At 42.9% G+C, this 66,427-nt stretch overlaps 1 protein-coding gene across 1 annotated transcript; it reads left to right on the top strand.

Annotated features, from left to right (window-relative positions):
* Nucleotides 1-18,432: 18,432 nt before the first annotated feature.
* Nucleotides 18,433-58,196, top strand: sema3bl (sema domain, immunoglobulin domain (Ig), short basic domain, secreted, (semaphorin) 3bl). Its single transcript, XM_037478999.2, has 16 exons — nucleotides 18,433-18,787; nucleotides 30,945-31,105; nucleotides 35,234-35,296; nucleotides 41,398-41,517; nucleotides 48,207-48,297; nucleotides 50,008-50,124; nucleotides 50,231-50,373; nucleotides 51,373-51,487; nucleotides 51,571-51,640; nucleotides 52,077-52,221; nucleotides 55,008-55,239; nucleotides 55,343-55,434; nucleotides 55,661-55,702; nucleotides 55,809-56,034; nucleotides 56,305-56,435; nucleotides 57,668-58,196. The coding sequence occupies exons 1-16, from the start codon at nucleotides 18,682-18,684 to the stop codon at nucleotides 58,178-58,180; spliced, it is 2,367 nt and encodes a 788-aa protein (XP_037334896.2). The 5' UTR covers nucleotides 18,433-18,681; the 3' UTR covers nucleotides 58,181-58,196.
* Nucleotides 58,197-66,427: the final 8,231 nt, after the last annotated feature.

Raw genomic sequence — 66,427 nt, 5'->3', positions numbered from 1 at the left:
CATTCCGATCCACAGTAGAATCCACCGAGCTTAGAAAGGGAGCTGTGAGACGATCCCGCTCCTCTGGAGCGCAAATAAACACTGCAATGCTGTGTGTATAAAAAGGTTGGTGTGGGCTTAAAGGCGAATACCAGCTGAACTTAGAAAGGCAGATACCAGCTTTGAAATGTGTTATTCCTGTAGCTTTGGAATGGACCGCTCAGCCTTTGTAACATGAACAACTCCCCATCCAAAGCCACAAGTCAGTGGAGAGGAGCTGGAAAGAATGTGATGTCACTGAGAAGTACAACCTTCTGTGGACTCTGTGGGAAACGCTTATCTAAACTCTGCAATCAGTGGGGCTTCTGACAACAGCTGCACTTTCATTTTAGAGACCGATCCGCAGAGAATCATCCTGTCATCTCCTTGGGTTTGCGTTTTGTCTAATTAATGAGCCAGTTAACTGCATGTCATTCTCTTTACAGCCACATTTTCATAATCTGATGAAATATTATATTTAATGTCATGGATAAAGACTCCATACTCCTTTTTACACACTGGGAGATACTGATACAAAAGATCATAATAATAATGATACAAATAATACTCTCAGAGTGCTGGTGTGCAGTCTAAAGAGATTTTCCCCTGTAAAACATTCCTAGATGGATCTTACACGAAAAGAAAGACAAAATGCATGTTTCTTCCATTTAGATGGGATTGACCTAAATAAATCATCTATTGGCACTTGATAGACCCTTAACGTGAAACCAAAGCTGTCAGGTTTTGACCAAAGAATGTTCGGAGTGTGTAGTGCTCAGTGTGTGTGGATGGGCTGTTGGATGTGAAAGTAGCCTTTTAGCTGAATTTTCCTCTTTGAGTCGAGCCATGGGAAACCGTATTGGGAAAATAGACTCCCTGCTGAGCATCCCGAATCACAGCGTTCCCTTCCAACTATAGCACATGTGTGTCTGTTGGCGAGGGCAAGGTAATGCGTGGCTCGCTGTGTGTGTGCCCCTCCCTGTTTGTGTGTGTGTGCACGTAGACGTGACTCTGGTCTGGATCATTTTAACATGCGTTCCTGCTGTGATCAGCGTATTGGCTGCAGGTTAGTGGGAGAATTTGCGATGAGAATCGGCGTGGATCATCCGAGGCTACTGTGATATTCAATCTTCATAACACACAGTGGGCCTGTGTGTGCATGTGTGTGAGGAGACTTGATGGATTGCCTCTTTGGCAGAGAGATTTGTCACTCAGCAGGGGAGCGCAAAGACACAGTGAAAGAATGAAGGGTGTGCTGCCGGTCATGATGGGACCCTCTCAGGATGTGTACGTGTCTGTAGCATGTCCCGAAAAGCTGGGAATGTACTTAGAAAAAACACTGAATGCTTGGTTTTGCATATAAGAACACTGAACAAATGTGCATGTGTAGCTTGTAATGTGTAGTGAGCGTAGCGCATGGGGGAGTGAAAGGGGTGTCATTGTTGCTGTCACACTGGCAGACATGTAAGGAATCCCCTTCACAGACAAAGTGGACAATGGACACAAACACACAAACACAGACGGACGCCCTGGACTCTCCTCGGGCCGTATCCACACTTGTTTCACATGACGGCAAAGTTGAACAACATGGAGAGGATTATTGTGAAGCAAGAGGCCCCCGCATGTACTGCTGTAGTTTGCACTGTCGGTGTGCATCACTCAGGAGGCAAACTCCAGTTCTGAAAAGTGAAGTCACTGGGAAAGTGCCTTCAACTTTGGTTCCTTCTGAAGGCCATCTGTTGCTGACTCGTCTCATTTCCTCCATAGATATTGAGAACATGAGTTAAGGTTGATCAATCGCTAGTTTTGAGTCTTCTTCAAGGCAGAATTAAATGTAAAGAACAAGTACCTTTTATTATCGTATCAGATGCGAAAATGGCACAGGTATTGGACAACATGGTGACATCATGTCACCAAAAATATAGGTGTGGGCTTATATTTGTGATAGCTTAATGGAGTAGAAAATGTCTTTGAAATGTAAATGTGAGGACACAAATCAAAGATACAGTCATGAACACTTTGGTTAAAAACGTTGGTGTTTTTATTTATAATCCATTAAAGAACGGAACAAATCTCTTCAAATCTGGACATTATACACGATGATCAATATCAAAAAGAATTAGTGTGTCTTCATTGTTATTTATTGTCAAATCAAACTCGACTAGGTAATTGTGCAATAAAGGAGTGTAATTCATCCCCAAACATGAACATAAAACAGCTCAGTGTGGAGATAAGAACGCTGCAGAAATCCTTAACAATATGAATTAGAGCGTCTTTGTGTGGGATCACACTTGTAGTGACGGGTCTGATTATCTCGCTCTAAATTTGGGGATTACCCCCGCTGACCCCAAAGTGAAGACACATACATGGACAACACACACCCACAGACACACACAGACACACACACACGCACAGACACGCGCGCACACACACACACCAGTAGGTTTCTAGAAGGTTTATGTAGCGTCGACCTGTGGCTCGACTCTCATGTCGATCCAATGGTATAAACACACTTAAATCCTCACATGATCTCATCAGCACCCGAGGAGGGAGAGGGAGGGGGAGGCAAAGAGCGTACGTGGTCTTATCATCACTTAGGCAGCCCAAAGGAATTTTATAACAGAGGGATCTAGGAGAGAAGGAAGTGAGGGGGTTGAGGAGGTTTAGAAAGAGGGGTCCACCAGGAGGAGAGAGGGCTAAGGCAACATGTGTGTTGAGAGGAGAGGAGGAAATGAAGCTGGGGGGGGGGGGGGGGGGGTGGGATGTAGTTTGGGCTGTTACACACATCCAAATTGAGGAGAGGGAACAAAGAGCTAAATTCATCTTCATCTATTTACCGTTAGGCTGATGTTCTACATTGTCCAAGTAACACCATGTGAAAAGGGTCTACTGAGTGTGAATTGTACTGTGAAAATGAGCACACACAGCAAACTACTGATATATTTCTAAAAAATGTGGTACACTTTAGGACATGATGAAAGAGACATTTAAGATTTAAAAGAGTACTTTGTTGTTTTATTATCATAGCTGGCGAAAAAGCCTTTCATTATAAAACTGGCTTTCCGCTTGTGAAACAAAAGAATGCTATACTTTACTTTATTGTTTTTTTTTTACTTACCAGAGCAATAGAGCTACAAGAGGAATGGAAAATGGACTTAAATATCATGGGCCACAAAAATATAAAAAACGAGGCTGTCACGATCATGCTATTACCATGATATTGTTTTCTTGCCATCTTCTAGTGGTCAAAACTATTTGCCCTGAATCTTTCTACTCTCTCTGAACACGTTCCATTCTTCACCTTCTTCTATTTATTTTTGCTTATTCCTCCTCTTTTTTCTCTCTCTCTCTCTCTCTCGATTAAACGTGGTGCATTCCCTGATTGTGTTGGCGCTTCCAACAGGGCTATGCCTGTGTGGCTGTGGATGTTTACCACAATGAGCTGGGGGGAAGTTGTGTGGTTTTGGGATTGCAAAGATTTTGCTGCTTAGAAAAATGAAAGGTGATACATGAATAAAAATATGAAAGTTCACACAGGGGGTGAACGTATATTTGTGTCACAGATTAGATTTGTATTCATGGCATTCCAGACAGATGAGATTCACAAGGCCGACACGTCAGTAATCACTGTTTAATCATTGATGGCTGCTCCGTGAGGATTTTAGAGAAAAAAAAGTATGTTCTCTTCTAATGCAAATCAAGCCGAGATTAATTCATACATGTGTGTGCCGCTGTTCAGAAGAAGGCAGGAAGGATTTGGGAGTAGAAAGGGGAGTCGGCTAAGAAGGGCACGGAGGAAAACAGGGGGGAGAGGAGAAGAAGAGGAGGGGCGGAATGGGAGGAAAGTGGGACGCGCTCCTGGAGGCCCTGTGTCATGAGATTCTCATTATTTACCTCCCTGGATACCAAGGGCCTTCACACTGCCTTAACATTCTCCTTTCTCATCCTCTTCCTCCTCTTTATCATCGTTCTAAACTTTTTTCCCTATTCGCATCAGGAACACTCCACACACTCGTTATTTTTCAAACTCTCCCATCTATTTCATTTTTTGTACTATAAGGGACATGTTGGTGCACAATGATGATCATGTATTGCAAATCCCGGCGATGTTTTAAACTGACCTGTCGAAAAAGGTTGAATGCAATGATAATCCTGAAGAAAAATGTGTAGATACTTGTTAGTAAACCCAAACCTACAGGGCAGATTTCTTCTTCTTCGTGGGCATTGTCCAGTTTTAAAGGTAATCCTTTCAAATTGGAAGGGTATCCCTTTCTTTCTTCAGGGCCTGAGACCAGTAATCCTTTAAAGTGGCCCAGCTCTTGTTCTCTCGCTCTTCATCTTCCCGTTTTAAGAAGGAAGTGTAATCTGCTTTGAGTTTGGTGCTGGGGTTTTTCACCCCAATAGGGACGGAGGGATCTCAGAGCCGGTCTACATGATGGATTGAGTGCTCAAGTGGAAAAATGTAAATGCCGATTGTAAGAGGAGGAGAATGCAAGAAAGGAAGAAACACAATAGGTGAAACGAGAACGAGAGAGAGAGACTAACTGATCTTAATGAAATATTTCCTGTATCACTCGGGATAGACCTTAATAATGAGAGAGCAACGGATGGAATGACAAAGCAAATAAGAAAAAAAATGTTTCATGGATAAAGAGACGGAGAAGAAAAGAAGCAAACATCTCCGAACCAACATAGCAAACCACACAGGATATTGAGACGGGAGGAGAGGGATTGTTACGCTATGGTGGCTAAACAAGGAACACACACACACACACCTACACACACACACACACACACACACACACACACCTACACACACACACACACACACACACACACACACACACACACACACACACACACACACACACACACACACACACACAGACATTAGGAAACTGAATCTCTGAGTAGGAGCCAGTGTGGTTTTAACCTTTGACCTCGTGACCTCGTCTTAGTTACGGCGCAGTTAGCTTAGCCGCTGTGAATCCATCGGTAAAGTTGTAGCCGGGGAGTGATTACGTGTTGTTAAACCTGAGTGAAGTGCAGCTGGATGGCTGTGCACTGCTTTTAACACAGTGCCACTCTTTTGGAAATACTGTGAGTTCTGCAGGCTCTATTCCAGTTTGGTGATTCATCCATTTAAAACTTAATTGCATTATAAAAAATAAAAATCTCCTTTTTTATTTGGAACAGTTTTGATTTGTTTTCACTCAGGAGAATAACTCGGAATAAATCATGCAGGATTTCTTTCAACATTCTTGTGATCTCGTAAACAAAGTTGTGACTACTCCATCAGCTCTGATACTCCTGTCAACTTTGGACTAGAAATCTTACAGTGAGCCACATTTTCCCCTGCCCATGCATTCCTGCAGAGCCATGAGAGGATATTAAAATATGGATCATTGATTCTACTGATGCATCAGAGCCGCACAATACTCAGAAAGCACTTTAAAGGTGTTCCTCTCCTCCCCACATGGATTCCTTCAGATGGCAGAAGCAACAAAAGGTTAAAGGTAGAGCCAGTGGTTTCAGTCAACCCACTGGAGACAAACCCCCTCGGCTCTTTCCCTCCCTCTCTCAGTTTCCATCCCTTATTTCTTCTGCCTGTGTGTGTGTGTGTGTGTGTGTTAGACCACTCTGAAGTGGCTCCCTCTCAACTTTCAGTCACTCATTTGAATGAGACTGCATGTGGCCAGCGCAGGGCAGAGGCTCTGTCTGAGGCCGTGTGTAGGTATGTGAGGAGATTAGTGGCTTTGGCAAAGGCTAATCTGCGAGTCCCCAGGGAGTCTGCAGAGCCCACCACTGCATCGGGGTCCCTCAATGAATTGAATGAATTATGTGTGCGCATGAGTGGTGTCAGACCTACTACTGTGCACACCTAGCTGCCTCTCGGACTCTTGACTGCTCCATTGAGTCGTGATTAAGACTTATCACATCAGGAAGTGGGGAGTACCGATTTGGGTTTTGTTTACAGAATGTTGTGCGTGATGTGTGCTAGTTTCTCCATTTGGGGGAGATGGTTTTCGACCGTTTCATGAGCGGAGGAATCTTTTCTTCCTCTCCCCCCCCCGTTGTGCCGAGTGGGCGATGTCCCGGTGTGGATCTGTGTTGTTGCTGCTTGAAACGTGCGTTTCTTCCTTCTCATTAAACGATCTGTCCTAGCGAGAAACTAAAATATCACCAGATCACGGGCCTCACATTTCATTCCTCTAGCAGCCAATTAGACGACTGAATGGCTGGAGTCACCAACCGGCGTGCAATGGCTGTTTGCATCAACACAAAGGCTGCTTGGTACTCTAGAGAGGAAGCTAACGTGTGCAAGACCCAGCACGGACTGAGAGTGGTTTGAATCTAAGCAAGAATCAGAGCGTGTATGGATTATTGCGAGCTTATAAATGTACATGTAATGTTTTGTGTGTTTTTCCCAGCAACTGTAAAAGCTTCACATGCAGGGCAATGGTTAGATTAATGTTGCCTGTTTTCAAACATTGCAATGTTTGCAAAGTATCAGATCATTAATAACTTTCCAAGCAAAGTCCATAATGATATTTACCTAAAACGACCTCACAACCCGAGCACATCTGCATCGAGGAGGTCGAATAGGCTCACAGGACGTCCTCGGGGCTGCTGGTGGGAAGGCTGCAGTCTTTGTGTGTTTGTGTGTGCAAAGAGTGCGTTTGTGTGTGGACAATTTAGCTTGAGGAGCGATTTCAGACGGGTCAAACCAAGGATTAGTGCAAGGCGCTGCGTGGAAATAGTAGATTAGCCTGAGGGCTGAAAAGAAGTTTGTGTGTGCTCAATAATGCAAATTGATGAATGTGCTATAATGTGTGTGTGTGTATGGCTAAAAGCCAAAAAATCCCAACATGTTTTCTAAACTACACTTGAAGATAGTGTATGCAAATACGACCGGGAGCCATTTGTAGAGTTCTGCTACTGATTCATCTTCAGTGAACCTCAGCCTTTTTCAGCCTCTGTGAGGACCCACCCACCGATTTTATCTTCACATGCAGTTAAAAGATGCACAAGGACGGTGAGCTAACCTCCAGGACGTGTAAACAGAACCAGTGTGCGTCGCTTTTTGCTAATTGTTTAGCTGTTTGGTCACAACGTAAATGTTTTGGTTGCGTGTCCCCCATCTTTTAGTGCCGCTGTCAGGCAGCAGTTTTCAGGAAAAGCTTAAAAAAAACAGTGTAAAGAAGCGACTATCAGTAGTGAGCCGGTGGCTATAGTGGAGATTCTAGCATCTAAAAAGCCACATTTCATGTGAAGTTGTTACAGACCCAAAACTGAGCTGAATTAGATTAAATATTGAATTTATCAGTTGGCCAGAAAAAAACAATATCGCTCCACAGCTGAGGGATACGTAAAAAAGCAACTGTTCAACAAGTTCAACATATAAAGGAAATGACCTGTCATTGCTGTAAAAAAATAAATTGCTTTCAATGCCCTCAACAGGCCAAATAAATTCGTTCTTGACTTCAAAGAATTACCCGTTTGAATTGAAGGAGAAATACTTGGCAGCCTTTGAAAATCCTATATCATTTGAAGTTGAAGCCCCTCATGCAGACTCATCTACTATCTTCTGTGTTAACTGATTCCCTCACTACACCACTGCTATCCGAAACCAGTCATACATACAAGATGCACATACTTTGTTGCAGACCATCGTGTGTGGTTTTGTTGCCCATTTGGAGAGTTTTCTGGGCCTGCATGTATATTTAATGTGGATGTTTGTGTGTGTGTTCTGCAACATTCGCTTCATCATGTGACCTTCTGACGGGGATTAAATAGGCCTCATTCACAGGAAGAACACTTTAAGGGTCCAGGCGGTGAGTTATGTTGGCGATAAAAGCCGGCCTTGAAAAAGGTGAGGTAAGGGGGCTTTGAGGGATTAAAGGGGCGGTCTGTGCTTCATCAGCAGTGGCAGGATCAGAAGAAGTGTCAAAACACAGAAAACAATCCCATATTTATATATATTTTTTAAATCTGCGGTTAAACACATTTAGGTGTATGTGGGTAATGCTGCTCATTAAATCTCACTCTTAATTTAATGATGGTGGTTTTACCCATCTCATCAGAACATTTTATTGGTAAACCACCAATTAATGATTAAAAGCTGCTGGGAAGCAGTTTGAAATCGAGTCTTTGCTCACATATGATAATAAGTTCCACTCACAGCATTACATGGTTTAACTGGCACAACAGTTATAACAAAAAAATGCCATCAATAATGTGTTTTGTGTTTATTCACCACCGTATTTCTTGATTTGATCAAGGAATCCAGATCGGTTTGGTACCATCGTTTGAGAGGATGAACAAGCAGAGAAACGAGGGATTCAAATATTTGGTTTCCATTGGGTTATTAGTGCAAATCAGAGTATTCAACTCCATCTGTCTCTCTGTTACTTCACCATTCCTCTAACCCACCTTTCTACCTAAAGTTGTAAACATTGTGCCCTAGGTCTCTCAGGTGTAGTAAGAGGTGTAGTAAAGTTTGAGGGGAGTGTGTGTGTGTGTGTGTGTGAGAGAGACAGGGGGATAAAAGGGGATAGAGAGGGGGAAGTGAGGACATTGAAGAGGTAATTGGACCTGACACCAATTGTAAATCACTGAGGGTTTAAGTTCTTATAATGGGAGTTTATTTCTTTTTCACCATCTCACTTTCAGAGTCTGAATGTGCCCCCCCCAGCAGCCCACAACACACAGTGTAATGCACCACGATGGTTAAACGGATTGATGCCATGTGGGGCAAGTCGTGCAGGCTACAGAAGACAAAGCGCCACAGAGAGAAAGATCAGAGATAAAGGGAAAGAAAAGCGAAGACGTGACAAACACGTCAACGGTTTCAGATATACATTACAAATAACTGGAAACTTCAGATGCATCAATTATCATGCTGCTCAACCTGATTTTGGTTTGTTTTCAAACGAACAAAGAAAAGCAAGGTTAATAAGAATAATAACTATGAATCAATAGGTATAATGAGAATGATATATTTCAGATTTGTCTGATTCTTCAATTAATTCCTTTGACTCTGCATTCAAGTAATAGTAAAGACACCATGAGGTGGACATGTGATATTCAATGTGCATGGTAAATGGACCCAAAGTGGTGTGTGTATGTCTTTGTGCGTATCCAGACAGTGAAGATGTGGTGGATGTTGGATGAAAAGTAAAACATGGAGACAGGCTAATGAGAACAGCAAAAAAGGAAAGTGGGTGATAAAAGAAGAAGGGGAGGACAAGGGGGAACAGAGAGAGGAAGGAAGGAAACGCAGGAGACATCAGAGGAATAGCATGTGATGAAAGGAAAGAGACGAATGGGGTCAAAGAGAGGCTGGCAGGGACAGAGAAAGAAACTAAACGGAGAAAAACCATTGGCACCAAAAAGAAAAGAAGAAGAAGAACAGTGAGTGAGCCAGATGAGTGCAAGAAGAGAGAAAAGTGCACAACGCATGTTTAACCAACATAAACGACAATAATACAGGTTGTCACGTAACCTATGAGTTTCTCAAAATGACGTTGGACATATGTATAGACAAACAATGTAAACATGTACTGACAAATAATGTCAGTGTGATGGCCAAACACCAAACTCTGCAGCACACAGCACAGAGTCCAGGTCCATGACAGGCGAGGAAACGCACAACCAAAAGTACTAAAGTTCCCTTTGGCACTTTAACTCAGACTTTTACTTTACTTTTGCTATCAAATAAGTTCATGAACAGATAAGTACGATCAAAAAAAACAATGGGTTTCTTCCAAACTCAGGCTTCCTCTGAGAATAGTGGCAGCTTTGGGTAAAAGCTGCCATGTTGGCAACAAGGGTCTCTCTGAATCCTCATCGCGGGAAAGTTCCACCATGTTAAAAAAGAGTGTGACGTAAATCCTGGCAGGAAAAGCGGGCGGTGGTGACTCTGAGCTGAGCTTTACAAACTGTGTTCGTTTGGACTTGTCAGAAGCCGCTGGGAGCTGTAATCGGGCTCCACTGGGCTCTGCAGCATCCGCTCAGGGGAGGGCGGCGCGCGCCTCAGAGAGGAGAGGAAGGACGTCAGCCAAGCATGGAGACTCTTTATTCGAGGGTTTAGAACTGAGACAAGAGGAGAGTCACACGAGGGTGGGAAAGTGAAACATGGAGAGATGGAAGTGAATTTCTTCATCAGATCAAACGAGGGGTGACGGCCATCGTACAGGAGCCTGCAGACAAAGTGTCCAAGTCACCGGAAGAGCTTCTTGTTGAATCCGCACTCCACTCCGCCCTTTATTCTATATATGTGAAACCACTTAACCTGCACTGTGCTTGGAGACATGACTCAGAGGATGAATGACTGCTACTACTACTATATGAAGAAAGAGTGAAAGAAAACGTATCTCAACACAAAGAGAGAGAAAGTGCATCATTTATTTCTTCCTAATCTGAAGAACAGTTAGACACACACATAAAACATTTTATCCTCAACAAATGCAGTATTTAAGCTGCTTTACAGACTTGGTGATTATTTTGATGATGGATTGACGGCAATTTAATGAGGAGCAAATATAATCTCTCATATATGTATTTTAAGGTGGCACCTTGTTTTCCTTATTTCAAAGGTTTTAAAAAACATTACAAAGTGAAGAATACGGGACATTAAACATCCCACCTTTAAAACACCGAGCCTCATCTCCAGGCAGAATTAAATGTTTGAAATTTTCCTCTTAATCGAAAGTGAGAAGTTTGTTTAAAAAGGAATGTTTTCATTCGTCAATATGCTCGACGGCTTTAATTTGCTTGGCCAGTCAGCGCCGGGGGGTGTTTTGGCTCTGCAGCGTGTGCTCTCTGTTGGAAAAATATTATTTCAGTCAATCCACTTTTGTTGTTGGTTTTGGATTAATGACTTCCACACAATTGGAAATACAGCAACAGATGACATCACTGTTGTTTGAACAGCAGAGTCAGGTTTGGTAGAAGACCACTTAGAACTTATCAGATAAAACAAAACCAGAGTAATTAAAAATAACGCATTAATAGCTCGTAGCATGCTTGCCAAAGCATAAATGTCCCCAAATTAACAGCTGTGTATTATGCACCTTAAACGTGTCTGTTGGAAGCAAAAAAACATCAGGAAATCTCTGGTTTAAGAGAGGAAGTAAAACTCCACAAAGCAAATATCTCGCTGTCATCTTCTTAATTAAACACCTCTGTTGAGTGATTGCTTGCTGAGGGCTGGGGATTGTAGAATAATCGATGATATAAAATCACTGATTGAAGAAGATAAGAAATACACAGGCGTTGTACAAGTAACTTACACTTTAAAAACAAAAGACAACATAAAATGCATCAAACATCCTCAGAGTAGAATTTGGGGTGTTTGAGGTATTCCTGAGACACAACTTTTATTTCAGCTTTTCAGTGTTTTTCATTTGTCTTGAATGTGTGTATTTAACTCAGTTCAATTCATTAAATTTTTTTAATTACAAATTAGCCTCAGAGGGCTTTACAGTCTGCCACACATGCAATATCGTCAGTTCCAAAAAAAAACTCGCTCAAATCGGCACAAGAAAAACTCCCCCAAAAATGAAAGAATAAAGAACAAAAGCTCAGGGAGAACGGCTGAGGAGGGGTCCCTCTCCCGGGATGGACAGACTGCAATAGATGTCATGTATATGGATTATACAACCTAAAATATGTACAGTACGTTTAACTCATGACAGAAATGATTTAGTCGTCTGGGAGTGTGTGTGTGTGTGTGTTGTCCGCAGGGGAGTAAAGGTCAGAGAGCTAAATAATATTAAGATGTATTTGCAACTCATCTATCTTACGCACCAATGCAAACACCATCATTGATTTATTGCCTTTTCTATCCCTCAATCTCAGTATTACATCGACATGCCAAAGCCCAACCTGGAACGAATCCTAGCCCCAAAATAATTCTAAATATTACCCTGACCTTTCAGGGTAATATTTCCTCCCCTCTCGGTCCAAAACTCCAATTAGTCAAGTTCAATAGCACAGGCACACAACAGGATCACCCATGTCGACTTTTGCATTATTAGAGCTTCATAATGACTACAGAGCATAACAATGGGAACCAATGATGCTACAGTCTACACACACATACTCCTTCCTCCACTCTGACAGTGATGATGGATGGAGAGAAACAACACATAAACATCTGGCACCGTGATGTAGGGGCCGAGAGGTTGCAGACTGGCCAACGTCTGACTGTGTGTAAGTGTTAATGACACCACCGTGCTGATCAACCACATTAAGGGATCCCAACCTCTGGTGCAGGGGTCGCGACCTCGGGCATGCTGAAGGAACACCACACAAACAGTCTCACTTTGTCCTAAGAGAGTGGGCGCACACGAGCGGGCGGTTGGCTTTAATTGAATGGTTATTGTTTAAGTCTTCTCTGCTTCGGTGGAGGGTAAACAGTGAGAAGTACGGAGCGGAGTGACTGCGAGGGGAGCAGCAAGTAGAAGTAAAACAGAAAGCCATATGGTATCAATGTGCTGTTTTTTTCTCGATTCAAGTATTTGTCATGAAATACTGTTATTATGCTAACTATTTCCAAGCAACATTTTATTAGAGGAATACGTGAATCACTGCTGCAGTGCTTGAAGCATCCCTGCAACCATAATCTAAGTATTTTTGGGCTGAGGAATAGCTGCAGGAACCATGAAGACATTGTATGTGGGCATTTCTGTTGTCACTGCTAGTTTCTCCCCTCACAGGCTGTTTTATACATTAGACTGGAACCAGGCAGCGCTCACTGCGGGGGAGAGGAGGGAGGAAACAAGGGAGGTGACTCAGAGGAGAGAAAGAAGCGTGAAGACAGTTGCTTAATTGTGATTTGGGTTTGTCCTTCATATATCCTTACACAGAGGTAGTAAGACAGAAATCCTTTGGTTTGTTCTCACTTTAAGGTGCTATTTAGGACTCAAGGATGGAGGATTACATCTGGTTTGGATCGGGTTGGGGACAGTCTTCCTGTGCACTTGTGTTTCTGAAGGGTTCAGGTGTTTGGCAGCAGAATGAAGATGTTTGTCTTCCATGACGTTGTTCCTCCCATTAGAGGACACAACCCAGTTGAGTAAGTTATGAATTGAATTGATAAAATCATCTCTGGGAACATCAGAGAGACACATTGAATTTAGAGAGACACATGCACGCATTAGAAATTATTATATCAAGAATATATCCAGTAGTTCCATTAAATGCCAATAACTGAGCAATAGGATAAGATATACTAATCTGTTCTTTTCAAATGAAATTTTTTTAGAAGTCTGAGAAGTTGACCACACAATGAATGCAATGAGAGCCTTTTATTGCGGTGTTTGGAAATGACAACAAACACCCTCCCAAAATATGACTGGTAGGAAAGCAATTTATATGTTTCAAATTATTTCATTTGAATTGTATTTTACTGTTTTTTGTAAGGGAGAAACGTATTAAAAGAGTCAAATAAAGCGACAACCAATGTAGTGGGTACACTTAAAAAGTAATTCAAATGAAACCGAAAGGGTTCTGAATATGAAACCAGCAAAGCAAGTAATTGATAGCACGTTTTATGTCATGTTTGGAGTGTCAAAGAACAGAATGTCCTTCTGTAGGAAACTTTTGCACTTCAGTGAACAAAATGACGCACAGTTTGAGCAGAACAAGGAGCTTTAAATGACTTCCTCATGCAGTTGCACGGATTAGTTTTTTTCTTTTTCCCTATAATGGGAAGTCCCCATGTGGTCTCGTCTTCGTCAGCTGTGTTTTATCTTGGTCTGGGAGTGTTTAGTGTCCAGTGGTCAGCGGCAGGGTCACATCTTAATCAGGACAGGCAGGAGTCCTGTGTGTGAGAGTTCACTGCTAAGGTCAGTCTCCAATCAGTCTAAATTGTAACTCGGGGCATGTAAAGGCCCCAAAAGCGGTCTGCATATGTGTGTGTGCGTGTGTGTGTGTGTGAGCGTAGGTGCTTGTGTCTGTGTGTGTGTGTGTGAGCATAGGTGCTTGTGTTTGTGTGTGTGTGTGTGTGTGTGTGTGTGTGTGTGTGAACGTAGGTGCTTGTGTTTGTGTGTGTGTGTGTGTGTGTGTGTTCACTGGCACAAAGGTCCCAAACCAAACCAAATTAAAAGGTCCGCCTTTGGCACAGGCCACATGTGTTAAAGGCCAAATATCAGTGTGTCTGCCTCTTTTCTTCTCTTTATACTCAGCACATCTTATAAGGCAGTTCTCTTTCCTCATTTTGCATTTTTAAATAATTATGTTTTTTTTTATCTCTGGCATAACATTTCATTTAAATATTGTTTCTTGATTTTCTTAGATACCAAATTCCTCTCACTAACCCAAAAAAACGTCAGTGGGAAGAGTGCCCAAAGTAAAAAACCATAACGTATATATGTGATATAACGTATAACATAAGACTGTTATCATCAGTTTTATAGCGATTTTATTTGCAGTAAAGCAAAAGTACAAATTGAGATGGGGTCATTGGTCTTGTAAGGGATCAAGGGACCCATCCTCAGGGAACCATTCAATGTTTGATATTTCATTCTGGCTGCATACGTTACATTCACACCCTAAAGCCTGTGGTAATAATGCTGGTGGTAATAATGCAGCGGATGGAGCATTAATACAGTTCTTCCGGGAGTAAAGTGATGACTTCTTTTTTGATTTCCTGGACTTGGATGACGGAGGAGAAAATGATTCCAGGTGTGTTTGTGAAAGTTTTTTTTTTTTTACATTTTATGAACCGTCCCTAACAGCCAATAAAATTCTCCAAAAGCCAATTAATCCATGGAGAAAAGTGATGGAGGTCACTGGTCCTTCTGGTTTGTAACTTTTCCGGCACTTATGTGCAACGGTAACATAAAGTCCTATTGCACATTTTTTGAATAGAATCACTGCTGGTTTGATAGCCTCCATATTTCATCACACCCATTAGTGGTACAATCCACCTCCCTTAAAATGGTGTGCGAAGGCAAAGCATGACGTGCAGATGATGTTTTCCAGCTTTTGGGCCTCATAGAATCAGGAAAATGATTAAGCATGACACAAACATATTGCGTTTAAATTGACTATTATCATCACTGATGCTTGTCCTGAGACATCAGGTGAAATACTGTGTGCAAACTTTTTCTGCATGTGGATTTGATTTCGAGTGGAATACATATGATGTTAATAAAACAATTTGTGACCTCGGTTTGGAATCAAACAATGGGGGCATAAAACAAAAGCCTCCAACCCTAAATAACAAATAGTTTATAGATATATAGAGACATTTGTATGCTAACCAAATCCTTATCTGATGTAGTGTGAAGTAGCTACTCTTCTGGTACATTTTGATATTTGACAAATAGACAACAAACTCACTCTGTGTCCCCTAGAACAGATCGATGGTTCTGGGGTTAGATCCCATTGCACTCACCCCTCAGTCAGCTCCTCTCAAAAGGATTCTAATCAACCTTTTTCTGAAAAGATGTTTTAACTTTCGGTGTAACGGAAATAATTCAGATTCTGTTGAAGGGTGTAGGTATTGTGCATGTTGGACCAGATAACAGAAGCCCCATGAATGTGACTATTAATATGGAAATGTCAGCCTCAAGAGAAATGTGGGAAATTAAGGGAAATTCAACGTGACTCTGCCTAAACGATTTTCAATATTTCTAAGCAAAGGCCTCCGAAAAGGAGCTACCAAAACATCTAGAAGATATAATCTCACTGTTCTCTATTTGACCTGATATAACTAGCTTTGAGTTAGGTTAGTTTTGATGCACAGATGATGAGTGTATTTTTTTTTAGCTTGACCCACACCGGGCCCCCCTCAGTGGAGTTCTGTCGCTCCGTGCATCAGATTCCTACATCTCACTCCACTCGTTCTGACTTTCCTGAGTCTCTTTGTCATTGACTTTGTGTCTATTTGTGTCCCCTCCATTATCCGGTGTTCTGCTCCTATTGCCAGGAAAGATGAAAAATGTATGAACCCCGAGGCGCACGCACAAACGTACCAGCTGTCTGCTCCGGAGTTCTTCTCCTCCTACATTGTGAATTCATGAACCCCCCCCGTGCTGCCATTCCCAATCACCCCTCAAAGAGCACCGGTCTGATTTGTCAAAGTGACGCAATGTCAAGATGCTGGTAAGTGGTCTTACGTTTCATCTCCACTGACAGCTTGAAGTGCATGATTCCGCCCCGGGAGGATTTTGTGAGATGCAGAGAAGGTCCTTCGCTCAGACACTACAATTCAATCAGACAATAGATTCAGGAATTCAGAGAAGTATGAATTTCCTTTCGGGTTGAATTAAAGTCTGAAGATGTTGTCCAAGACAAAAGATCCTTCGCTGGAGTTTTAAAAGCAAGCACCATGTTTGAGACTTCGCACGAGTGTTTATTGGTAACGACACTGGGGACTTTAAAGGGAGAAAGAAAAAAGGAGTGTAAATTCATTTTGCTTCATCGGCCCAGCTCCTCATGTTCCTCCGACAACGTACGTCACGGTTAGAGAAGCAGTTCTTCCTCTCAGGTCACTTCTACATATCAGTAAAATCCAGGGTACATTTATTCACATGGTGTTTTGATAAATGAATGAATTCAGCTCTTGAGCATGTCTGTGTGTCCTTGAGAAGGCTGTCCAACCGTGAGCCATGAGGACTGAGAGCACTTCACGGGAACAAAAGCACCAATCAGAACAACTTCAATCACAGCCAGGGGCAAACTCAGTTTGGATGTTTCCAATAAGATGCATTCTTATCATTGCACACCACATGCATGTGCAGATCTTTTTTGATTAATTGGAAATGTACTGTTGAAATATACTTTGTAATATTGCATTTTATAAGAGAAAGCCACTTTTGGACTTTGCACATTGCACATACCAAAAGCTACATATTTATTTCATCAGCAAAAATCAGTGTTTACTTGAAACATGATCATAATTTGAAGGAGCACAATACCGCTGGAATGAGTCAGCGCCACGGTTTCCTTAAACCTTAAACTAAGGTAGTTTCATCATTTTCTTACCAACAGTATTCATATACAAAATATTTCACATTCCATTTTTAAGGTTCTGATCGGTCTCCCATACAGTTTAAAGAAAAAAAAAATAACAGGAGAGTTAGGAGCTACAACACATTTTCTATGATTAGATATATTTGTAAACTCCATTTTTAATTTGAGGTTTAAGTCAAATAGGGCCCAAGGATACACGTTTAGCATGTGTTGTATCCATATATAAAGCATTTGTTATCTTGTTGTTTGAGAAATACATCGATTCTGCAAGACACTACAGCAAAACAAGACATATTTCATCACAATCCTAACAAAACTACTACAAAACAGTGATGCATGTGAGGCCGGACTTAAGAGAAGGGAATCACTTTTCACTCCACTGATCTGCATGAACATGACGAGCTTCCCGATGAAACCAGAGCTTGAAGGGTCCCTTCCGCGGCACAAACAAGCCCTCGGCACGCCCAGCGGGGGCACAATGTCCTCTCAAGCACTCAGCAGCCACTTCTCCATCCTCTCAGTCTTTATGAAACATGTATGGGAGCCTCTTTCTTGCTGCAAAACAAATGCTCCCAAAGTACTCTGGGTCCCAGTAACACTGACACCTTGAGTGGCTCTCACTCATCCTGCTGAGACCCCTCTGTTTATTTGCAGGCTTGCTTGTGAATAGACTCACACGGGAGGGAGGGGGAGGGCGGTTATTTCCTACAACTTAATTAAGGCACTGAACACGTCCCATTGGTACTGAGAGGGTTAAGAAAGTTCAAGTATGCACATGCCCCAGAGTGGTGAGAAATGTGGAGATTCAGATGTTATTCATTCAGTTATAGCCCATAAATTCACAGAGCTTCTTGATTTATTCAAAATCTTGAAAAAGTATTCTCTAGGTGTACCACAAAGGCTAGTTCCCCAAAAGTAGAGGAATATATGAAGAAAGAAATCTAATTTAGGTTTAGTTAGTATTTTTTGTGCAAGTAGTTTTGTTTTGAAATGTATTTAAGAAGAACACCTTTCTTCAACTGTTCAGAATATCTTGGGCTGAATTTTATCTAAATGTCTTACAATAAAACATGGTGTGTTATGCGTTGATGTAGTATTCATACACTTTAAATGTCAACATATTAATGCTTTGCAAACTATTCAGGTGAGGTTTATATACTATAGAAATGATACGTGGGCTCTATAAAAGCTTTTCAAAGCACGAAGAACTTAATTTCACTAGATGTCGAAATGAAGTTCTAAATCATCTGTAACTCCGAGCCTCTAAGTGCGTCTTTACTAGAAAGAGTCTGCAGTGCGTAAAAGAGGGCAGCTCACTGGAAGCGCTACTGCTCCCCCCCCCCCCCCCCCCCCTCCTCTGTCTCTCTCTCTCTGTGTGTTAAGGCGTGGTGTCTCCCTCGCTCCCTCTCTCCCTCTCTCCCTGAGCGAGTCAGACTCGTGTTGGGCAGTGATCTGAAGCGGAGCGGAGTGAATCACAGCTGCAGTCAGTCCGCGGAGAGGACTCATCACGCAGCGGGGGGATCCCACCTGGAAGCGCGAATGTTGCCACTGTGACTGGGAACAAGGCTCCAACAACTGTCCCCACGTCAGGCGATCTCGGAACATACTGCCTGATAGTGGGCAACGTATTTCTGAAGTTTAGTTTGGATTAGTTAGTTAGTGCGTCTCCGCGGCAGAATGGAGGGATTTACACCTTTCCTCCACGTGATTTCCGTCGCACTACTTGTCGCCGCCGTCTCATCGAACAAGTTCAATGTCCCGCGGCTGAGAATATCACATAAAGGTAATTAAGGAATCCATCCATCATCTCTCTATCTTGTTCACGCAGCTGTTCGCGTTCACGTTGCTCGGTGCGCGCGCCTGCCCTACAGGTGGCATTAATTGCGGGATTTGACCGTCTCGTGCGCAGTATTTGGGGTCTTCCTTATCTTTCCCTCAAATATCTCCCCCCCCCTTATGTAAATAATTTAGCTTAACACATTCGTGACCTTTTAATGCGTATTATTTGTCTTGCGTGTATATTTGTCTCGCACCAATGACTCTTCCCGGTGGTCCGAGCTGCGGCCGTTAAACCCGGGGCGGTGTTTTGGCTTCTGTTTTCGGGGTGGTTTATTTGTTTTAAGGGGAACGCACTCGTGGGCTGCTGGTTTCCACGCTGTCCCGCCGCAGGAGGCTTTGGCCGGAGTGCATCGCCCCGCGGAGGGTTTCACTGAGGCGCGATCGGCTCACTCAAGGCCTTTTATTAGGAGCCGCTACGCAAATACCGCGGAACGATGTTACGCAATTACCGTTTATACTGCGGCACGTTCACGTATGTGGTGTCATTAAAAACACGTACAGTGGCCATTGAAAAGTGCCTCTAATGTCAGGTGAATGTGGCATTAAGTTGCCCTGAGTGATCGCATCATGTTTATAGTCTGTGTATACTTTAAATGAGTGGTATTCAAACATTACCATCTTTTTGGCCCATTCACATGCCGCCTTCCTCTCTCTAATCACAACCCTGTTGTTGGACTTGACTCACTCAAGTTTAATAGGAATAAGGGGGTGGAGGACTGTGTGTGTGTGTGTTGTTGCCAATCCTTCCTCATTGTTTGATTCCACCGAGGCTGCAGCGGCTCTGCAGTCATCGTCAGCGATTGATATCACACAGGATTTCCTCCTGTTCAGATCCCTGTTTTCAGGAGAAAAGTCACCAGCTGAGTGTTGTGTTCTTCCTGTTGGCGTCTACTGGAAATAGTGCTCAGGAGAGGAACACTAGGGAGAACAAAGGCACTGCATATGTTCTCACCAACTAGGCTGCAAAATACTTTTGTAATATTAGGGCTTAAGGGTGAACGTGTCGGTGGGTTATTGTGTCACTGAGTAATATTCATATCCCTAAAGGAGGCAACCTAATGCTTTCCTCACCTTTTCATCGATGCAGAGAAAGAACTGAATCCCTTTTTCAGTGAGGTTTCCCCCGTGCAATGCCCCTTTAGACCAGAAGAACTAACTACAATTAACCTTGACAATTGGCAAGTGTCAGAACAAATGGAACATTTCAAGTCTCAGGCCTGCTAGACAAATTCGATTTAGTTGTTTTGTAACATGTGCCCTCTTGTGACGACAATGTGGAGGGAGCCTCAGTTGGTGAACAGACATATTGTGGCCTGGGCAAACACGAACCCTTTTCACTTTGCTACAGAACCAGACAGCGTTATATAGAAGCAGTTTTCTTCATTACATGCCATCAGAATACACTCTAATTTACAAGCATTATGAGTGTGGGAAGAAACTCTGCTTATACATTTCTCATTTGTGAAGCAATTTCTTGCTTCCTTTCAGATGACCTCAGATTTGACCTCATAGTCTGCCCTTTTTTTTTTTTACATGATTTCCCCCTTGACTCAAGTCTCTCTTTTCCTCACCTAACTTTTCAATGCTAAACGATTCCACATGGGTCCACGTGTGTCATCTTCTCACTCTTTAGTGTAAATTTGAATTTCTCTTGTATCCCCTCAGGGCTCTTTCTTCTTTGTTTGTGTGTCTCTCCATCGTTCGGTCCTTCTTTCATTATATCCCTGAAAAGCCCAGAGGGCACTAGTATTCCCAGGAGGATGTGGAGGTAATTTAACGGCAGGAAAAGCTGTCATTATCTCATTTCAATCAATTAGTTCAAGCAGGAAGAAGAAAATACCTCCGAACTATTAAAGTGCTCTAATCTGTTGATGTTAACTTTGAGTGTCGCACGTTGATGTAATCAGTTGCCGGTAAAAGGAAATGCTGAAACAAACTTAGACAAAACATTTCCATCAGGTGCATCTCAGTTTTAACTTGTACACCAGGGCGGCTTTTGACCTGGAAAAAAATCCTTTGTGGAACTTTTTTTGAACTTCATTTATTAGTTTAATTGTTCCTATTTGCTTTCACCATTCACTCAGATACTGCTTAAATATTAACATGTTTGAATCAAATACCAGTCCATATAAAAAAACAGAAGAATTTGCAATTCAATCTCTTGACAAATAAAGTATGTGTGTGTGTGTGTGTGTGTAACGGCGTGACATTGATGCGTCGCGGTATGTGTGTGTGTGTGTGTGTGTGTGAGACATTGATGTGTGGCGGTATGTGATGTGTGTGTGTGTGTGTGTGAGACATTGATGCGTGGCGGTATGTGATGTGTGTGTGTGTGTGTTTGTGTGTGTGTGTGTGTGCGTGCGTGGTTGGCTGCACTCCCGGCCCTCTGCCAAGCATCTCTACCAACCTCCCATCATGCATCTCTCTCTGCCTTTCTCCATCTGTCTGTGTATGTCTGTCCTCTGGCTTTGTCTTTCTGCCTGCGTCTTTACTCATTTGAATTCCCTGTGTCCAAGGGTGAGCTCGCCCGCACAAAAAAAACACACACAGACTTTTGCCGCACACTCTGCGTCTCATACAATATTCACTTTGTCTCGCTGAAGTCAGGGAGGGGGGAGGTGGGGGCACTGGAAAACACCAACGCACACATCAATGTCCCATTTTGATGGGATTGCATTAGTTCTAAGAGGGAGAGGTTCTGTTTGTTTTCGCTTCCAGCCTGTGAATTAATGAGTTTGTTTTCTCAGTCGGCGTGGCCCAGATGCGCACGTACGTACAGACGGGCGTGAGCCGGCTAATCTGTCACCGGGAGTCTGTTGGAGACTCGAGGGCTGCTCCAATGTAGGGCGTCTCGCGTCCTTTTATCCCCCCGGCTCCTTCCCTTTCTTTCTCCATTCTTCTTTTTTCAGGCATCACTCTCCCTCCCTGCTCCACATATTAGCTTGTTTAATGCAACCCCAGTTCTCCCCCCCCCCCCCCAGTTCAGTTTAAGTGCTCCCAGGCCCCCCCGGGTTGATCTAAAAGCCAGTAAAGGAAAGAAAAAGAGGAAAGGTTAAAGTGTTAGTAGCCAAGCCAATTGGCTGGTTAGCCACATGTTGTTTACCCAAAAGAATGTAGACAAGCTTCAGCTCTACGAAAAGAAAAGGAAAAGTCCCACCCTTGTGGTTGTCAAGAAGAGAGGTTTTAGTGGTTTAATGGTTGACGTGTTTGAATTTGAAATGTTTGTGTAAGGTGTTGCAGGCTCTGTAGCCAATCTTTATAGTTTGTGAACAATAGTCCACATATTTTAATAATAAAGGTGAAAGGAATGAAAAGAAAGTAAATAAAGGCGATTGTAATCCTCTATGGATTTGAGCTTCCCACGTTAGTGATTAGGAGATTTATTTTCATGAAGTTGAAAGAGTTTGAGGTCAGCTCAAGTTTCTTAGGTTTGTATACACGTTTTACAAAAACAGATTAATGCAACCAAAATCTGTTCAAACACAACATTGTAGAGCACGTCATTTTCTGATTCATTTACCTGTGTTTTTATATTACAGCCTACCTGCTGTACTATAAGAGGCACACAAGTAACCAGCCATATTTAATTGGAAGGCTACAAAGCCTCTGTTGAGAGGTTTGTGTGGCAGTGGACCTGCTGACAGGAAATACTCAAAAGGTTTCTGACACCGTGGGCGTGATGGAGAATGAGTGTTTGTTAGAGACAAGAGGAAGCCAAAGTGAGTATGTGGGATACAGAGAACTATAATAGACCTCAGCCCGTAGGTGTTATTGAGCAATAAAGCTATTTTCAAAATATCTGTGTAGGTTTCCATAAATACAATGAATATATAAAATGTGAAACAAAATGACCCTGTGTGGGAGATTGTGTGTCATAGAGAGAGCGAGAGAGAGATGTGTGTGCAAACAGCATCCCCCATGTGACCAACAACAGACTAGGCCCGTTATCACCTTCTAGCACGTCTTATATAGTATACAATTGTTAGAAAGTAATCTATACAAATGATAAATTGTAAGTCTGGCCTTGTAATGGACGAACACCTAACTACCCCTGAGAGATAAAGCCCACCGTGACCCTTAAAGTCCCAGCACAGACGGATAAATGTCCAGATAAACGCTGCATTGATGGCCCTTAAAGGTCATTGCACACAGGCCTCTACAAGGCTCAACTATCTGAACCAGGACTACACTGAGAATTAAAACATGTGCCCCGAAATGCTGGCATGAATCAACAAACGGAAGGGTGAATAGTGGAGGGGAATGTCCATGAAAGAGAAGGAACATCAATGAATTTCGAAGAATACAGAGGGAGAAGGGAAGCGGAGGGAAGCGATGAATGAAAGATCTGTGAATGCGGCGAGAAAACAAATGATGGATCCATGAAAGAGTGAATGAAGAGAGGGAAAAAAGAGCATTAGATGGAGATTAAAGTACAGATTAAAGGGGTCATGGTCCCGTGCTGGAGAGAGATAGATGGAGCAACAAAAAAAACAAAGACTGACAGAGGCCAAGAAATGGAAAGAAAAGACTGATGGGTAGAATAGTGTGAAAGATGGGGGAGATGGGATGATGGAAAGGTGGATAAAAGGATCAGAGAGGCTAACCTGAAGGCTGAAAGACACTGGTCCCTTTGAGAAGCAAAGGTTGAGGGTTCAAGTCCCAACAATGTGGCTTTGACCATCTGTCATGTAGATTACTAAGTAGCCCACTTACACACTGGAGCTATGGGAGATGTGTGCGTCTCTGTGTATGTGTGTCTTGTGTGCATTGTGGGGGTATCCTGTGTCTTCGTCCTTTGTGAAATCATTCACCCTTGTTTGACCAGCATGTGGAAGTTAAAGAATAGATGTGCATGTGTGCTAAGAGGCCAGCCCAACTGCAGTCCTCAATGCGAGGGCCGTTATTTTAACATGAGTGATGCAAACGTCCCAGCAGTGGATGTTCACCAAGGGGGGGGTTTAAACATCTTGGCAAGCGCACCAGCTCTTCTCCCTGCACACCTCCGGAGGTCAGCCCACCCTAAAAACACAACATATCCAGGTGGTTATCGTGAGGGAAAGTCATCACCGTCATTGAACAAGAAGCTAGTCTGTAGGGTCCTGCACACAGCGCGATATTTTTTGCTCTTCAATAAAGAGGTGAAGGCTGTTCCGTGGATGTCTGTTCTGCTGTGGCCTCCTGTCCCGGGTTGGACTCACGTGACCATCTGCTCTTCACGTCCACCCAAAGCTTTTAATTCTTTCAACAAATTCCAGTCTCACAATCACACCTTGTGAAAACGTTGTACTCCGTTGGACTAATGTTGAGCTTGGCCTCCTCCTGCACGTCTGTGACCGCCAAGTGCATGCTGGTTCATGGTGCCGTAGTGACATAGGACTTGCCAGTATTATATAAGAAGTCACACTGTTCCAACTGGAGAGAGAAGCGCCGTCCCACCGCTCTCTGTGAGATGGATAAACACCATCAGCGCTGCATGTGTATTTTTTCACTGGAGACATTAAAGGATTACCGGCAAATAAATACTCAATACAGCTGGATTATCCTGCAGAGAGCAGCAAGCATAAAGAGAAAGAAAAGCAGAATAAAACACCTACTGGGATTGAGAGCACATGCACACACGCATATAGAGTCATAAGATGCATTTCATTCTTGGAGACTGAACTAATACTGATATCATCTTAATACTAACCCTTAAACTCACCCTAACCTTAATTTAAAGTCCTCACCATTTTATCTGATGATTTAGCTTAAATGAAAAAAAACGTGCTGTCCCTGTATTTTTCCCAAAAATAAGTGTCCAAATGTGATTGCCTTAACAGATTTAGGTCCCCACAGAATTGATTAAATATGCCCACACACACACACACACACATACAAACATACATAAGATTCATTGTCCTACAAATTTAAACTTTGGCTCAGAACCAATGCGAAGAGAGAAACAGGCTCAGGGTGATGGGAACCTTCGCTAATGCGGGACATGTCACACACACTGAGGGGCTGCTCCTCCTTCCACAGAAACAAACCGAATCAATTAGTTCCACCGGCGCTGCTAACAAGGAGAGCTGAGCTCAGCAGTCTATGCTGATGTATCTATTAGACCTCAGCTGACAAATGCAGTCAAAAACAAACCTCGCCGTACCTCATTTGCTGCACAACTGGGCTCCAGTGGGATTTTGTTCAGTCCATTTTAGAATCTTATCTTGAAGAAAGTGCAAATAATCATGACGTTTTTTTAAAATGTTCCTGGAATTACCAGAGCTGAAAGTTTATTTTCCTTTAACAGACAAAATACCAAACAAATTAATAAATGTGACCATATATAAAAGACTCTTAATAGTTTTGACTAAACATAATTAAATTTAATGGGCACTTTGTAGCATTCAATAAACGTGTGTGTGTGTGTGTGTGTGTGTGTGAGGACACACAGCCAACAGATGATTGAATAGAGAGCTGGAGGCCTCGGATGAGACATTGAGGGAGGAAGGGCTGAAAGTAAAAGAACAACAGACTAAGGTTTAAGAAGAGACGAAGGAAATAGAAGAACATCAGACTTTGTTCACAAAGAAATACATTTTATCTGTAGGACTAATGCAAGAGAAATGGATGAGAAGGGAGGATAACACGCTTCTGAGAAGGAAGGGTAAGAGGAGTATGGATGTGGTGCATCATTTTGGATGACAGAGGAGTGTGTGTGGTACGGGTGAGTAATGGAACAAGAGATTCAAAACGGGAGAAAAGAAGAGATGTGAGTGGACGGAAGGGAAAGATGGATAGAGAGAAAACAACTGTCCGTCAGCGAGAAAGAAAAACTGGGTAGAGAAAAGAGAGGGGGGGGGAGATGATGAAAAGAGGTAAAGGGAGGCCGAGGGTTGATAAGGATCAACGGCGATGAGGTAACACAATGTGCTGTTTTTATTGGCCCAGCAGGGAAGCTCAGGGATCACCAACTCTGATCGGCCTCCAGAGACGACGCAGACAGGAGAGACAACTCTCGTTATGGTCGGTTTCTGCTCATGAGAGGAGGATTAAGAAATAAAAAAAAGAGTCTGAACGTAAAGTCACCAGATGTTCTTTGTGCACTCCCTTTTAGGCGCTCATCTCTCTTTTCTCGGTTTTATCAAATGATCAAGTGTTAAGCAAGTTGAGTGTGGGAAATGACATCCAATGAGGAGCCCTAACAGGTTGGTAGGAAATCCCTGGACTTAGTGTGTCAGTGAGTCTGGCCTCTCTCCAGGAAATATCGCTGTGAATTTAAAGAATGGAAACAGATATCTGTAGGTCTTATAGCTGTGAATTGACACTTTGACATGCAAACATCTCGACTACAGTAATACCGTTCATTTAATACGACTGTATTAAAGCAACATAAGTTAAACCCCAACACACAGCCCCTTGCAGCGTGTTGGTAATGTACACAACATTAGAAACACCTGTTTCAAGATCAAGACAACCATATGTAATTCATAATATGTGCACTTTGCCATTCAGTCACTCTCACTGGGTGCTCTCGGAGGGGAAAATAGGGAATAATTATTAGTATATGACGTTAACACCCTACAATGTTTAGTATTTTCAATTTCTGCACTTATTAACACACTCACTATTTTGAAATATGAACTACATTCTACAAGGAGAGAAATTGTCACGTTTGCCTCAACAGAACAACAATTCAACAGTAAAGCAAAATATCAGGTTTCATGATTTATTCTTTGCATTTTCTGTACTGCGATAAATACAGTATACGTGTGAAAAGCTGTAGGGCCGCAAGCTCTCCATAATGAAGGTAACTTGTCGATCCCTGATGGACATGTCCCAACATACCGTGCAGGCAGACAGAGGAAGATGAGAAGGAATATGAGACCCGGGAGGAGAGGAGGCTGAGGAGGAGAAGCAGATGACTTTTTGTGCATGCGGCAGATTCCAGAAATACTCGCCTCGCTGCAACAATATACAGCCGAAATCTAATGATACGCTGGGAAGCACCGGTGTAATGAGTCTAATGGATGTGTGTGTGTGTGTTTGTGTGTGTGTGTGTGTGTGTATGTGTGTGTGTCTGTGTGTGTGTGTGTGTGTGTGTAGGTGTGTGCGTGTCAGAGCACATGAAAACTAAATGTCAACGCGGCTATATTTGCGAATAGCAGACTGACGGTGAGTTTTGTCGGCTGAGGCGTGAATAGGTGTGATTGAACCAGGGACCTGTGTGTGTGTGTGTGTGTGTGCATGTGTTTCTGGTATGTATTTTGTAGCACAGGAGGTCTAATAGGCTTCAGATGTGTCCCCCTCTCCCACTGAGCCAACGATAACACTGATGCTATTGTGTGTGTGTGTGTGTGAGTGTGTGCCTAGTTACATGCAATGTGTGCGTGTCTGCAGCTTAACACAGCTTACACTCTGCTTGTGACCAATTTGTACATTAGAGGTGTCCAAAAGGGATCTGGAAGATAACATATTTTCGTTCTCTGCTCACTTCTATTTGTTTGTTTTCCAGACTTGTCAGTGCTGATCTTTCATTTGCAACATTTTCCCTTTTTTTTTTTGCCGAACGGATTTTTGCAGTAATGTTGCCTTCGGTTTCATCAAACTGTTTTGTAATCTATAATCAGAAGTTTACTTTGGATGGCCTCGGGTGATGAAAGACCCATGCAAGCTCCCACATCAATCCAAAATATGCAAATAGGCAAAAAGTCTTTCGACAGCAGCACTCAAAGATATTGCACACTCGGAGACATGTCGGACGTCCCGTTTGACGGACAGCGGGACACGCCCGAGGCTGCATAAGCGGGACATTGACGAGGTGAACACATCTCAAAATATATCACGGCGTACGAGTGTTTGAAGTGGCTGAGACGGCCTGATGGCCGAGGCCCGACACGTCCAGTGAAACCAGATGCCCCTCCGCGTGTCGCTTCGCTTTGGCGGTTTGTCAACGCGGCGTCGGGCCCCGCTGCCTTTAGGCTCATTGGAGACAGATGTATGAAGTTTCCCCCGTGGAGATGTAGATGTACTTTGAGTCCCGGGACACAAGATGGAAGAGAGAGAGAGAGACGAGAGAGAGAGAGAGAGAGAGAGACATCGAGCAGGGGAGAGCGGAGACAGGAAGAAGGATGCACGAACGTCGGAGATGAAATTCTAGCCGCGTTTAGAAGGGACTCAAAGAGGGGAAAGAGAGGATGTCAAAGATGGATGGAAAGAAGAGTCGAGAGAGGTTAAGCGGACGGATCGCAGAGACGGTTGGACAGCAGGAGACGGTGGCGAGGTTTCTTCAGTGAGGCGATGAGCTGGCGGAGCGATAACAAGCTGCAGATAGAAGCTGTTGGCTCACCTTTCCCATTGTGTCTTTCTGTGTGTGTGTGTCTTGTATATTTATGCGTGAACATTTGAGTTATTTGGGAAAGAAAAAGAGACATCAAACAGGATTTTAATTGTGAAAACAAGTGAAAGAATTATTGATTAATTTCAGAATAAAAACAATTGTTGACAGATAGATGATAGATAAGTAAAATAAAAATTGTGAAAATGAACTGAGACACACCTGTAGTTGCATATCAAATACTGAAAGAGTTGGGATGAGCTTAGCCAAACGTATTTTACGCATTTTAAATACAAGTCGGGTTCTCCCTTGCAACTTTTTTTTTTTTTTTCCATAGGTCTGCACAAGTAACACCAATAACCACTTGAGTCCTGATCGATCATCTCAGCACCCGCTTGATGGACTGCTACGACATTTTATAGACACCTCCATGGTCCCCAGAGGTTGAATCCTTCCTCATTTAGTGATGCCCTGACTTCTAGCCAGCGTGAGGTTTACATTTGTGTTGCCGACTGAAACTTAGGAAAAATTCTTTGATGATTTATAATGTCATTTGTTGAAGAAATCTATGGCCGGAATGTCTATTTTTAATTATTATTCCACCAGTCACCCTTAAAGGTCTTTAAGTAGGACATGACCATTTATTTTGCTGCCTTCCAGCCCTAACCCACTATGACATTACCCATCTTCTGCAATCTTTCCTGTCAAAACAAAGACGTGTGGCGTGAACACCAGATCTAAGACCGTCCCACAGTATCTGTTGAACACACAAAACCACCCGTTCATCACACAAACACACACACACACACACACACACACACACACACACACACACACACACACACACACACACACACACACACACACAGTTTCATCTCTTGTCATCCTTCATCAGCCACTCTCCAGCTGGAGGTCATCTCGGGGCTCAACTGTTGTACTTGAGGGACAGACAGTCATCAGCGGACCACGTCTGGAGCTGCCTGCATGTTCTACTGATAAACCGTGTCATGAAAACACTTATCTACAACATCCTGACCTCTGCATCGGCAGACATGAGTGTATGTGCGTTAATGTTGGATTTGTGCCCCCTGGTTGTGTATTGTAAATTTATCAGTCGTTATTAAAACGTTGCCCATGTGTTCAGTGTCAAAAGCTACAATCTATGCGTTCAAACTGCACTGAGAAAATATAGTTTTGGTATGAAAATGCCAAATAATTCCACAGCGAACGTAAAACAGATCTAGAGCTGATCTTGCTCTGCTTGCCTTGTCGGTCACAATAAATCCATCATACATCTCGACAATCTCTGTCATGTGGTTTTTCTCAACCCGCATATCTCCCGTCCTACTCATTATTTTCTGACTTTTACCCGCCGCTAAAAGCCACAACACCCCCCCTCCCTTCCCCCTCCGACTTTATCTTCCAACTCCCTGTCTCCCCTCAGAACATCCCCAATGTCTGCCTGCTTGTGCGTCCTCTCATTATTTTCTTGCCAGCAGCTTTAAGTTGTTCTTATGAAACGATTCCCACTATAATTATCTACAGAATTTTTTGTAACAACATTTTTAACGCTTTGAAGTGGGTCATGATAAATGCTAAACTGTTGAAAGTTTCTTCTGCACTGCTAATGACGGTGATCCAGGGTGAAGCTTTATGTCTGTGCGTGTGTGTGTGTGTGTGTGGAAGCTTGTGAGTTTGAGAAACAGATATTTCTAATAAAAACAGATCATCTGTGTGTCTGCGAGGCCTCAGTGATGGACAAGGTGCTGCTGGTACAGGAGGCCCTCTGTGCTTCACTCAGTTAATACTCTACTGAGTGGTGAGTGACTGGGCCTCCTTTCTAAACACATGTGTGTGCGTGTGTGTGTGTGTGTGTTGGAAAGAGTCAAAAGTAGAGAGTGGAATATCGAGTGCGACGGACGAGTGATGAGAGGCAAACGGAAAACCAGTTCATCCGAAATACTCCACTGAGTGTTTGGCATACCCGAGACGTCTTCTCACACAAGGGTTTCTCTCCTCAGCTTGTTAGAGAGGAGGAGAGAAGGAGAGAAGGAGAGGGGGAGAAGGGGAGAAGAGTTAAGAAGGGTTTGTAGGGGAGGTCGATAGGTGTTGAGAAAGTGGACGATTTTCTAAGCTGTGGAAATGTGTGTGTGTGTGTGTGTGTGTGTACGACACCCCGTGTCTAGCTGAACTTAAAGTCAACCCGGCCCCTTCCACTCCTGCAGAGTAGTTGCATCAATCTTTGGACTTTTAAAGCTCCTGCAAGATCAGAGAGGAGAGCCAGGTGCATGCTGGTTAGTGCAAACCGACTGTGTTCCCCCGCTGATACATGGTGACTTATGTGTGTGTGTGTGTGTGTGTGTGTGTGTGCTCCCATAAACGTCCTGTTCTCATCTGTTAGGTCTTTTCGGGATCATCCTTTAATGCACAGGCATTATGTGTTTGCAGCAGCCACAGGAGCAGAACAAAAGGCTTGGTTGCTACATGTGACCAATTCTGTAGAAATCGCTATCAAATAACGTTAAAGCGGTTGGAAAAATGTATTTATAGTTGATCAGAACCGGAAACAAGCCTTATAGTTTCAACATGAAAATAGACGACGTTTTAAAATAAATCTGTGATAAATCTTTTGAAGAAGAGAAGACATGCCTCGTCATCACTATCATGACCCACAGCTTTCTCCTTGTTAATCTTCTCCTGCTGGGATTTTACGCTCAAAAGGAATCTCTTTAAGTGAAAATAGAACTGATGACATTGCTCACCCTTTTCTCCTCCTCCATCTCTGCAGACCTGCTGTCCACCAACAGGTCGTCCATCTTCAGCGGGCATCATGACCAGCTCTCTCTTACCGCCGTCTTCCTGGACGAGTACCGCGACCGCCTCTTCCTGGGGGGGAAAGATATCCTCTACTCTCTCATGCTGGGACCCGTCAGCACCGAGTCCAAAGAGGTGAGGCTTTTTAAGACTGGACGTGGTGGGGGTTATGCAATTTTGTGTTTCTTGCTCAAAACCCAACATCTGTTTAAGGAATCTTACAGTCAAAGATTAACCATCGACATGTAAACTAGAATCTGACCAGTCATTTCTATTCCATTTTACTGCTGTACACATTCACACAATAGCTGAAAAGTCTTTGTTTTCACAATAAAACAATTTAAAACACCATATATATATGCATATAAACACACACATACAGTAAAGACACAAGTTGATGGATTCATTGCATTTATTGCAGTAACATTTTAGGTTTTGCACCTTCTTGTTCTATAAAAGTTTGTTCTGACCTAAACAAGCCATCGTAACATCTGGATTTCGTTGCCAATCTCACAACCATAAAAGTGCTGCTGGTCGTAAATCAAACCTAGTTTTACGTCTATCACCTTTTAATCTGTATGTTTCATTCATCATTCAAACTTTTCAAACACTGTGGTTATGCAGCGTAAGTCATTGTATATTATGTTTGCCAGAAAGACAGAAGAGATAAATAACGATCCAGAAGTCAGATCCGTTACCTGAGCTGCACATTTCCACTGTCGTCACACACTCACACTCAGACTAACAGAGTTATTATTTCAGAGTTTGGATCTTTCATTTTCAATTCAAACTGTTGAAATAAAAATAATTTATTTCAACAATCAGAATGTATGTCACTGTGATGCAGTGCTAGAATAGTATGTTAACAATTGTAGAAATCTCATATCAGACTGGAATAAAAAGACCATGTTATTTTCTCAGAATCATTCTTTTTGTAGGGCTTCGAGTTGAGGAAATAAACAGATTTAAAAAAAAAGTCATATCCATATCTGTCGAAGAATAGTTATGGGAAAATGTTATTTTATATTTCACATTCCAGCTGGGTGCTTATACTCAATCTTCCATTAAACTGGTTGAGAAAGAACCAAAATAACTGAAACAAAAGACCCCCGAGTGCTTCAGCGGTACACATTCAGCAGTGTTTCAGTGTGTGTGGGAGGGTATCTGTGCTCCTACACGGAAGGCACTGATGACACAAAGTGCACGAGTGAACGGGGAGTTCATGTAGACAGAGAACCAGCACGTCGCCCACCTTAATCCGCCCTATTGTTCCTGTCTTAGCCTCCTCTCACTGCTCTGTGTCTCAGATGATGATCACATATGAAGCTTGCTGCGAGCTGTTTGAGCTTTGACGCCCGGGCCTTCTAGCCGAGCCAGCAGTGATGAAAATGTGAAGCCAGTCCAGTGAGACAAAGGTCCAATAGATGAAACACATCTGCCAAGTAATCCGACGCTGAAAGAAGCAAAAAGAACAGAACACAATACATGTTGTAAACACCTGGAGGGCAGCTGAACGAGAGCCAGTAGTCAATCGGCTTAGCTTAGCATAGCTTAGCATAGCATGAGAACAGGAGACAGCAAGCCTGGCTCTCTCCAGTGGATCACAGGTATGCCTTCCAACCCCACAGAGCCACTAAAACCACTCAATGTGTTGGAAGAACGAGCTGCAACATGTTATTTATGAGTCGTCAAAGGTGCTGCTATAGGGGCATTCTGGGGTTAGGGCAGAGATCGTAACTTTCACTGCTCCAACTCATCGTGTTGAGAAGGACTAACTGGGTCTCCGGACTGGACGCATTATTATGAAATTGTTGTGTCTCATCTCACTTTTGGACAGGAAGGGAAGACAAGTACGTCCCAAACTTGTTAACTGTTCTTTCGAATTCATTTTGGTAAAATGGCATCTCGCTAGTTGGCAGAAAATCGTATGTGACTGATGTGTTTCTACTCGGCGTCTTCCAAAATTCAGAGAGGAGGGAAATAATTGGCATAACGCCATGCGTTGCACTCGGGAAGATCCGCCTTGAACCATTCACACACTTCTTATTTTCCACCTGATACAAATGTAAACGGCATCTTCTGGGTGTTTTCACCAGAGGAATGAAGTTGTAAAGCAACTTTTCTTCTCTTGTTTGTTGCTGTCCGCCTCAAACTCTGCTCGGCACCGTCAGCAGTATGTCTTTGGAATAAATACCTATTGTCTGCAAGCTGTTACACATTAACATGGAAAAGGGAGTGAGGCGTAATTCTAAACTTTGTTTGAAAAACAACTGAACCGTCTGCTCAAACTGGATCCGGTTCTGCCTGAAACGGACCGGGAAAGTAGGACTGTTTGGACCGATGTTAGTTTACCAGGAGAAACAACAGCAGACAGTGATTTGAGCCTCACCTGCTGAAGTAAACTCTATTCCAAGTTCGATCAAAGACAATGGTTAACATGATTTGTTTGTAAATGAAAGAGCACTGATGAAGTGTCGGGAAATAGTTAAACGGAGAGTGAAAGGTTGGCCATGTTTCGATAAGCGTGCAGAACACGACTCCTGGACCACAGATTGAATACTGCACCCCTCTGACTCACAACGCTGTGAGCCAGATCTGAGGCCGGCCTGATTTCACAGCGTATCAGTAGTCAGTCAGGCACGTTGTCGGGCCTCCGTAGGTCAAACTGCATGTGTGAGCATTCATATCGGGTTTAGGGAGTTTAGGACGAGCTGATGCCAAGTTTTAGAACGGCCCTAATGTTTTTATTCATTCTTGACAGGCATGAAACAAACAGTTGATTCTCATGGATTTCCACATTTAGACAGATTTTAGAAAACGTTGCTGTATTGCAGGTGTCAGATGTGAGGGAGGAGCAGTCTTTTCAAAACGAGTTTTCAAGAAAATACATGTCGCTAGAAACTTTTTTTTGTTGTTGTCTTCATATTCACAGTCACAGTTTTACATTTTCAGAGGAATAAACACAATTGTTTTCTAGTTGGGAGTAAATGTTAAACTGTTATTATTACATTAGGGAGGTTAAAGTATTTCCAAGCACTCCAAAGTCACATCCTTTTCTATTCAGGATGTTTTACAAAATCCCAAATCTTTGTGAGCTGGGTTTCTCACTCATCCTCATTTACAGTGATGCCTGTGATGTGTTGGCATTAAGAAACGAGTTGTATCAAATGTAGCTGTTGATATGAGATTGAGGGTATGAGGAGCAAGGACAAACATTCACATTTGAACTCAACTCCCATTGTCACACCACAGAGGCCCCTCTAGACACATGCTTTCCATACGCACTGAATTTAATCAGACATTGTAATGCAAGTCAGGACCGAACAATGAGCTATTGTGTCTGAGAAGTTCTCTGGTCCTCAGAAAACTAAACATTACCACACACGTCTGTAAAGACCGAGACTGACTTTCCTCCTCAGTGGCAATTAGATGTAATTTTTCCTTTTTTGAGAGCAAGGTGAAAACTAGTCCCATTGTTTTAGATCCAAATGATACGTCACGTTCTTCTGAGATTCAGCTCTGCGTGTTTCAATGGCAGAATGAGAGGAACACTTTGGGACTTTCCTAATCAGCAAATGTTAGATTTATAGTGTGAGAACTTGAGCCCGAAAAATACTTTAATTTATTTGCAGTTTTAAGCTCCAGATGGTCTGAGCACAACCTTCCTGCTTGTATCAGGAATCAGGAAACGTTTATTGCCATCATATGTCAGACATACATGGAATCTGACTTGGCGGTTGATGCGTGACGCAGACAGTAAAATAATGGGCAACAGACAACGTAGTGCAGAAATAAGATAAAATATAATAAAATGTATGCTATCGGTTAGTACGCTAAAGCTATGGGTTAGTGAGTTAAGAAATAAAGCTACAATTTTAAAATAAAAATAAAGATAAAGTGCACCAGCTAACAGACAGTGACGGTGACTGCAGAGTGTATGTGCATGCAGAGTGCGAGTCAGTCAGGACCAGGGCTCTGTTGATGAGTTAGTGTGGCGGGAGGTCTGAGTCCTGATGGCCAAAGCTTTCATTTCCCTTCATGCACAAAACACTCTTTTTGCGCCAGAGTTGCTTTTGTAGGGAAAATAATTCCAATTTAACCACACATGGGCTGTTAAGTATCTTTTGATTACATTTTCAGACTCACATCGAGACTGCGGGTTCAACAAGGCAACTACACACTGCAATATGGCTGAATTAGGGGGTTGTTTGCATTTTTTTAAAGATAAGAGTTCATTAATCATCTTCTTTTCTTCCCTCATAGATCCACTGGCCTCCATTACCTGGCAACAGAGAGGACTGCATTCAAACGGGGAAGGAACCACAGGTATGCTTCAATTGTTGCTTGTTTTAACACATTTCGTTTGGCAACGTATCCTCATACAAAGGGGCATCCCTTCGGTTTGGAGGGCACATACCAAATAAATTGAAGCTGATTTGTGGTTTTACACCAGACACAAAGAGCGGCTGCGTTTTTGAACCCATCAAACCCATTTTACCACCATAGACTTACTGTTTCAAGACTTATTTCCCGTTCCAAGATGAGATGGATTACAAACAAATGTTTGTCAGAACAGCCCCAAACATGTGTCCAAATATACCCAAAGTCACTCTGTGGAAGTTTCCACTCATCTGCCTTCAAGCTGCTACTCTTCAAACACGTCTTGGAGTAAAACAGAATGTATAGAGGAAAGGCTTCGCAGGATAACCCATGTTATCCATGCTTTGCTGCTGTTTCCTGCCTGTACTTGATAATCAGGTCTGTTGCCAACGTTCCCCTCGTTGACTGATGGTTGGGTTTGTTTGCCAGGCCTTGGCCGCCTGCCGATTTCGTCAGTATTTTATCCTACCAGCTGAGCTTGGTGACTCCACTTGGATGGAGTTTACCGTTTCCAGTGACTTTTACTCTGACATATAATGGGGTCATAAATCTAACAAACAGACCCTGCCTTTACCATAAATAAAGTGACTGTGTTGACCTTAGCTGTTGAGCAGCTGTACACATTCTGCAAAGATACCGAGCGGAGAGATTTCTCTCTTTAGGGCACATGTGTTCTCCACATTCTCTGAAGGAGGTAGTGCAACCATCATCAGGAGTTCACTACTTAAGGGAAATGCTGTGTAGATATTCATGGTCCCAAGAGGATAAAACTCCAAGACTCTGCCCCATAATAAGCCTTAACATGTGTTGTTTGTTTGCAGGTAATCAGTCTCGGTGTCCGTAGGCCAATTCTTCCCCCCCCCCCCCCGTGCTGCTCATTAATTACAGTCCGATTAGGAACTTTAGTTACAATGTTTTACAAGATAAGTCCAAACCGCGTCTCTCAGCCTACACACCGACTGTCAACCTGCATTCAACCAAAGCCTGCTTCAACGTGACTGGTCCATGCTACCAGGACAACAAAAAGAAACCAGAAGGTGTTCGATGCCAAAATCGCGTGCCCAATCCTGCGGATTGTACACATGAATGTAATATGTGTTCATTGAGAGTGAAGTTTAATTGCACATGTAAATCGCTACACTAACACCGAGGTCATTGTGTGAAGTTCAGCATCCCAGAGCTATTTATCTTGTTAATATGACGACATTAACAAAGAAAGCAGGCAATAGATCATAACCAAGAAAAACACAAAAAGAAAGGAGGGGGAAGAAAAGCGGAGGAGGGAGGGAGACATTTGTGTCTCTTTTCTTGGATGTGCTGAGACGTCGTCAAATTGGGTCCCAATCGGAGAGAAAAAGCACTCAGTGGCTTCAGTAAAGCTCCGAATAAAAAACATGGCACCAATTACTGGTTGACACACACACACACAGACAGACAAAACAAACACACAAAAACATAACTCAAACACTGTTTTAAAAAACGTTTTTAAATGAATGTGACTTTTTTGTGATGGACAGCCACAGCCATCTGGAGCTAGTCAGAAGGTGTGTGTGTGTGTGTGTCTCTATGCGTAGGCTGTATGTTCTCTATATTTTAAAAGGCAGGTGTCTTCCCCGTGTTTCCTCCGCACAGGGCTCACACAACGCCAGCTGTGCACTACTGTAGCGTGCATGGAGGAGAGGAAAAATGCCTTCTGAGATGGCTCTTAAAACAGGAAGTGTGAGATTCTACCTTACTTGTGCCAAAGTAGTCATAAAGAAAGTGTGTTTGCATATCTGTGTGTGTGTGTGTGTCTGTGTGTGTAGGGAATAGTTTGAGTAACAGAGATATTTGTCTCCTTTTGTTAAACTACCCTGGCATCTTTTCTCCACTCCTTCACGTCTATGTTCCAAAGTCCTCTGGCATCTACCAAGCAAACGAGGCACACACACACACACACACACACACACACACACACACACACACACACACGTTTCATCTCCTTTGTTTGCAGTCTGCGTCTGTTTGTCATAACTGAGTTTGACAAAACGTAGCAGGGGTTTAAAGGTGAAAGGTCTTCACATTGTTGTTTTTTTACTTTAGTGTGTATGTTTGGTGATAGAGAGGAACACACATAAGACAGAGACAGAATGAAAAATGATAAGTGACAACCAGTTCTTTTCTTATCTCTTTAAAGAAAGCCTCTGTCTCCACTGCCTTCATCTGACATGTGTCGACCACCTTAAACATGTTCTTACTGATTGTGTCTCCTGCCAAAGTTACAACCTCATAACCTTCCCCATCATTAATTACAGCTCACAAAAACAAACAACAGGCCGAGGGGAGGCACTCGGTTACTTCAGCCATGCATGCAGGGTCTTGCTCCTGCTATTAACACATTTTTCTGCTCCATCTATCTGCATCTTTTGTTCACATTCGGACTAATTATGTTAAGACATCTCTAATGTCTTGTGAATTATTTTTTGGGTGTGTGCAAAAACAGCACTTTTTGAGCACAGAGTAGCGATCATAGCAGAGAAAAGCTTAGCGAAAGAGAGAGAGAGAGAGAGGATTTGTGTGTTACTTTCATTTCTTCGAGAGCTCCTTCTTTTTACGGCCACTTACGCGCGTCATTTATTTCATGACAAGCTTGATAGTATTCTTGCTTTGAACAGGGTTTGGCTTTATTAGTGGAGCTGTGATCCGTTCCCCTGCATTTGAATAGTGTTTGTCGTTTGGTGTCTGAGTGCAGGAAACCTATTACCTTTTAATGTTGGTTTCTTTCATTGTTTCCTTGTCCTTAACATAGTACCCACAAATCAATTTGAAAGAAAAAAGAGCTTAGTTTCAACCTTTTGAGGCTGAAATCACATTGTTTCTGTTTTCAGTGGTGTAATGCAGTAATACAGATGTGGGATGATATGGTAACTTGCCTTTATTTTAAGGACTGAAATAAACAAAGCTTTGGTACTTTGAAGGGTTACCTCACCCAGCTGTCCTGCTATGAGCAGCTTTATAGACCTTATTTGTGTGTGTTGGTGGTTTGGGGTACCGTTGAGTTTAGTCTGGTACAATTACATGTGTGAGTGAGTGTGTTGGTTCAAATTTCCTGTTAGTATTAGAAAATACGAGGTCTCTCCACTAAACATTGGCTGTTTATCCTGGAGACGGCTCTTCACGTCCAAACTTGCCTCTCCCTGCTCGGGTCACTTTTCATACAACATGTTTGGCTTTGTTGTTAGCTCCATTCTCGCTCTACCACTCTGCCCCACGGAAATAATCAACTGGCAACAACCGCAGAAGTCAAAATCCCGTCAAGTAGGATTATCAAAGCAGCAGCTCTGCGGTTGTCCAAGCGGCCTCCATCTCCATGCCACCGTCTCCCAGAACAACAGCAACAAGGCCAGCGTGCTGATTACGCAGATGCTGGAAATGCACAGCGGATTTGGTCTCAGATTGGAAACAAGAATCGATTGGCATTTAGCAAAGTGTGAGACGTGTAGATTTTGCTGGTAAGTTGGGTAATTTCTTTTGAAATGTGACATCAAAATGCCATCTTTTTGTTCAATTCATTTCTGGTTTCACAGCAATGAATCACTGCACTCGTTTGGACATCTCTAATTATTGGCATAACCCAAGGCAAACTTGGAGAAAAAAACATATGAGAAAAACATGTTGTTGTTCCTTGAGCACAGCTCTTGACTTCATTTAGACGTGGCATATTCAAAAAGTGAATGTGTGCCCGCCAAAACATGACGCTATGCTGCACTTACTGTCAACAAATCTGACCGTGCATCGAGTAAAATGATTTGTAGCTTGTGGTACGTCTCATATTTCTCAAATAAAGACCACATTTTCCAATATATTCTGGTTTTTCTGTCCCGAAGAAAACATTTGTCTCCACTCGCGCTCTCTGGAGTCACGCCCTCGGCTTCTCCATCCAGAGTACTCCGATGTAAAGTAAACACTTCATTAATCTGCTGGACTGGACATAACCCTCAACCATTAGGACAAATGTTTGACTTGTTAATTAACGTCTAAGAAACCCATTTTTCTGTTGCTGTTTCAAATCTTTATGTGCCATTGAACCTTTAAATCCTAAAGCTCCCTTTGGGGCCACACAATCATCCTATTGTGAGCTCCAAAATCCCCATATCATCATACCCCTGGTCTTGCAAATTGCCAATGCTAGGAATGGTGGCCAGAGGTCTTGGCAATGTTCTTGTTTGTTTATGTTAATTACACATATGTCTCCGAGCAAGTGCATTAATAACCTTTTTTCACTTCCCAAGACAAAAAGCTATGGTTTCGGCGGTCAAATTAAAATTTTCTACAGCATGAAGGAAAAGCGTAATACTTCTGGGAAGGAGCATATGTGGTCAGCTGACCTCCCCTTGATAAAACAATGTTAATAAATGAGCATTGTGAGCTTTTACCCCGATCAATGCGTTGTTAAGACTACTCCCTAAATACTCTGAGACAAAACCAGATTCAGTAATCAGTTTTCCATTTCTCGCCTCTCCCTTTATGCCACGTAATCTCAGGGAGACCATACAGATATTTAGAAGCCCGGGGTGGGAGAGCACAGCCGTATTTCCTCCTTTCTACATTCATTCCACTTCTTCTCCTCGGGTCTCACCGAGAACAGAAGCATAGTAACGACAAATTTATCTTCATTCTCAGTCCACTTGTGAAGCACTCCTGGACTTTCCAGCTGCTCCTTCGTTTGAACAGATCAAATGCATTCTCAATACAAATGTGTTTACTTTGTTACTGGCCTGGTCATGTTTGGGGAGAGAAATTAGCCTGCAGGAGAGCAGAACGATGTAAACTATTACTCGTACTGCATTGAAATGGTTTACATCAGGTCTACAGCGAGTAAGAGTTACTGAGAATATGAGAGGGACAAAGGCCACACACAGACTTGTTCACTTACAATGTGCACACTTGTAGAGGCACCAAGATACTAGTGCACATGCATATAAAGGAGGAGTTAGACAGAGAGATGCTACGGCAAAGAACTGTGCCCGAACGCACTGGAAGTTTGCACCATTTAATTCAACACCAACACACACTGTGTGTGCACACATTTGGGAACAGAGACACACCAGGCGCTTATTGAGCAGATATGAGTTTGACCTCCTCAACTTGAGCAAATGACAGCCGGCTAATCCCTTCCTTTGCCGCTGACACCCATTTTATCAGAGTCTGCTGTTGCAGACAGGAAGTAGTCCGGCCCGCTGCTTCCTCTGTGAAGTACAGAAATGTCTTAATACTCGTGTCCTTAGTCCTTCCCTTGTTCTCTTATCTGTGTTTCATTGTTGGGCCTGTCAACACCTTTTATTTGAATGTCTTCACATCCGTTATGACTCACATCTCACATCTCCCATCCAGATGATCCCTTTTTGATGCTTTAGAAATCTTGACCACGTCCCTTTGACCCAAATGTGATGAAACATTTTACGTCGGCTGAAATCCAACAAATCTGAGCTACAAGTCCAGTGCGGACACAAAGGATATCACAATTCATCTAACAAAGTGCTTTTCTTGGCCTCCATTGCAAACATGTGGGAATGATGAGTCCTGTTGAGAAATCATTTTGTTTCTCTTTAGAAATGCAGATAAGTTGTGAAAATGAACTTATCTGCATTTGGATGACCAGTAACCTCGGACACTGAGATAGATTTATTCAGGCCATTTTCTGTTGTGTGTGTGTTGTGCAACAAAAAGGATGCCCCATTTCCCAAGAATAGTAATATGGAACAATGTTAAAGTAAATCATTGTTTACTAAAAGTGAGTCACCTCTCTTCCTTCTCGCCTCGGTTGAGGCACATGTGCAGTAGTTAAATGGTGGAGGGTAAAAACAATGTTCATGAGCTGAGGTGAAAACGAGTATTTTAATTGAGAGGATGTGGGTGAAACTCCAGAGTAGTCAGAGTAATCAACTTTGGTCTATGTTGTTTTTTTGATAAGCAATCGTCCATAAAATAATAATAATATGTATATAACATACGTTTTACTAATTTGTGAAGCAAGATTGGACTTTCTGTGTGTTTGTGTATTGCAGACGGAGTGTGCCAACTTTGTCCGTCTCCTGCAGCCGTTCAACCGCACCCACATCCTGGCCTGTGGCACCGGAGCCTTCCAGCCCATGTGTGCCTTCGTCTACGTGGGGCACAGAGGAGAGGTAAGCCGGCCTGAAGACGTGGGTTGGGGCGTCTGCAGGGGGGGAACTGAGGGAGCCCACCGAAGATCATGGCAGGGGAACGGTCTCTTTACATTAGTCATGCATGAACACACACAAACAGAGAAATGCGTGCAACTGTTTTCCAGTTGGGGTTTTTGAGAAAAACAATGTGATTTACAACTATAACAGTTGTTGAAGACCTTTATTTTATTGTACACATGCAGACGTACTGCGATTCCTCGTCATTTGCAAAGAGAAATGTTCGGTAACTGTGAGTTAAACTTTTTATGATCTGTGTAGCTTTTACAGAGCCTGCTCAATTTGGCCTGTGGAGTTTACATCGACATAAACTGAGCATAGTTCCAGTGTCACTCCTTAGCAAGTTGGTAACGACTATTTATACTAAAGTAAAAGTTTATTTTGCTGAAGTTTCCAAGGAACGTCTGTTTAACTAGTTCACAGTGCGAATATCTGCATTATTATTGCAGGACAGAGACAGGATGCCACTGTATCATAACACATTTGAAGTGCTGTGCGTACGCTATGATGAGGGAATCAGCAGGGGGGGGGGGGGCCTTTAAGCAATCATGTGCAGGAAACCAGGGTAATGCAACCAATATGGCTGGTGCCAAAATGCCAGACTGGCCCTGCTCTGCGCTCAGATCCTCGGGGGGGTTCAAGGTTAAGCCTCGGCAGGCGGCTCCTTGGCCGCAGCGCTGGGTCCTCCACGCGTCCCTCCACCCGCACACGATGGCCCTCCACACAGCCGCTGGGCTCAGGGCGGCCCTCTGCTGAGGCTCGCTACTCGAGGCATTTGACAAGACAATAGTGAATGAAAGGAGCCATTAAGGCAGACTCCTCTGCTCCGATCGCAGCCCAGTGTGCCGCCCAGTGTGCCGCCCAGTGTGGCCCAGCGGGGGGGGGGGGGTGGAGGGGTCAAACTAGATATGAGGATGGAGGACATCTGAATATTGGCTCAGGAAAGGGAAGTGAGACATTGGGGTGGGAGACTGCCAACGTTTTTTGGGGGGAGAGTGTTTGTAGTGGACCTCGTGTGCACATAAATTACAGAAGGAGCCTTTTTTTTTTTTTTTACCTCAAGCAGATTTAGTTGCTTGTCGCAGTGTGTGTGCTCTCTTTGTTGTGATTTTCTGTCACCCTCAATCTGTCGCCCTGTGTGGGTTTTTGCACGGCTTCATTGCACATCATGAGAGACGGCGCACAAGCGTCAGTAAGTGAAGGACAGCGTTGCCGTGTTTTGAGAGGTGGGCTTGTCACAGTTACTGTTTACTGGAGGAGGACCTTGAAGCTTGCAGGTTTGCATGTGGTTATTGTTGTTGAACGGTAAGCGCTGTAGGACGTGGTTCATGCTCCCAAAACAAGCCCGACTTTTTACAATGTTTAGGGTTTGCGGTGGAGCGCGTTCACAAATGTGTGTGGGTACAGGAGTAAGACTGAGGAAGGGCCTCCAGTCTGTTGTTCACTGGTTCATGATGGAGATGGTGGTGTCGCTTTTTTACCAAACACTGCTGCATTTGTATAAATTACACGAGGGACCGTGCTTATGATAGAAATATAGTCCCAGCTTGTGTTAGCTGTCCTGCCTGCTGTTAAGACACCAGTTTACGCCCCGCTCATGTGTATTTGAGTGTGTGTGTGTGTGTCCCTCCATCACTCCGACCACAACTCCGACCTTTCAGCGAGTCAGAGTGTGTGTGTGAATGGACGACACCGCAGGGAGCCTGTCCATTTATTTAACCAATCGTTAACTGGTGGAGAACACACACCCACCCGTCTGTTTGTCTGACCTCTCGAGGGAAGCGGAGCTGCGAGCACTCGGACCAGACTCTGGGTGGGATGACCTTTGAACCTAGGTGTTACATCTCAGTGAGGGGCAGACAGAAACAAACTCTTGGTGTCTTTCTCCTGCCAGCTTTTCTCCGTTTCGGATCCGTTGGTCATACAAACGTATGAATGTAGCACGAAATGCCACTATAATATAGTGTGTAATATGTGGATGAAGCTCATTTTACATTGGCTGTGTTGAAGTGAAAAATAAGCTTCCCTTCCCTGGAAATGTCATGAAGAGGTTACTGTTCTCTAGTCAGCTAATCTTTAGTTCATGGTTTCATCGAAAGAAAGCAAATAAATGGATTCATTTAGCTATATTGTAGTATTCCCCCGATTGACGTGCAGTTGTGCTGAAAACCAGCGTCAGTAGTTCTAATACTTTTGGGGAGTCTTTTAAAAGAACATTTCAGAATTGCCCACATTATTATTATCATACAGTTGTTGTGCAATAGTAATACATGTCATTAGGTTAATTGCAAAAAGCTGTGCATCCATCAATGTGTAGCCATTACTTTATTGTCTTTCTTCAAATATTGAAAACAATATTTAAGTTAATTCTCCCCACATGGTGTTTATATTACTTACCACAGTAATATAAACTTTAAATCTTCCTTGGTTCTATGTCATTCTTGCTTTGTCCAACTCTCTCTCACACACACACACACACACACACACACACACACACACACTGGAGCGGCCATGGTGAGTGACACAGCTGCCTGAGCAGTGTCATAGATGTGACAATAAACCACCATTTTACAGTGAGGCTCTACAGAGGACTAGATCCCACATGTACACACAAGCATTACTACAAACACACACACACACATACACACCCACACACACACACACACACAGAAAGAAAGGTGCAAAACACATTCTGACAGAAACACACAAACATGATGACAGACATGCACAGTCAGGCATAAACCTAAATATATAGAAGCAAATGTGTAGAAAGACACGCAGATTGAAAAATATACAGGAAAGCAGATTTATTTTACAACAACTGATTGATTTCAAAAAAGAGCTGACCGGCCCTCTCAGTATTGTAAACTGAAGCAGGTCAGGTGCTCCGTTTCTCAGTAAAAGCCTACTTTTACTTTGCAGCTCAGCTTTCTGGCCCTCGGATAGAACTTAGAGTAACTCACTGGCAACGTTAGTGAGTGCTACACATCATGGGATACTTTTCAAAAAAAGGCTATTGCTTTGGGGTGGATACAAAGAGAGAACAAAAAAGATTTAAAGCCTAATCAAAAATACATTTCATTATAAATCATTTGCATTTGTATTTATTCCAATGTTGACATTGGATCCAAATCCCACAATTTGAAGATAAATGAAGACTTATTTTACGGCTTTTACCTTTTCTGGAATCTTTGCCCCATTCACATAATCTTTTGTTATCGTTACCATCGCTCTTAGACAGACAGCTCTTGTTCTGTCTCACAGTGTCTTATGCTCTTCCAATGGAGAAGGACGAAGAACAAAGAGATTTAAAGAGAAAACAAGCCTCGCATGCTTTACGTGGTGAGAAAAGGATCCCAGCCATTATTTGACTGTGCAGTGAGGAAAGGCCAAGTATAACATTTCTATCGGGGTCTGTTGGTTGGCCGAGTTGCCTTCAGGATGCTTGAGGTCAGTCATTACCTCCCTTGACTTTATGACATCAAACCCGTTTAATAAGCTTGAATGAAATAAAAAAAAACAGAAGATAAAAGCCGTGACTCCTGATGGATGCTTTATACCCTTCACTCTTGAAGCTCAGGAGATATGAGAACAAAAGGTGGATGTCAGCTTTGATCGACCCAGTAGGTCAAGTTTGTCAAGTATTGTGTATAAATGCTACAATGCATCTAGTCTATTGAGGCCACTATAAGTAGGGGAATAAGGCGTTTTAGGCAGCATTACTCCTTTAACCTACTCATTTACTCCCATGTCCCATGTTGAAGTATCCGTGAGCAAGACACTTAACCTCTAGCTGCTCCCCGGGCGCCTCTTCGGCATCACGCTGCTCCCACTGTGTGGGATGGGTTAGATGCTGAGAAACAATTTGCCACAGGCATCAATAAGGGATACCTTCTTCTGTCATCTTCTTGAAATAAGACAATATTATTCAGCTGGGCAGCAATCACTGTCGCCCTGGGTACATAAATAGGGAGCCTTCTATTGCAAATAAGTTCAACCTGTTTACTTGTATGAGGAGGAGTTATATTTAATCTCACTTCAAGACAGATTTGCGGTCTGTATTGTAGCTGACATTAGGTTTTGAATTTGAAAATGGGCAATCTCTGAACCATCTGCTACTGGTCCAACCATAAGCCTCTTTGGGAGAGGAACTATCTATGTCTTCTGGTTTGATATACTGCAGCTAGTGGATGGGCCAAGACTTTCTTTCCTACATTGCTCATCGTTTACAGTAACCTTTCTTTAAGTTTCTTTAAAATAAAAATCTAAATCACCATCAGACGACAGCCAGCTCCAATCCTGCTCAACATGATTGGTCAACACTTCTTCCATAACAATGGGCCCCATCCTGTTCCCTTGCCATACGATTCAGTTTATGAATGCTAAATCTGTTTATACAGATTTGTAAATTATACGGTTGTATACCATACAAATAATAAACGGAAAGAAGCTGATGAATGACAAAACGAAGTTACTCACATGTTGAAAATGATACCAATGTGCATGTGTGACACGTGCGTATGTGTGTCAGTAGTCACCTGTCTAAAGGGTTACATAGTGGGGCTCCTGATGTATTTTGCTTGGCACAGCTGAGTCCAAAGTGTTCTGGATGTCTTCTCTCTCGGTGTATTGAATCACTTGCTATTTATCTTGGCCGAGTTTGGCCAAAATGAATGTGACAGTCTAATCAGCTGCAAAGGCAGCCACGCCATTCCTCAGGATCTTAACATGATAACACACACATAAAGCCTACACTGCATGTATAAGATACACTAGTGCACAGGGGGAAACTGGGCATAGAAGTGCACACACACACACACACACTCAGATGAGGCACACAGCGACTTAGTGACTACAGTAACATATGAGCAAAGAGGTGCTGAGAGATTATGGATGACTAACGAATGGGCTAAAAGACCTCGACAGAGAATGGCACACAGAGCATGAAAGGGAAGCAGGAAAAAAGGGTTAAATAGATGGAAGAAGGAAAGGAAAAGGCTGAGTGTTTGTGTATGATTATAAAAACATCATTTTAGCACAAAAGTAATCATATATGGCTCTGCTGTAATCTGGTCAGTAAATGTAGTTTGTCTTCAAATAGTGCTTTTACAATTTTGAAAGAAACACAATAAATTAATACATATTAATTCTGTGCATATAGAAGAAAAGTGAAAATGACTAAAATCTTGATACATCCCATTGACGTAAACGTAAACACCCCTCAACAAAAGTGTAAGTGTGTCTAAGTGGTGTGAGAGTGTGTGTGTGCGTGCGTGTGTGTGTGTGTGTGTGTGTGTGTGTGTGCACATTGACACCATTAAAACTCATTCAAATCCTTCTATGGTCATTAAAAAAAGCTACATGTGAATATTAAGAAATAAACTGCCTCACCATATTTCTTGAGACCTGTTGAATATACTAGTGCAACTATGATCTTACTTTGTGCGTCTGACACTTTGAATTCGCCGTGTCCACGTTGCCGACCACATGCAGGTGTGTGCGGATGCACGTACACAACTGGGTGTGCGTGGGTGTACATATTGTTTTCTGTGCTTTATTTAACGTTATTCTTCATCTCCCCTGTGATCTCTGCACCCTCCCAATAACAATGCTCCATTGTCTGTAAGAGGAACAGAGTCACACACACGCAGGGTTCGCTGTAAGGACACTTAAATCGTTACGGTGGAATCAAACAGGACGTCTCACTGTCGCCTTGCGTCCCCTTTGTGACTTATGGACGTCGACGGCGCTCGGACTCATCGGACCCAGCGGCCCGGTACACTGATGACGTTGAAGTGGGAGAAGAAAGGCTAGGAACAAAATGTCTTTTGTCCACAGTGACCCTGTTTTGACCCCGGCAAATCAAACAATCCAAGGATGTGGCCGGTGTTCGTCAGGTGAACTCTGCTAGTGGAGGACAAAGGAAGAACCACTCGATTGTTTTTAATTTCTTCCTTATGTCTCCACTGATGGAGTCGGAGAGAAATTATGGCTTCACTGTACTTGGATGTTTGATAGAGATCCAGGAAGGTATTTCCACGAACTTTCCCTCAGGCACCTTCTTTAGGTATTTGCGTTTTTGATTAAAAAAAGCCAAGTCCACTTTTCTATTCTTCAGTTTGCCGTTGGTGAACACATGAATGACATCATCTCCTATCCAACATGAAGAATCATTTAAAACAAATAAAGGGGCAGCAAATACATATGTTTTTGGTTCCGTCAAATAGTCGTGAACGAGTGAAAACAAATGTCCACGTCGTTACGACCCGTTTTCTTCACTTACCGCACAGTATGCTTTGAGTGAGTTTAGGAAGCTAAAAGTCACAAATCTTGTTCTCACGTGTTTTTTTGTTGATGAAGCTTGGATTGTATTTGTAGTCTGTTTTCCGTTATTACCGTATTATCTCTTCAGTTCAGCTCTCTGGGTTGATCTTTACTCAGAACCATGTGGGAAACTCTTTCTGATTCTGGCAACTGTGATCCTGCATTTCCTCGTCCCTCAGACTGTGTCTTAGTTCTCAGACAGAAGCAGAGTTCAGTGGGAGGACAAATACATCTGAAACTGAAGTTTGGATACATTTCATCTCACGGACCACATGCAGGAATTATCGACTAACTTAGAATCCTCCCTGTGTTATCTTCTCCCTCAGCACGTGTTCACCATAGATCCTACGAATGTGGAGAATGGAAGAGGCAAAGTTCCACATGACCCCAGCCTGCCATTCGCTAGCACCTTCACTGGTAAGTCCAATGTTGACATGTCTCTGATTAGGACACCAGAAATCCCCAGGTGGCTCATGGAGCTAATAAGTGTAATAATGCACGTTCCAAAGGTAATTTGGCCAATCCTCCTAGTCCTACCCCTCCCCCTTGTCTTGTTTCACGGCATCAAGGAATCCTCCTCCTTAGAGGGCTGCAGTGAAACCGGATGTGGGTCTGTTTGAGCTGAAGGGCTTTAATCTAAGAGCCTTGAATCATTTTGGCTGATTTCGTGGGGAATCCCACATGATGACAGCCATCACTAATAGCTTCATAAAAATAACCAATACTGTTGTTGTAGGTCTTGTTTAGTAGTCACAGAGGCATAAGCATTATATGTTCAATGTCTTATAACCAGTCAAAGATATTGACTGAAGACATTTTGTTGCTTGGAATTCTTTATCGTTATTTTCCACAGCTATTTAGACACAGAACACAAAACAAACGTCTTTCTCTGCTAACCTTCTTTGGCTCTGACACCATCCACCGACACACACTCGCACTGAATCGGTTAAACAGTTCTGGGTGAGTCTCTCCGAATGCCATTAAACATTTAATTTGCAATATGACGCTGATTCATAACGTCGACGGACAATCTTGGGAGTGACTGAGGCGAGAGGTCTGCAAAGAGAGGAGCTGTGTTCCCCCTCTCTTTGCAGCTGCTTTGGGTGCTTTGAGCATCATAATTCATCCCATGAAGCATTGCATTTGGCAGGAACTCATTCAATTACAGCCAAGAACTGAATCGGTTGGACTTCAGCAGGAGCAAACGTTGAAACTCAGAGACAGAAAGAGAGAGAGAGAGAGAGAGAGAGAGAGCAATGTACACAGAGGTGTTGAGGAATGTCATTAGTCCTTAATAAGTAACATTTTGAAAGACAGGCAGATGGAGACAGATTTTGAATCCTCGAAAGAGGCCGTGACCACTGACCTCTCGATGGATTCCTCTCATCAGAGATCGATGGTGTGTCGAAACAAATCTGCTCCTATTGGCCTGTGCAGCACTCCCATCTGTATTATCCCTCTGATGTTAAGTACTTCAGCCTTGAAACTAATCTGTAAAATAAGAAAGGAATATAGGGGCGACAGAGCGTGTACACATACGTTCAGCAACACAAGTACTCACAAATAGAGCTCCACCGGCGATGTGATGACAAACAAGAGAAGCTGTCAACCCGATGAAGCTCTCCTCGGGGTAATCTCCCAAAATACACTATGCTCAACAGGCCTCTTTACTGTGCCTTTGTGTGCGTAAGGTAAATAATTTGTTTGCGTTTCTAATACTATGATTGCATCCAAATGAGATGAGAATACATTCATCCCATGAGATCACTGTCTATTGTCAGATTCCCTTTTCTCACTGTGCAGGGAGGGATATTAAATAAATCTCCATAAAATGTATGTCAGGGTTTTGTTGTCTACAGTAAATTGCATATATTATATTTCCTCTTTCTCTCCCTTCCTCATTTGCTCGACCTACTTTTGTACTTTCTTTAGCCCATGGTTTCTAAATGTTTTGAGCTCATCCCTTTGTCATCTCTGCTGCTGTTTCTTCACATCTGCTCCTTTCTATAAATTCCCTTCCACTTTCTTCCCTCTTTCCTGTTGTACTTATTGTTTTTTTTCTCCTTTTCTTCCTTACTCTTAAAGTAATGCTCCGTCTCCCACCACCTCTGTCTTGCCCCTCTCTAGGTGGCGAGCTGTATACAGGACTGACGGCGGATTTCCTTGGGAGGGACTCTGTGATCTTCAGGAGCATGGGAGCTCGCTCCACCATGAGAACCGAGACTGACCAGAAACTTCTCCACGGTAATGTTGGACTCCTTTTGTTAACCTTTTCATCATATCTTCATCATATTTTGTCTTTTTAAAGTCATCACCAACTCTCCATCCTTCCTTACGTCCTCCCCTGCAGACCCAAAGTTCATCGCTGCCCACCTCATCCCAGACAACGACGATAGAGACAACGACAAAGTGTATTTCTTCTTCACTGAGAAGGCCACGGAGCCGGGGGACAGGGAGGGGGCCATACACACACGAGTCGGACGAGTTTGTGCGGTGAGTTCCTTGATAAACTGCTTATACAAACGCACTTATTTTTGAAGTACATTATAATTAAAACAGGCAACTGCTATTTAGATACTTTTACTTAGCGGTCATGAGATTAAAAACTCATCAGAACCAGGGACAGCCACCCCACTTACTCAGGTTAATTTAGTAAAGAGTCTAGTTGGACACAGATGTTTGCAGCTCCAGGACTGAGACATCTGCATGGGTGCTTTAGAAGGGGACGTTGGGACTGGTTGTTTTCTGAAAGACGCCTTTGGGACATTTTGAGTGTCCACCTGGCCTTTCAGGCTAAGGAACATATTCACATTCCCACTCCAGTCCACCCGAGTTAGATGACAACACAGCCTTTTCTGCATGGTCCCATTTAAATGTCTGCTTCCATGGACATGAGGTATTTGTTTTATGAGATCCAAACCCTCTCGTGTATGAGGCAAATATCATTTTGAGCAATACGATTTTTACATTTCTGAAAACCGACTGTGAAGGCATCGTGTTATTCAGAATAATAAGAACTTTTTTTTCCTTCCAAAACCCACACAGCTGTCGAATCTGCCATCTGTAATCCCCATCTGCTCCGTTATCCTCTCACGCATTGATTTGTCTTAAAAAACATGTGTGCTGCATGAACCATCCACAAATATGCACAGAAGAATGCACGCAAATACACACATATACCCAGCCGTGTATTTCCTTAAAGCCGTGTTCGTGCAGCTCTCTTACTCCTCTTTCTCCCCATCTGTCTCTCTTTCTCTCCCCTTCCCACACATGTTGTAGTGTTTCCTCCTCAACACTCTTTTCCTAACCTGACACCCCCAGATGGCTTGTTACAGAGCACCATCTGAGAAGCCGTAACTGGAAGCGATTTGGAAAAGTGCATGAAATGTCCCAAAAAATTCGAAACCAGCCAGAACGATAAAAAAAAGTGTTTGTTTGGAAATAAATATGCAGCTGTATTTTATAGATTTTGCCTAATGTCATTTTTGCCAGAACGATGTCGGAGGCCAGAGAGTTCTGGTGAACAAATGGAGTACCTTCATCAAGGCCAGACTGGTCTGCTCCGTGCCAGGACCTCACGGCATCGACACACACTTCAACCAACTCGGTGAGACACACAAGGCACACTTTACTCTCCGTCCTCAGTATCCAACACACATACTAAAAGGCCTTTTAAAAAAAACAAAACAGAGGATGTGTTCCTGCTGAGGACCAAGGACGAGAGGAACCCAGATGTCTATGCAATCTTCAGCACCATCAGGTGAATATCCACAAACTTTTTGCAGTGTTTACTACAAATATGTATGTATGCTGTTTATTTTACCTTGATGTTATCTACCATGGAGTTCCTAAAACAATGCACTTTGTGGAATTTCTATTCAAAACGCGTGTCCTGGCTTTGGAGTAGCCCCCGTTGTGGTTAAAACTATCTCAACTATCACATACTGTATAAGAACAACATATCATCAGCTGCATTTGTGTACTCAAGCGTGAATGAGTCACCGTTGGGTGTAACTACTGAGTTATCATAGCATCCCCCGTCAGACATGCCTGATTATAAGCCTGGTGTGTGTTCATTTTTATCTTTCAAGTTGACGTTTTTCCTTGAAGTGTAACTCAATCAATCCCATCTTTGTTGTTGCATACATAGTACAAATAAAACAATTATTTGCATTTCTCCCCTCTCTCCCCCACAGCAATGTGTTCCAGGGCTTTGCCGTGTGCGTTTACCGTATGGCCGACATCAGAGAAGCCTTCAATGGACCCTTCGCTCACAAGGAGGGCCCCGACTACCAGTGGGGGGCCTACGAAGGGAGGGTGCCCTATCCAAGGCCAGGCGTGGTGAGTGAAACCACTGCTCCCCGTGCCCGACACTGCTACCTGCCAACAGGACCACAATATTGGATCAATAATAAGAACATTTAACTCAGAATAAAGCACCACCGAAAACGTGAGCAAAGGACCCCTCCAACAAGAATGAAACCGTCAATAACTGACTTAGTTCTGTCTAGTTCTGACTTTGATTTAATTTAGACATGATGTGGAAGACACTTAAAACCTCCTCAACATACTGTATATTTAGCTGTAGTTGTGTACGAATGTGCATCTTAGGAGGAGTGTTTGCTAGGCCTACCGCATGCGCTAAAAACAGAAATGGTCATAAGAAGATGAAAAATGTGGTGTAGAAAGGTTTCTTGTTACTAAAGTAAACGACTGTATGCGGCAGTGCAGCTGCATCGCACAGAGCCTCCTCCTGGTTTACCTCCTGCCTCCCAGCGGAGCTCTGTCACGCTCTCTCAACCACAACACTGCAGTCCAGTCCTGATCTAAACACACGCGGATAGGGAAACACACACACACTCTTGTAATTAAGCCTCATTAGCACAGTGCAGGAGGCATATGGAAGCAGAGAGAATGTCAATGAGAACAGAAAAGACACCTCGGTGGTTTGGCTCTGCTCGAGTCTCGGATTAACGGGAATTCCTTGGCCCCGAACTCAGGGCGTAAGATAGAAAGAAAGGGAAATGGAAAGGAAACGGGGATCGTGTGATGACTTGGGAATGAAGGCAGAAGAGTAAAGAGTAAAGAGAGACGAGTGAGAAGACTCCTTTAAAGAACGGCTTTCTTTCATGCATGTTTGGCTAGAGTTAAAATATTCACCCTATTCTCTTGTAAAGCAGTTTTAATAAAACATACAATTGTGTTGTCTTATTTGCGTGATGTAAAGGTCAAATAGTCACACAGTAGAAGCCACGTTTTATGAGATATTTTCCCAGAGACATGGCCGTTGTCTCTTGGGTTTTGTCTCCCTGGATCCAGACTGAACATGAAGTTCTGTTTCATTGAAACGATATCCTGTGTAATAGCCCTCAGTCTGCTTCCTCACCTGTCAAACTGTTCTCTGGAGTGGTAGGAGAGATTAAGGGGCTTTATCCTCCCAAGATGTTTATCTTGGATTGAATCACCGCATTCTGTAATAGAAGAAATGATGGGATATCCTGACTGCACATTTATCAAAGCTTTATTCCCACCTTCCATCCACATGTATTTCCATCATGAAAGCTTCATGTTTGATCCTTAAATGGCAAAGAATAGAGTCGCTACCATTATCTTTCATGATCCATATGACTTCTGGGTGTTTTTTCTATTATATTTTCATAGTATATGTACTATGTCAATATGTTAATTCACTCTCACAATGGATTATGTTGTGTTAGTTTTCAACAATTCCAATAGAGCAAAGCCGACCTACAGGGGTTCCTGTAAAAATGAAGAACGTAATTTCCCAGGATTTTACCGCCAGCTAATACCTCGTTTTCTTTGCTGGGTCCATTTTTTATAATGGAATAATTGTATTTTAATGCAATAAAAAATGACTTACACAATGCACACTGTGCTTCACAACCACCACCACATTTACATAGTTATAATGGTCATGAATAGAAGTCTGCCAAACATGCTCACCTCCACTTTCCCTGTCATTAATCCGTACTTTGGCTCTCAGTTGCAAATTGAAAACAGAAGACTGGCTGCCGAAAAGTTTGGATGAATTGACAACAGATTTCGGAGATATTCCATATTAATATATTAATATTAATATTCCATATTAAGCTTTAAAAGCTGAGGAAAAATGTTTTTAGGAGCAACTTAAAACCCTGACGTATCAAGGATGAGTGTTGATAAAAATCTTGTATGAATACATTAAAAAAAAAGAATAATCCCTTAAGCTCCTAATAGGGAAGATTCAACTGTAAATGTACATTTTAAGAAAGCATTTGTAGTTATTTGTTATTCCACACCTTCTGGAATAAATTGTAATTGGCGCCATTAAGTAATCCATGCTGAGAAGAGTGTTCTATCATACATCACTAGTTTGTGCAGATCCAAGTCTAATGTTTCTGCACAGTTTAGATCCGCCTCTGAAATTGAAATTGAAGGCAGACCATTAAAGGGCTATTGTGTGGATCAGTTGCTGCTGTGATTAACAGGAGTCAGAAGATGTCTACCATGTGGAAGCAGAGGCTGGAATAGCAATATTGAGAATTATACAAATACCAAGTATTCAAATGACAAACTGCTGTATAAACTCTCGTTGATCTCTAAGTCTTAATTTATGAAAATTGTCAGCTCATGAATTTGACACATGCTTCCATTTTAGGCACTCCCAGCTGCTGTGAAAGTAAAGGAAAGCAACACAGCACATCTATCAGTCACCTCAACTTCCCCATTTATAAAACTATTGTCGATTTCTCAGGTCATTCTGAAGGATTTTAAAGCTTGTTATATTTCCAATGAGTACGATACAATCCTCAAAAGCTTCTTGAGTTCTTTTTTCAATGCAAAACAAAACGTGACCATTCTTGCAATAAAGTAGTAGGTGCAGTAGTAGGGTACAGTAACACATTCATCTTCTCATTTCTACTGTAACACATATGGGAGAACCTTTAACCAGCCACAAACAGAGCTGTTCCCAACCACGTAACTTAACTCTGGTTTTGAACTTTCATCCAATGTTTTCAGGCTTCTCTTCCAGCGCAGCAGCTGCAGAGGATTTTCCCACCATGCTTTCAAACATGTTTAAAAACCTCTCGCCCCTTTTCCCTCTGCTCTCCACATCTGTTCTTCAGTGCCCGAGTAAAATCACCAACCAGCCAGGCAGAGAGTTTGGCAGCACCAAGGACTTCCCGGATTCAGTGCTGCAGTTTGCCCGCGGCCACCCGTTGATGTGGCGCCCGGTGCATCCCGCTCTGCGCCAGCCTGTGCTTGTCAAGGCGAACATTCCTTACAGGCTGAAACAAATCGTGGTGGACCGGGTCGAGGCCGAGGACGGGCAGTACGACGTCATGTTCATCGGCACAGGTGATGTGAGGATGGAGCGGAGTGAAGGCCCCTGGTGACCCTGGATAATTGTGTCAGAGAGGCCTTTGTGCTATGTTGTGTAACCTTGATGTGTGTCTTTCAGATGTTGGCACAGTATTGAAGGTCATAGCCTTGCACAGTGGGAACAGCCTGGACACGGAGGAGGTCACGCTGGAGGAGCTACAAGTCTTCAAAGTAAGTTTTACTCCATCATGTCTCTTTTAAACGATCCAAATATATATATTTTTATGCCATATTGAAGAAGCAGCCAATTCTTTATATTTCTTTCACTGAATCTCTTTGTAATTAACAGATTAGCAACCACAGAAATATCACATTATTTTCTCCTTGTTCTTAAGGAAATCATTTTGCTTTTCTAATGTTAAACTTTTTAATAACTGACTAATTTTCATTATTGCAGGTACCAACTCCAATTACATCGATGGACATATCTGTAAAAAGGGTACGTTTGTATGAAGGCTATTAGCCAATGCTCACTCCAATGATCCTTTTGTTGCCAACATCTTTCCTTACGCCTGTTTTTCTCCTTCCATCATCGTTTCAAACAGCAAGCGCTGTACGTGGGCTCTCCAGCCGGCGTGGCGCAGGTCAAGCTGCACCGCTGTGAGACCTACGGGAAGGCCTGCGCCGAGTGCTGCCTGGCCAGAGACCCTTACTGCGCCTGGGACGGGTCACTGTGCGCCAGGTACATGCCCAACAGCAAACGGCGCTTCCGCAGACAGGACATCAGGCACGGAAACCCTGTGCTGCAGTGTGTGGATCAGAACCTCAGCGGTACGTGGGACTTATTTCAATTCTTTATTTGTTATGCAAGGCGATTTCTTGGCCAAGCAGTGTGGCTGCATGCTGTAGTTTTATATCTCTTCTTATCTCATTCTTAGCAAACAAGTGAATACAACATTCTCAAAAAGTACATTTCAAATTCAACCTACAATTTATTGAACAGGTGGATGTATGTTAACCATACAGCAAGAGTCTGAGTATGAGTTCATTCTTTTGCTTTTGCCTTCCTTTACGTCTTTCTTTCTTAAATAAATCCACCAGAGGACTTTGATGTGACAGAAGACAGGGTGGTGTATGGGACCGAGAACAACAGCACCTTCCTGGAGTGTGTTCCTCGCTCGCCACAAGCTACGGTTACATGGCTCATCCAACGAGAAGACCGCAAGGAGGAGGTAAGATGAGATGTAAAGAGCCATCAGGTCGATCAGTCACAATTGTGGTAATAAAATATATAAATATCAATATATTATTGGGAGAGGAGGGAAGCTCTGGGAGACAGGGGGGGCCAGTCAACAATGGCCAGAGTACTTCTCTTTTGATGTGACATTTGTGTTTGAATTTGGCACGTGGTTGACACATTTGACAGCCATTGGACACATGGTTGATAGAACTTGTATTTCAAAGGGACGTGCAGTGCACAACCACTCTTTGTATTGGACAAACAGTGAATGTAATACTGGAGCACATACATTAAAAGCCCAGGTGTCACTCAATGGCTGTCTGCCACTGTGACCAAACACCGCGAGGGCAGCGGCATGTTAAGGCGCTGCTGAGAAAATGTTGCTGGGGGTGCCCACGCCCACAGTAATCATTCATTTGTTTTAGGGCATGTTTTTCAAGCTTAACCCAGACCCTCGGTCAACCATGCAAGTATAAAGGCATTACCACTCTTCTCCATTCCGTGCAAATAAACATTTGGCTGCCACTCCAGCTGACAAGGCTGCCATGTTTATGTTGGCACAGTTCAACAAGCGGAGGAATGGAATCTGAAGAGGGGGGGGGTAGGAGGTAAAAATATAAGAGACCGTATAAATAAATAGATGACAGACTAGGGTGGAGTAAGAAAAGCAAGACAGACTCCGAAAAGCAGAAATATTGACAGATTTTATGGTTTTATGTTTGCAGGTTCTTTTGATACTGAGAAAACGGCACAAAGTTCACCCTTTTTTTCTATGAAGTGGACAATACGCTCTTGTCTTGAGTCAAATTGAAAACACAATACTCACCAGAATAATTCCACACAAAAAAACATCATCTATGAGAGTAGTTTAAAAGAAGTTACATATGCACATACTTTTATGTCACTGAATTCTTCCAGTTCATCCACTTAATCACTGGCATTTCACACTACAAATGCAAATGTCTGATGAATGGAACCGTTTGCAAAACTACATTTTGTTTGATTTTTAGAAATAACACACTTAGTTTGAAATTTGGCAAAGTCTCTGGTGTTTAAAAGTGAAACAGCCTAACTGTGTCCCAGATGCTTCTTTTGTACTCAATTGCAGTGTGTCACTACATAATCACTGTCCATTGTGAAAGAGTAGCACAGTAGAATCCTCTGTGTTTTTAACAGTGTGTTAAAGTATTGGCTAAAAATAGAAGCCTATTCTCCCTCACTCAGGTGAAACTGGACGACCGCGTGATGTCCACGGAGCAGGGCCTCCTGTTTCGTCGACTCCTCCACCAGGACGAAGGCGTGTACATCTGCCGCTCTCGAGAGCACGGCTTCACACAGACCCTGGCCCGGCTCCCCCTCGAAGTCCTCCAGGGGGACACCGTGGACGAGCTCATGGCCCGCGACGGCGCCGGCCTCTCCGAGTCATTCAAGGACCGGTCCGCGGGGAGCTACAGGGCCTGGATGCCTTGCAGTGCGTTCAGCAGGGGCGGCTCATCGGGCCAAATCGGCCAATCGCGCACATGGTTCAAGGACATCATGCAGCTGATTGGGTCGTCGAACCTGCCGCACGTGGAGGAGTACTGCGAGAGGATGTGGTGCAACGACAAGCTGAGGAGGAAACACAAGGGCATGTTGGAGAAGTACCGGCAAGCACAGGAGAGCGCCAGGAAGGCGCGAGGCAAGAGCTCCGGCGAACGCAACCGGACGCCGAGAGATCTCAGCGCGTGGGAGGAGTAACGGAGGGAAGGCAGGTGGGCGGGAGGGCGGGGGGGGGGGGAGAAGGAGAGAATGAAAGAAGGGACAAAGATTAGAGAACAGGACAAAACGAATGAGGCAGCAAAAAGACGGTGGAAACTTTGCCACGTGGACTTGAAAGAATGAGGTGGATCCCATCCCAAACCGAGCAGAGTGGATATTTAGCAAATCAGTATATGTGTAGATCAGGTGTTAGGGGTTGGCTCGGGATACAGTCTTGAAAGACAGACAACACAGACACAACGGCAGAGAAAGAGACGGAACAGGTCGTTGATATAGAGAGCGACACTCTGAGGACGCTTTAAAACCAAGCCTTGATTCCCGAGGTCTCCTCCTTCCCTCACACACCTTTGCCCTCGGACTCTTTCACGGTTGAAAAGGGCAGACACTGTTTTGATTTCATCAAGTCATACAAAAGCTTCACAAACGTCAGATTTACTAAATGTACACATGCCTACGGACTGACTGTGTTGGCCCTTCAGAATAGCGAGTTTGTCTATGTGTTCAATGTGTGTCAGAGCCAGTGTTGCTCTGACACACATTGACACGTGCACTTACCTCCCATTGATTTGGTCACATTTCAGACAATACAATCACTGGATTCCTCTCATTCTCACTTAATATTTAACGCTTCATGTGTCTTGCCTTGCTCTGTTATTCATGTGTGACTCAAGCTCGAGACATAACTGAGTTTGTACTGTATTTATGCAACTAATGCAACCAGGCTGCGACGCGTTTCCACTCCATGGCACGGCACGGCTCGACTCATCTCTAGCGTTCAACCCTTCATTCGGCGTTTTCCATTTGCAAAAGTTGGGGAGAGCACTTATTGCTTTTTATGCATAGGTGGGGCAGGTGGGGAGTTGTCCCCACCATTCTTGACAAAGGTTTGCTTTGACTCATTGATAAACATGTTACATTTCTGTGGTCTGGTTTGGACACCACCCTGATTAAGGTTGCAGGCTGAGCTGACTCTTTCACATGTCATAAGCAGCCAAAAAACTGTTCTGGACGGAAGTTACTCTTTTCGGTCTGTTGATCAAAGCAGCGTGAGCTGGACGGAGTGAGCGACGCGTGACGTTGTGCGTCAAAGCTGATGTGACAGCGGTGTTTGCCTCTGTGAGGACCAGCACACTGAGGCGGTACCCGTTATCAAAAGTACGTTCAGTCGTGCCGAGCCCAAAGTTTGCAGTGGAAACAAGACACTGCTAATCTAACCTGATCTTGCCACTGTTCATGCACACACAAACACACACACACACACACACACCCACATGCACAAAGACACACCTTTACATAAACTGAAAACTCGCTCACCCGTTACACTGAATGCATGAGCTCAAGTAGCTCCAGCTGCAAGCTACCATGAGACGACTGTTGATGGTTCAACAGATTAAAGGCGTATTGCTTTATTGTTACTGCTGTGGGTAAACGTTCCATTGACACGGGCTACAGATAAAGATTCCCCCTCACCGACCCATAAAAGGATATTTCACAGTGGCTTACTTTGATCCTTTTGGGCCCATACCGTAACAGGAATGTACCTAATGGCTCTACTCAATCGCCAATCTTCGCTTTCATGGGAATGTGTCGGTGACTCAGCTCTGTTGTCTGTGAGACTTTAACAGCAATCAGCAAGACTGCCTCCAAATGATGATTATTTGCAAATGGTTGAGTAGAGAATTGTTTTGTCTAAATTTAAGCAATTACTGTGGTCATTTTTTCTCTCTGAACAATACTCAAGATTCCTCCATTAAAGGATAAACAACATGCCTTGACCCTGTGTTATAGGCTCACCTCACACTTCAAGCACCCACACAACTCTGTTTCCCACAGTTCCTGTATGAGGGTTTAGGTGAAAAGGCCAATTCCTCCTGTGCTTTCTGCTTTGTAAACACTGGTTTTATGACGGCTCACTTTAGTTGTATAACCTTCATGGCAACTGAATTCAAGGAAGGTTTTATTTCTACAGAAAAAAAAACATCAAAAAAATGGGAAAACACTTAATTTAGGTGAGCTGCAGGTCACAAACAGGAGAACAAACACAGAGTGTGTGTGGAGGGCATTGAGACATTTTCGAGTAGTAAAAATAATCATAGACTGAAGAAGACTAATAAATTGTGAACTTATTTTAAGTATTGCTTTAACCTATATTCCATACCTAAAAATGAGAAGAATTTGGACTTGAATCACTAGACTGGTGACCTCTGGCTTCTTTGGAGGTCAAGAGGAGAACAGTGCAAATCATTGGTTACTCATAGTGTACCTAATAAAGAAACACAAAAACATGGCTATAGTTTGTCCAGAGTAGAAAGTTGCCAGATGAATTACTTGATATCACTTCATTATGAACTTTTTTATATTTGTCCGAGCACAAGTCTCTGTAGATAAAATACTGTCTACATTTGTAATCAGATCAGTTACATGTAGTTGTGGGGAGATCTTAAGCGACACATTCTTTGGAAGTGCTACAAACAGTCAGGAGCACAAATAGCCTGTTGCTGAGGAGGACCTCCAATAAGGCCGCCGTAGGGTGCGATCCAATATTTGTACATATGGAAGATGGTACAGATCTTCTCGGAGCCCTGCCATTGTTTAAAAGTAGCCAGGAAACAACATTAACACCAGTGAACTTGTTGAACTTATTGTAACCTTCATGGCGTGTGAATGTCTTCTTAAAGGACAACAAAAAAGAGGAAAGGACTGAACATGAGGAGAATGAAGGAGAGGGAGATTTTGTAAAAAGAAATTAAGGTACTATAAGCATCTTGTAAAAGGCTGTATTTGCAACTTCATAATAATTTGTTTTATTAGTACAATCCATCAGCACGCAGAGAGTATTTCAAATGATGACATGGTTTCCCCCAGTAATTACAGCCCTGGATGCATTTGAGTTTATTTTCTTGGTTTGAGGATAAGTAGACTATAGGTTATTAGACAAAGCTAATGGTGTTTTCTTCACAAATATTGCTCCTAATTTGATCTAGACGCAAGGAAAATGATAAGAGTGTGTCACAGGAGAAGGGCATGCATGAAATGAAGAGACCAATGGTAGGGAAGAAAAGATTTTAAAGAATTGTTTTAACTTAATTATATATTGTACTTTTTGTATTGGAAATGGCTTCATGATTACTTTGTCTGCTCTGCTCCTGAAGATGATATTTTCTTTGTTGTAATTATTCCTCTTTAATGTCCCATGAAACTGTTTAAGATATAACTACTATAACTATGATTGTAAACGTAAAGTGTGTGAAATTGTGCAAGTAGCTTGTTTCCATCTTACGGCAATTGTCATTATGGAACCAAAAAGATAAATACTGACCCTTTTTTGGCTGGACAGTGTTATGGGACTTAACAAAAAAAAATCATACATCAGAAAATATCCGTAGTTTGTGCTATTTTTGGAAATATTACATTTATCTTTTAATGTTCAAAGCACACATTGAAATGCAGTATTTGTGTATAAAGCGTGTTGTTGTGGGCCATCTCTCTCTATAGCTAGTTCAGAGAAGTTTGTCAATACTTTGATCATCAGTCAAAAAAAGGGTATTTCATATATTCAGAACTACGGAAAACAAACTTGGAAAGTCAGCAGTCCAACGAAACAATTCCAAAGCTCCATCAAGAATAAGGTTTTGCTGCAAAAATCAGATCATCTTACTGCACATGCAGTCATCAACATGCTCAATGTAGAATTTAGGCTAAAAGGTTTTGGATCCTTTGATATATATAAATATAAACTTTGAGATCTGTGCTTTGTATTGAACTGTAAGTTGTGCTGGTTGTGGGGGTCTCTGACAGAGCCTAATTTAAATGCATATTTATGTTTTTATTTAAGTGTCTTTCTACCATGCATGCTATGTACTTGTATGCAATTTAACAGCATTAAAATATTTGTTTTCTAACATACAGGAGGTGGTCCCTGACTGGGTTTTGTATTCATAATCTGTTTATAATCATTTGTTTCAGAAGGGAGCGAGGGATTTTATTGTGTGTTTTAACGGTTCCAACAGAGACAGCAGTGACCTCAAACAAACAAGTTAACAATATGTGAACTGTACACCTGCAACACGACGGCATGGTATTTAATTCAAGGGTTAAATAGACTGGCTTTATGCTCCGTGTCTGCTTTCACTTAGTATTTCTGTTTGTTCATGTCATTGTCTCTTCTTTTTATACATACAAAGGTTTAGCATCAACTCCTGGAACCCTTGTGTTTAGGAAAGAAATGTCCGTAAGGAAAGTGCAGATCCAGGTGCTGTGTGTCTGTAACGACCACTGCCGCATTGTGTGATTTTGATTCATAAAACCCACGCTGGCTCGTTACCAGTCTAGACACCAGTGCTCCTTAAAGGGAGCAGCGATGTCTGCGGGCCATCCGCTTGGCGGGTGTTGTGTAGAACGGGCCCGGACGTTTCGCTTGCTGTCAAGCGAACGCAACAACAAATGTATGTCAGTGCAAACGTTGTGGTATTTTACTTTGCTTTGTGTGACTGTGCACACCCTCAAAGGTACTCTCAGCAGGAGGAAATGGGAACGTCATTGTGTGATTGCAGATTTACGGACCCAGTGTCGGCCCATTACGTTACCCTGTTACTGGGTCTGGCCAAGCATGTGATTGGAGGGTAATTGGGCAATAAACATCTGGGAAAATGTTCAGTAACAAAAGCTGTGTGTCGCTGCAGCAAACAGACCATCTCATAAAAAAACAAACCTGCAAAAGAACAATCTACTAAAACGACTTCACACACCGACGATTAACACAACGACACGAGTGTAACACAAAAGCAGGACCAATGTATCTACTAAGACCCACAAGTACGTACAGTGGTATGAAAAAGTTTGGGCACCACTGATCATTTTCACGATTTTCCTTTATGTATCAATATATCATATAGCAGACAAACAGTTATATTTAAGAAGTGTAATGAAGTTCTAGAGGTGTTAGAGGCTGTTATTTCTGCAAAAGGTGGATCTACTAAATATGTATGTAATTTTTCTGTTGGGGTGCCCAAGTGTATGCACCTGCCTACTTTTTAAGTAATTTTTGCACACTTTCTGTAAATCCTATAATCTTGAAAATGATCAGAGGTGCCCAAACTTTTTCATACCACTGTATATGTTCATGCACATTGGCCTATACAACCCTTATGGTTTCCAATTCAAGTGTTGATGTTTTACACAGCATGGGTCAAAAAAGAACAGCAGTGAATACATCAATGGTGGAGGGGAACCATGGATGACAACAAATACAGCCCTACAGGAGGGGCCTTGGACCCGGATCGTTTTCATCCACAGTCCAATAGATCCACTTCACTAGAATTTCTCTTAACGCTGCCGCTCCGTCTCAAGCTCATTTGCATAGTTAAGAGCAACTCAAATGTTTGTATAGGAAGGTATTAATAATCCACTGAGTTAAATGCGTCTCTTTCCCAATGTAGTTCAAGTAGGAAAAGGCGGGGTGCCCCCCTGACTGGTCGTCAGTCAATCTGGGCTGACATAGAATAAAACAACCGCTCACTCTCACATTCACACACATCCAGGCAAATTAGAGTCACCAAGTAACCAAACCCCGCCCCCCCCCGAGCAAGTCTCTGAACCCACACAGGCTCCACACACATTGCATTTCAAACTGTTGACAAATTCCAATGGAAGTCAGTAGGATGATCTCACTCTCTAAAGTGAGACGGTGTCCTTTTCAAAGTTTTGATTGAAGTGAAACCACAGATTCATTAACAAAAGCAGGAGGTGGAATTTTGGTTCTTTTTACGAGGTGCTTTGCTGGATTGTGTTTGAGAATTGATTGATTAGACAGCCCACTCTACAGCGGATTCTCTCTTGGGCTTCTCAGTCGTAGCTCTACTGGTTCTTCCTTTTCAGCATTGTGTATGTACATGTATGCATGTTCAATTACATAATGACATAAAAACGACGCGCAATAGTCCACCTTGCTCAATCTTTACCTCTCCTTCTGCTCCTCTCAGTTTCACATTCAGAGGTTTGTCAGCAGAGGAACAACACCACGCTACATTTGACGTATGAATAACACAGATTTAGTGTGTCGGGTTAGTCGTGCTGATCAAATGGGACACGGCAGGCAGGCGATCCAGCAGAAATATCTTTAAATGCGTTCTGAGATTATTTCTTTGTTCAAATTCATTTCATTCACCCCTTTACTTTTTCAATATGTGATCCGATTGTGATTCAGCACAAGTGTTTAATTCAACAGTTGCCTTGAATCGCTGCCTGAGTCGTGTTTCCCAAACACAGAGTGAGCCTCGCTGCATGATGTTTCCCGACCCTTTAAAGCCAATCCGGACAATGTCGCCGCCTGTTTCAGCCATTTGCATGTGTTCATTTATGTCAGCCCCCTCACTGCACTATGCAGAACAACCTGTGGCTTTGATTGTAATAATTAGTGTGTGTGTGTGTGTGGGGGGGGGGGATAGTCACACCTCATTAGGAGCCAAAGGCCTGAGTTAAAACAGGTGTCTGGCAGCATGCTGCTTTAACTTAATTTATTTTTGGGGGGGGGGGAAGGAAATGCTTTTCAGAAGGATGCTGTTTTGAAGGAATGATAATTTGTTTGGCGATGTTGAATCAGAGCCAGGATCCTGTTTGGCGTGCCCACATGAAGCTGGAGTGCGTGCCTTCTACATATAGATGTCTCTCACATTCAGGCTCTGGAAATGAGGTCACACAGTGCTGATTAAACCTATCTCAACCCGGGGTTGTGAAGGGGTGAAACCATATCGATGGAGCAGCAGCTAGGAGTGTGGAATGAGCTCAGAATCCTTCATCCTGAGAATCACCCACGGATAGTGACTTGAATGTGTGCTTGAGATACAAAGAACATTCAGAGGAAGTTTCGTAGTAAACAAGATGATCAATGATCAATGGTGAGAACATCGTGGGGATGGAGGAGATGCAGCCACATCACCTGGAGCCATGTCTTAAGGATCCATTTACAGTGGCATTTCTCCCACTGCCAGCAGAGGAAGACGACATTTCTCCTTTTTTTTTAAATGGTACACTAGGGGGGATTTTAGGGCATTTTAGGTAATGGGCCACACACTTCCCACTTTGATCTCAAGCGGGGCCAGACCAGTAAAAGGATATGCGATGGGGGGGGGCGGGCCATACGGCTAGATAGATCTTTGTATTTTTGGTGACCTTTTAGAATGTTTAACACCAAACAGAACGTTATGTTTTTCTAAATGTATTTACCAATAAACTGCAAAAAACTATTAAAGTTCAGTTAATACTAAAACTCAAATAAGTCATCATTTTGTTAACATGTCGGTTAAGGTCTTCAGACTCATTCACCTCATTAGTGCAAAAAAACACATTGCATGTATGAGTGCCAACTTTATTAGACATTTATGAGACAATATACACAAAAACCACCCCGGCTACACAGCCTGCAACACAGAGCTATGCAACAACCCTGTCTTAGTACACAAACCCACCTTACAGTTAGGTTGGACAGGGCCTTTCCCTGTGCACTCGGTACAAACTTTACTCCTGTGTAAGAACATGAAGAATATGGCTTCACGATAAGACCGTTTGATACATTCATGGAGCCCATGAGGGAGGGCTGATGCTGATGAATCCATATTAATGTACTCCTCCTTTGGGTGGATTACATTGGAGCTGCTTCAGAGGAAGATCGGAGTCGAGTTTGGGCCAAGAGGGGATTTCATGTCCACAATCCCGAAATTTCCTGGAAGTGTTTTTTAAGCGCATTTCCACCACAATTGTCTTTTCAAGAAAACAGTAACTAAGGAATTGAATGCTGGACTGTCATGTTTTAAATATGGGCATCTGTCCTCACTTTGATATCGGCACCTATCTTTACTATTTGTCATTTCTGTGCTTACAAGATATTTGAGGAAGTATTGCTTGTGTAAAATGTAAAATGTACTTGGAAACACAGCAACTCAACAGACAGTTGAGCTGATGACTCAGTGGCTGTCAGGATAAGTATTCCTTGGCTTTAACCACAGCTGGAAAGCCAGCCCATTATTTCTACATATAAGAATGTAACATGATAAGTACGCCACAACTGTGTTTTAGCTGTTACTATTGTATAAGACGACCGTTTGGGACTGGATTCTCTGCTTCTAAAAGATTGTGGTCTGCCAGATGATCTGTCATGACACAGTGATGTATGGATATGTTGAAGTATAAATTACATGTAGTTTCACTTTCATGCAGTACTGATTTGGG

This window comes from Pungitius pungitius, chromosome 1, assembly GCF_949316345.1.
Source record: "Pungitius pungitius chromosome 1, fPunPun2.1, whole genome shotgun sequence".
NCBI lineage: Eukaryota > Metazoa > Chordata > Actinopteri > Perciformes > Gasterosteidae > Pungitius > Pungitius pungitius.
The sequence above is the reverse complement of the archived record's forward strand: the minus strand, read 5'-3'. Positions and strand labels throughout refer to the sequence as shown.

What these genes read in the sequence shown, in the direction of transcription:
- sema3bl (XM_037478999.2), top strand. Translation starts at nt 18,682, where the DNA reads ATGGAGGGATTTACACCTTTCCTCCACGTGATTTCCGTCGCACTACTT. An exon ending in TGACCAGAAACTTCTCCACG is followed by an intron (nt 50,125 to 50,230) that starts GTAATGTTGGAC and finishes CCTCCCCTGCAG; the next exon opens with ACCCAAAGTTCATCGCTGCC. An exon ending in GCAATCTTCAGCACCATCAG is followed by an intron (nt 51,641 to 52,076) that starts GTGAATATCCAC and finishes TCTCCCCCACAG; the next exon opens with CAATGTGTTCCAGGGCTTTG.